The 72,089-nt window shown below is 35.8% G+C and overlaps 5 protein-coding genes and 1 long non-coding RNA gene across 8 annotated transcripts; 3 read left to right on the plus strand and 3 right to left on the minus strand.

The window, feature by feature from the left end:
* The first annotated feature begins 9,459 nt into the window (after positions 1–9,459).
* On the plus strand, positions 9,460–10,728 carry LOC141664872 (uncharacterized). The gene is made up of 2 exons (XM_074470828.1): positions 9,460–10,124; positions 10,188–10,728. The coding sequence occupies exons 1-2, from the start codon at positions 9,460–9,462 to the stop codon at positions 10,726–10,728; spliced, it is 1,206 nt and encodes a 401-aa protein (XP_074326929.1).
* A 75-nt stretch (positions 10,729–10,803) lies between these two features.
* On the plus strand, positions 10,804–11,814 carry LOC141664873 (uncharacterized). The gene has a single exon (XM_074470829.1). The coding sequence runs from the start codon at positions 10,804–10,806 to the stop codon at positions 11,812–11,814; it is 1,011 nt and encodes a 336-aa protein (XP_074326930.1).
* Positions 11,815–19,361: 7,547 nt separating this feature from the next.
* Positions 19,362–19,894, plus strand: LOC141668942 (uncharacterized). Its single transcript, XR_012553270.1, has 3 exons — positions 19,362–19,500; positions 19,611–19,695; positions 19,769–19,894. It is a non-coding gene; the product is annotated as an uncharacterized LOC141668942 (long non-coding RNA).
* Positions 19,895–20,743: 849 nt separating this feature from the next.
* LOC141668941 (putative disease resistance protein At1g50180) lies at positions 20,744–25,492 on the minus strand. Of its 2 annotated transcripts, XM_074476009.1 has the most exons (4): positions 25,343–25,492; positions 24,260–25,276; positions 21,401–23,247; positions 20,744–21,038 (listed from the first exon to the last, which is right to left on the minus strand). In XM_074476009.1, exons 2-3 carry the CDS (start codon positions 25,272–25,274, stop codon positions 21,467–21,469), a joined length of 2,796 nt encoding a protein of 931 aa, XP_074332110.1. In that variant the 5' UTR covers positions 25,275–25,276; positions 25,343–25,492; the 3' UTR covers positions 20,744–21,038; positions 21,401–21,466. The 2 variants fall into 2 exon arrangements, with proteins under 2 accessions (XP_074332110.1, XP_074332109.1); XM_074476008.1 differs by having other exon boundaries at positions 24,260–25,452.
* A 738-nt stretch (positions 25,493–26,230) lies between these two features.
* On the minus strand, positions 26,231–30,509 carry LOC141664007 (4-coumarate--CoA ligase-like 6). Its single transcript, XM_074469867.1, has 6 exons — positions 29,280–30,509; positions 28,493–28,682; positions 27,802–27,947; positions 27,242–27,309; positions 26,652–26,754; positions 26,231–26,567 (listed from the first exon to the last, which is right to left on the minus strand). Exons 1-6 carry the CDS (start codon positions 30,363–30,365, stop codon positions 26,454–26,456), a joined length of 1,707 nt encoding a protein of 568 aa, XP_074325968.1. The 5' UTR covers positions 30,366–30,509; the 3' UTR covers positions 26,231–26,453.
* Positions 30,510–32,016: 1,507 nt separating this feature from the next.
* Positions 32,017–40,209, minus strand: LOC141668940 (retinoblastoma-related protein-like). Of its 2 annotated transcripts, none has more exons than XM_074476005.1 (19): positions 39,941–40,209; positions 39,477–39,566; positions 39,275–39,382; positions 38,998–39,140; positions 38,812–38,908; positions 38,640–38,686; positions 37,732–37,918; positions 37,346–37,412; positions 37,096–37,272; positions 36,794–36,987; positions 35,838–36,720; positions 35,416–35,578; positions 35,206–35,278; positions 34,543–34,719; positions 34,341–34,460; positions 34,097–34,244; positions 33,874–33,986; positions 33,277–33,392; positions 32,017–32,245 (listed from the first exon to the last, which is right to left on the minus strand). In XM_074476005.1, exons 2-19 carry the CDS (start codon positions 39,558–39,560, stop codon positions 32,104–32,106), a joined length of 3,039 nt encoding a protein of 1,012 aa, XP_074332106.1. In that variant the 5' UTR covers positions 39,561–39,566; positions 39,941–40,209; the 3' UTR covers positions 32,017–32,103. The 2 variants fall into 2 exon arrangements, with proteins under 2 accessions (XP_074332106.1, XP_074332108.1); XM_074476007.1 differs by having other exon boundaries at positions 39,477–39,572.
* Between the last annotated feature and the right edge of the window lie 31,880 nt (positions 40,210–72,089).

A 72,089-nucleotide genomic window follows, 5' to 3' on the forward strand; every position in this document is an offset into this window, starting at 1 on the left:
TAACCAAATTGAGTAAAAGGTTACCTGCTATCACGCCCTAGATGGGTTGGGGCAGTTGCTTGAATAATGTCCTGGTTGGTTGCAATTAAAGCACCTCAGTAGCTCTTTTCCCAAATTACATGCCCCGGGATGTTTCTCCCCACATGACTTATGATCTGGTAGGCGTGACCGAAACTGGTTATGAAATGTAGTCTTATATTGACCACCTCCCTGGGCAATACTCTTGCTTACCGGTTCGCTAAACCTGGTACCCACTGCGGGTTGGGACACCGCTCCCCTCTCAGTCCTAATCGGAAACTTCTGTTTATCGCTCTGCCGCCTTGGCTTCTGAACTCCTCTTCTTGCTCTCTTCCTCTTTTTGACTTTGCTCACTCTCTGCCTCTACAATCGAGGCCTTTTTGTACATAGTCTGTTATCTCAAGTAATGACACTTGGTCCTGAATCCATTGTTTCTGCCCTTGCTGAAATCTCCTTGCCTTTTTCTCTTTCGTGTTCACAAACTCCGGCACGAATCTCGACAGTTCAATAAATTTGGCTTTGTACACAGCCACTGACATCTTATCTTACTTAATCTCTAGAAACTTCAACTCCATCTGAGCCTCCATAAACCTGGGAAATACTTTTCCCCATGTGATAATCACATCAGTCTCCAGGGTTCCTTTAGGTTCCCACTAATAATTTTCTTCTCCTTTCAACATATAATTAATGAACACAGTCTTTTGCGTCTCTTCTATGGGCACTATCTCAAAGCTCTTTTCCATTTCTTTCAGCCAAGCTCTGGCCTTAACAGGTTAGCAGTCCCTTGAAATTTCTGGGGGTTTTAACAACTTAAAGGCCTTAAAGACATTAGTAACTGGAACATGATCAACCTGGGTTGAGGGTGACAATTTAAATTCTCTCGAAGAAGATTCATAATTTGGTCCATGGGGTTTCTGCTCTGGCCTTCCCCCTCGTTAGTATCCATAGTTTCTTCTTCATTGTAATCCTCTAAGCCGAATTTATTATATTCGACTTCCTCGTGTTCTTGGTTATTTTGGTTTACCAATTCAGCAGGGTTTGCTCTAGTTTTCCAATATGTAAGGTGGCATCATTATGCTAATATAAAAGATCACCAATATAACATTATTCACGTCTCTACTCATTATGTTAAAGTCACTTAATAACTCGCTTTGTCACAAATACATTCTTCATTCCTCTTTTGTTACTCGCAACGTTGTGCCCACGCACCTGATTTGATGCGTTAACAAAAGATGACATCCTGTCGAGAATATACACGTAGCTCCTAGTGACATCCCACTCTTGGAATTCTGCGTCAGACTTATTGGTCTCCTCCTCCAGTAGTTCGGAGCTTGCTGCGTTGATTGCAGGAGCATGAAACTTTTCAGAAATTATTCTGTCAATTCTCGCTTTCCGTGCCGAACCATAATGGCTTAACGGACGAAATGATTTCGTATTATCGCATAGCATTCTCATCTTGGGACACACTAAAACCTTCCTTATAGGACATAGATTCCTCAATGGTATAGCGAATACCCTTCTTGGTAGAATCGTTGTTCGTCATGTATTGAACCCTTATTATCGGAACAATACTTTCAACCAATTCAGGTAATGTAATAATCTTAATAGTAAAAGAATTAAGCATCTTGATTCTTGCCTAATATGTCTCCTCAAGGGCACTCTATAAAGAAATATGAGTGGCAAGACTCGGGTTTTCCAATCAACCCATGGTATTGGGGTATCGTCTTCATTCCGCTTTCTCCGGAGACTTAGCTCCACTTCTATATCAACATAAAAAAAATCATGTACAATTTTCTCATTTCCTCATTCTGTCGATCTTAAACGATTCCATCAAATTCCGTATAACATTTCACATAAACACTTCAACATAACTCCTGGTAGTCTATCAATAAACTCTATCAGCTCAACCAATGGACTTTCTTTTACATATAACTCTTAGCACTCTTTTCTCTGAGTGCTACAACTCATTCTCTTCCCTTAATGTTGGCTTTTCAATCGACTGTTAATAACTCAACCAATGCCTCAACTCTTAAGGCTAAGGTCCCCTTGGGTACTACCATCGTGACTACTCCATAGTAATCTGACTACGAACTCGATGAGAGTTCTTGTTAACTTTTAGATCCTCAGTCTACCCATTTTACTCTTACTGTTTCCAAGACTTATAACCTTTGGCTCTGATACCATTTCTGTAACACCCCTAAATCCAAGGTCGTGAATTCGGGTCGTTACGATCACTTATTAATTAAATAATTCTCTTTTCATAATATTACTCGACCTTTTATTCAAACTCACACACACACAAGTTATATGCTTGGAAACAGTATCAAATAAATCATCTCCACTTATCTACCTGACGGGGCTGGCGCACAAAAAGCCTACAAAACTCACGAGTGTTCCTTACCCGCCTACGGACAGCAGTCCTGGTCTGATCCATACTGGTAGTCTGTTGTGATATGATATATAAAAGTAAGGGTGAGCATTATAGCTCAACAAGGTATATATCCCCATAATTAAGTATGTAAGGATAAATAAAACCAATAATTATACTTTGTATCTCCAAAGCGTTCTGAAAGTTTATATGCTTGTCAAATTTATAATATTCTCAAAATCAACTACAATAGTATATCCACCGGATACTTGTATTCATCTCTTTCTCAAAATCATTTTATACTCGTACTCATTTTATTTCAAAATCTCAAGATGTTACTCGAACCAGGATTCTCAAATGGGTGTGATATATATTCATTAACATCCCTATTTAAAACTCAGCCTTATTGGCAGATTTCTCAAATGGATTTGATATATAATCATCAACATCCTTATTTAAACTCAGCCTTATCGGCAGATTTATCAAATGGATTTGATATATATTCGTCAATATCCTTGTTTAAAACTCAGCCTTATCGGCTCTCTGTTGTATATTTCACAACAGTTTTTCCAAAATGGAAGAAAGGGACTATACTAGAATAAACCACGTATCGGTGATCAACCGAATACGAAATTTTCTCTACTAGTAGAAGGAATACAAACCTAGCCGCCTTTGGGCTCATCAAGACACTACACGGTGGTTGCCCATTACCGTGCAAGTCCGAAAGTCAATGATCACATAGACCATATAATCGTAAAATGCGCCACTCCGCGCTTGCATAATGCGCCACTCCGCGCCTGGTCACTGCCTGATACCACTCCGTGTCGGGCAGGCCACATTCCAGTATCAAGACAATTATATCTTTTGCTCAAAATACTTTTTTGAAAGAATAGGTCGTTAAAAGTTGACCTTTAAATAAGATGATTTATTCATCACTTTTAACTCAATTGATCTTTGGGAGTTGTCGGAGTTTTGAATTTAAAATCATTTTTAAATCCCTCACTTGTTCTTTATTGAACGAGGAAGCAAAACTCTTATGCTTCTAGACTAAGTTCCCTAAGGTTTTGATACGTTTCAAATGATTAATCTCTTTCAAGAGTTTTGAATAATTTAGAAAGTACCTTTGGGAACTATGTCTATTTTTAAATAAGTTTTTAGAAGTCCGAAGATATTAAATATCTAAGGTCTCATAATAATTTAAGAGGGATTCAATGAATTGATAAAATATTATAAATAAAACATCTTTGTATAAGGTTCAATGAATTGATAAAAACCTTATATATAAAATATCTCTGAATATGGTTCAATTAATCGATAAAAAAAACTTAAATACAAAATATTTCTGAATAAGGTCCAACGAATGGAGACACCTTAATCAAATAATCAAAACAGGATTTGGTATCCTATAATTGCTCTTTGAATAGTTAAATCTTTATTAAATAACGTGAAATGATTTATAAACTATTCAGCATATTTCAAATACTTCCTGGATATTTAATAATCCCTTAAGTATCGATTTTTAAAATAATCAATCAAGTAAGGGTGTCCCTTAAATGAATACATCAATATTTCTCGAAGTTTAAGTCAAAATCTCAATCGTTCGCTTGATATATATATTACGCGAACGTACTTTGTTTATCGAAATAGAAATCTTTCGCGTCAGGCTCTCTCTGAAATTAAATCGTTATTAAAATACCTCCGACTCCCATTATCATATATTATATTTGAAATACGTTTCAATTTCTCTTTACTCGTGTAAAACGAAATTTGTTTTCGTAAACAATCGCATAATTCTTATGCATTGATATCATAGACAAGCATATATATTTGAACTGTAAATCATGGCATCAATATCACAACAGTATATATATATCATGGATAGTATGAGATAGGGTTTCGAAAACTTGCCTCGAGTAATCGAAGTGGTATGGAATCTGGTGTTTGGTTGGCGATCTATAAATAAGAACCAACGGTCTAAGTTAGTACGCGATTAACGTCTCACTTTTATTAAACAACTTTCGCAACTACTCAAGTATAACGAATCTCCGATCATCATATTCTCAACACTTATATTCTCACTTTATAACATGGTCGAGTTTTGAAATCAATCGTTCGCTTTAGAAAGTCCATTTCGAGTTTTAAGCTCGAACGTGAGAAAACGCGCGTCAAAACTAGGTTTTTATGCGTTTCTCGCTTGCGTTCTCTTTACCAAAACATTTTTATAAAATTGAAAAATTAATATTTTCTCAAAATGCTTTTTGGAAAGTCTTCTCTACTGTCATATCCATTTTTCACAATTTTTCCAGAATCTCAAAATTATTTTATGTTCTTCAAAATCACCATGCAAATGTACTTAAGTGCAGTTGGCTAATCGCAGAAATGTTTTACACTAAAACGACCATAACTCCTAAACCGTAAAACTTCTCATGATTATCTACATATAGATAGAAACTACAAAACAAGATCTATCTAGTTATGGCTAGTGGTTTTCAAATTTTAACCATTTTCATGGCCGAATATCCTGTAGAAAATAGATCAAGTGCAAGAATGCCCAACTCAATTTCTACTACTTGATCTTAACACAATCACTACCTATAACCATCATAAACACAAGTACTTCTCAAGATCCACCCAAATACACCTTATATGCTCTATCTAGTACCACATACATGTATTACAACTCAACATCTCAAGCCTTTAGCAAGAACATAATCAATACAAACTCAAACAAACACAATCCTTTGGATCTTAACACTACAACAAACATAACTCTTAAATCAAACCGTAAAACCTTAAAGGTTTGAAACTTATACCTTATTGGACACTAGGAAGGTTAGTGCTAGGATGATTGAGGCTTGGTTTGCTTAGAAAACACTTAGAAGGGCTAGATCCTTAAGAAACAAAACCAAGAAACAAGTTAGAATTTCGGAGTTACCTTTCAGCACCTCATTCAAACATTTTTATAAATTTGAAAAAAATAATTTGAGGCTGAAATTTGGTACTAAGCTTACCCAAGATATAGAGAAGCTATGGTAAAAAATTCATGATTTTTGAATGAGTATATTTTGAGTTATGAAGTTTTATTTCTCCCTTGCTCAGAAAACCCGAACTGGTAGAATGAAAAATGTGAGAGCTTTAAGTAAGGGAAAAGGGGTTGTTTTCTTTTGTGGCTAAAGTGTGGGAGTGTATAATGAATATATGGGATGTATACAGGAGATTTGACAATAATTTGGCAAAGGTATGGGTTGGTTTGATTGTGTGGTGAAGTGAGAAAAGGGAGAAGTATGGCTTGTGTACTTGTTTGTCTCCCATCACTATTCAACACTATTCCACTAACTATTCTAGTTAACTTCTAATCATCTAGTTACACTCCTAACTACTATTTAGGACTTGGTTATGCATGGCCAACTTGCATGGGATTTAATTTCTCATTCGTTTCTATATCATAAACGCAATCGTCGTTCCATTCCAATAGTTTCCACGTATAACGACTTGTTTCGTAGCGATTTCTTTTATCGCTTATAATCCTATAACCAATTCCATTCCTTCTCTTGATCATAGAAACACCTTGATATATTATTTATTTCACGTAATATTCCCGGTTCTACGCCATTCTTTACGGATACGAAAACACGTAGTATAATCGTGAATCTTCGAATTCCGTCGGCTTTTACATTCACTTATTTTCCTCGATAAACAAGAATATGATCTCGGATTCTCAAAATTCCACTATTCATTTTATGATGATCCCCATACGTATTACTTAATCAGCTCAAGTTACTATTCACGGAAGTTTTAAAATATTATAAAAATCAGGGTTCTTAAATTAATTGCCTTGACGCATATGCTATTACCTTTCCGTGTTGCATTAACACACAACCTAGTCCTTTATACGAAGCGTCGTTATAGATTACAAACTCACCCTTTTCATCGGGTAGAACCAACACTGGTGCAGTTACTAACCTTTTCTTTAGCTCTTGAAAACTTTCCTCACACTTATCCGTCCAAACGAACTTCTCATTTTTCCTTGTCAACTTAGTCAATGGGACAGTAATCTTAGAAAAATCTTGTACGAATCTTCTATAATATTCCACTAATCCGAGAAAACTTCTTACTTCTGTGGGAGTCTTTGGCCTATCCCAATTCATCACAACTTCTATCTTTGCGGGATCTACTTTGATACCTTTACTATTGACTACATGTCTAAGAAACTGAACTTCCTTTAACCAAAATTTGTATTAAGAAAACTTCGCGTATAACTTCTCTTTCCTTAAAATCTCCAAAGAAATCATCAAATGTTCCATATGTTCTGCCTCCGACTTGGAGTATATCAAGATAATATCAATAAACAATATCACGAACTTATCTAAATATTGCTTGAACACTCTATTCATAAGATCTATAAAAGCAGCTGGCGCATATGACAAACCAAACGCCATTACCAAGAACTCATAGTGTCCATATCTCGTTCAAAATGGCGTCTTGGATATATCTTATGCCTTGATCTTTAATTGATGGTATCCAGATCTTAAATCGATCTTCGAGAAATAAGTAGTCCTTTCAGCTGATCAAATAAATCATCGATTCGCGGCAGAGGATATTATTGATAATAGTCAACTTATTCAATTCGCTATAATCGATACATAATTTCATGCTTCCGTCTTTCTTCTTTACGAATAGCACTGGTACACCCCACGGGGATACACTAGGGTGAATTACTCCTTTATTTAACAATTCTTGCAATTGCGTCACTAATTCCTTCATCTCGACGGGCGTCATTCGATATGGAGCTTTCGAAACTGGTTCCGTTCCAGGAGCTAAATCAATCATGAACTCAATCTCTCGATTTGGAGGTAGTCTAGGTAATTCATTTGGAAACCCATCGGGAAACTCTCTAACAACAGGAATGTCCTCGATTTTTAAGGATTCCTTCTCTACATACTTCACATGAGCCAAATAAGCTTCACATCCTTTTCATAACAATCTTCTCGTCTGAATTGTCGTTAGAAACTTCCTACCTTGCTTCTTTCCTTTGAATATCACTTCAGCTCCATCATTGGTTCTCAATTTCACTTTCTTTCTTTTACACTCGATTTGCGCATCGTGGTTTGACAACCAATCCATCCTTAATATAACGTCGAATTCTCCTAACTTAAAAGGTATTAATTCAGCATAAATAGCATGAGAGGATTTGTCACAGCCTTTTTTAATTGTTCAAAAGCCAAATCTGCAGTAGCATTCCACCCGAAACTGTCTTTTTTTAACTGCTCAGTCAAAGGTCTGGCAATATGAGCGTACTTGGCAATGAATTTTCGGTATTATCTCATGAGGCCAAGGAAACCCCTCAAATCTCAAAAATTCCTAGGTTTTGGCCAGTCCCACATTGCTTTTACTTTGTCACGATCGAACTTAACCCCATCTTTAGAAATTACGTGGCCAAGATACCCAATTACAGATTTCCCAAACTCGTATTTCTTCATATTCGCATACAACGAATGGCTGGAAAGTGTGCTCAGTACTGTTTATAGATGACCCGTATGTTCTTCTTGGTTGCCACTATATACCAATATGTCGTCGAAAATTACCAAGACAAATCTCCTCAAAAACAGATAAAAAATTCCATTCATTAAGGATTGGAACGTCTCCGGGGCGTTCATTAATACAAATGGCATTACGAGAAACTCGTAGTATCCATCATGGATTCGGAAGGCTGTTTTGTGGGTGTCCTCGGGATGAACTAGAATTTGGTGGTAGCCGGCCCGTAAATCCAGTTTGGAAAACACTGTTGCCCCATGCAATTCATCAAGCAATTCCTCGATCACCGGAATAGGGTATTTATCTGGCATCGTCTCTTTGTTTAAAGCCCGATAGTCCACGCAGAACCTCCACGAGCCATCTTTCTTTTTAACCAACAACACAGGGCTTGAAAATGGACTGGTTAAAGGTTTTATTATACCCGCCTCTAACATTTCATGAATTAACCGCTCAATCTCATCTTTTTGATTTTGAGGATAATGATAAGGGCGCACCCATACGGGATCGCTTCCCTCCTTGAGAGTAATCACGTGTTCATGACCACAGACGGGCGGTAAACCAACAGAGCTCTCAAACACTACTGCATTTTGTTGTAAAACCCATGTGACAAACTCTGGAATGTCCTTTTCTTCCTCACTATTAATCGATGGTTTACTCTCCTTTCCCTCCATCAAATTACACTCTACCTAGAATCCATCGTGCCCTTTTCGTAATACTCTACGCATTGCCTTTAAAGATATTTGTGACTGCACTAACAAAGGGTCCTCCACCAATGTCACCAGTTCCCCTTTTACCTCAAATTTCATCACCGGCGTTTTCCAGTTTGTTAACACCATACCTAGTTTTTATAACCACTGTACCCCCAAAATTACATCAGAACTTCCCAACTTCAAAGGCAAAAAATCTTCTATTACTTCCATACCCCCGTTTAAATACAGCATAACTCCCTTACACAGGGGCGTAGCAGCAGGGGGTCGTTTGCACCCACTGGATCTCTTAATATCTTCATTAATATATTATATAAAATGCAAATTTTTTATTTTTGACCCCCTAAAAATAAATATTTTGACCCCACTAAAATTTATTTTTGCCCCCATTTAATTTATATAATTTGGAGAAGGTAGATAAATTTATCAAAAATTAAATTTATCCTTTTTCATTAGAAAAATGCTATAAATGAATTGAATGTACAAATAAAATAAATAAAATTAAAATAGAATGAATAAAAATAAAAAGTAAATAAAATTACTTGATAACAAAACAAAACTTTCACGGGACTAAACAACAACTACAGGTTCTAGGTAAAAGAGGGGTCAAAAGAGGGGTTCATTCTGGCTTCTGGGCAACTCAAATCAAGTGTCAACAACAGATTACAAGAAGAGCTAACAAAAATTAATGTATTTCTTCTTTTAATTTTGTACTCTTTGATATTTATACATAAGTAGTTGTAATTTATGATACATTCAAATCCTGAATTTTGGACATCAATTTTTTGGTAGAATTTATCTAGTGAGTTTTGTTCTTGTATCAGGTATATTATGGATAAATTTGTAATCAACACAAATATTTCTCTTGTTCAACAATCAAATGAAGATGCTACAAAAGCTAAAAGTGATAGTCAAAAATTTGAACCGAGTACTCTCATTGTTGATCCTGGATTGAGAATCCCAATTTCAGAATATCATCCTAGGATTAGAGATCAAGTGAGAAGAGCATATCTGCAGAAGGGACCTTGTCAGCCCAATAATTATATTTTTAAGATGCGGAAAATCGGGAATTCACTTCGGCGGTTCAATCCTGCTTGGTTTGCTGAGCATAAAACATGGTTAGAATATAGTGTTGCCAAAGAAGCAGCTTTTTGCTTGTGTTGCTATCTTTTTAAAACTGATGTTGGTAGGCAAGGCGGTGGAGATGCTTTTGTTAAAGAAGGTTTTGATGCGTGGAACAAAAATGATAGGTTTGACAAACATAAGGGACGTCCGAATAGTGCTCATGATCAAACTCGGAGAAAATGTGAAGATTTGATGAGGCAAGAGCAACATATTGATGTGACTCTAAATAGGCATTCTGACCAAATTAAGAAAGAATATCGTATTCGTTTGGGAGCCTCAATTGATTGTATTCAATTTCTTTTAAAACAAGGTCTTGCCTTGCGTGGTCATGATGAATCTGATGAGTCAACAAATCAAGGAAATTTCTTGGAGCTTTTGAAGTTTTTAGCAGATCATTGTAAAGAAATTGATGTTGTTGTCGGAAAAAATGCTCCTAACAATCTCAAGGTAACATCTCTAGACATTCAACATGATATTATAAATGCTTCTGCGCTTGAAACTGTTAATAGTATTATTGGTGACCTAAGAGATAATTTGTTTAGCATATTAATTGATGAGTCTCGTGATATATCTATCAAGGAACAAATGATCATTGTCTTGAGATATGTTGAACAAAAAGGACGTGTACTTGAAAAGTTTATCGGCATTGTCCATGTTCCTAATACAAGTGCTTCATCACTTAAATGCTCTATAGATTCATTATTTTCCAAACACAAATTAAGTATATCTAGGATAAGAGGACAGGGATATGATGGGGCGAGTAACATGAGAGGTGAATTTAATGGATTAAAAAGTTTAATCTTAAGAGAGAATGAGTCAGCTCATTATATTCATTATTTTGCTCATCAGCTTCAATTAACACTTGTTGCTATTGCCAAGAATGACATTCATGTTGGTAGTCTTTTTAATATGTTGGCAATTTTGGTTAATGTTGTTGGAGCTTCTTGTAAGAGACAAGATATGCTTCGAGAATGACAAGTTGCTCATATCTCGGAGGCATTGGAAAATGGAGAACTTATAAGTGGACACGGGTTAAATCAAGAAACAAATATGAAAAGAGCTGGTGACACGCGTTGGGGGTCACATTATGGCACACTTGTTTCGGTTATAAGTATGTTTGAATCCATTGTAGATGTGCTTGATTTTATTGTTGAAGATGGTCTGAATTCCGAGCAAAGAGGTGAAGCTTTTAACTTATTAGTATTAATACAGTCTTTTGATTTCATATTTAGTTTGCACTTGATGAAAGTTATTTTGGGCATTACAAATGAATTGTCAATTGTGTTGCAAAGAAAGGAGAATGATATTGTTAATGCAATGCAACTAGTGAAACTTGTAAAATATAGAATACAGACATTACGGAATGAAGGATGGGATGAATTGTTAAATGAAGTTTGTTTGTTTTGTGAAAAACAAAATATTATATTTCCAAGTATGGATGAAAATTTTCAAATGAAAGGGCGATCTCGCCGCAAAGTGCATCAAGTCACAAATTTATATCATTATAAGGTTGAATTCTTCTATGTTATACTTGATTTGCAGCTTCAAGAGCTCAATAATAGTTTTAGTCAATCAAGTATGGAGCTCCTTATTTGTATAGCATGTTTGAGTCTGAATAATGCATTTTCTGCTTTTGATAAGGAGAAATTGCTAAGGCTTGCTCAATTTTATCCTTCTGATTTTTCATCAATAGAGCCTACAGTACTGGACAATCAGTTAAGTACTTACATTCTTGGCATGAGGTCTAGTGATGAGTTTTCAATGCTTAATGGGATCGGTGCTCTTGCTGAGAAGTTAGTCCTGAAAAATAAAAGTATGGTTTATCCTTTGGTCTACTTACTTGTTAAATTGGCATTGATATTACCGGTAACCACAGCAAGTGTTGAAAGAGGATTTTCGGCAATGAAAATTGTGAAGAATCGATTACGAAATCGGATGGGAGATCAATTATTGAATGATAGTCTTGTTACATATATTGAAAAAAGTGTATTTGATGGCATTGTCAATGAAGCAATCATGCAACGAATTCAGAATATGAAAAATCGTCGAGAACAATTGTAAATATTGTAAGTATAATTTTAAAAATTTACTTTGTTTTGTATTTTTTTTGTTTTTGGCTAAATTTTGTTTTGTATTTTTATGATCAAAGTTCTATTTACCGTACAAATTTTTTCTGAAATTATTTTTCGTCCCCCCTGACTTAGTATCCTGGCTACGCCCATGCCCTTACAAATTCCCTCAGCCCTTATAGCCTCGCCATTACCCAAGGAAACTCCAAAACTTCCAGCCTCTACCACTGGTAAATAAGCAGCCTCCACAGTGTTAAGAGATATAAAATTATGAGTAGCACCGGGGTCTATCATTACCACAACTTTTTGATCCCCAATTATACCCTTAAGCTTCATTGTTTTGGGATTAGAAAGGCCAACAATGGAGTTTAGAGATACCTCAGTTATTAATTCTTCCGTAGGTGAAGCTGGTGTTTCGGTCTTGTTACAATCTATCTTTCCTTCCTCCTCTGCGATTAACATCACGCTCAGCTCCTTGTTCTTACACCTATGTCCAATAGCCCATTTTGCGTCACACCTATAACATAGACCTTTGGCCCTTTTTTCCTGCAACTCTTTCTCAGTCAAACATTTTACATTACCCCCATTATGAGCTGTTGACACCATTGACATGGACGAACGGACCAAAGCTTGAGACTTAGGAGATTGAGCTCCCCAATTTCGTGAGAGTGTTGGTCTGGTTGGTATGTTCAGTGAGTAAGGGCCCACGGTTGACGCCCCTTTACTATACATCAAATAGCTTCATGTCTTGATACTACCGAGGCCCGATTTCTTATAATTAATGACTTTATATTTCTCCTCGACCCGTACTGTCAATTCCATGGCGTGTTCTAAGCTCATTGGATTCATGAGACATACTTCAGCCTTAATTTCCTCCTTTAGGCCGTTTACAAAGTGACCAAGTAACATATCCTCGGAAACATAATCCAAGGGCGCGGTCGTTTCAATGAACTTGCGAAGATACTCATTCACTGTTGTATTTTGAATAGTATACAACCATTGTTCGTATAACGAACCACCTTTCATTAATCGAAATTGTATAATCACGAACTGCTTAAGATCCACCCAACGCCTTATGGGATGTCGCTTATTTTCCCATTGTTACCATCTCAAAGCATCTCCCTTCATGGCCACTGCTGTTGCATCTAACATTTCCTCCTCCGTTAATTTATAAAAATTAAAGTATCGTTCAACACGCAAAACCCAACCATCCAGATCACTCTCATCAAACACGGGCATGTCAAGTTTTCTATAATGCCAATTAGCATTACCCCCACCTGGGTCTTCACAATATCCACCCCCACTATTAACTCCACCTCCTGTAATATTTTGACCACTAAACCCTCTTTCTAGCTCCTCCAACCCTACCAGTGGCTGTTTAGGGCTTCCTGTGCTTAACCCAATATGATTAATACTTGCCTCTAACCTTTCCGCAACCCCACCTTACAGTGACTGTAACTTAGTCATTATTGACTTGATCTCAGCCTGACAGTTGCTCGTTCCTCATAGTATTAATCAAGGACTCATGATACTCCATGCTTTGATTGATTCGACCCTCAAGCCACCCCGTCATATTTTCAATTTCATCCCTTAGTTTCTTTGTTACGAGCCCTTGTCCTTCCATTAATGCCCCCGTGAGTGAGTGGCGCATGGCATCCATCGCCGCCTCTACTGCCTTCGACACCGTTTTTTTCATCGATTCCTCCATATCTGATACTTTCTTCTCAATCAATTCCAGCTATTGCATCATTGTTGGAGGACCCATCATATCTATATGCTCTGATACAACTTTATAATAGAAGAATAATCCAACAAACTAATGCCAACAATTCTCAACTCATATTTTATAATCAAAGTTAGTGTTAAACAGAATGAAATGATAACAAAACTAAGAACAGATAGATCTGGGCATTCGAGAGGCCAGTACTCTCCATAATACTATGAAATAATAATTACAAATCCGATAAGATGCCCTAGCAAACCCCTTTCCCTTATATGAGTTGTCCCACTCTCCCCATTTTACCCTTGGACTTGTCATTTGACTTCACTATCATTTCTTTATGTGCTTTTACTCCTTTGCCTTTAAATTTCTTTCATGAGTATTTTAACGGTAACTTGGTGTACTGGTACATCACAGTTTTTTTGTCTCAAATTATATTATCTTACATGTTTATTTTATTTACTATTAAGTAATTAAGATTAAATGAATAAATTCACTAATTTCCATCTAACCCATATTATTTTAGATAAAATATTTAACAAATTCAATAAAATTTGTTTAACCAATTCTCAATTTCAATTATTTTTTTATATTTAGGGGGACCAAAAGAAAAATTCTTAGTAAATTTTAAAATATTTATATTGAAATTTTGTGATTATTCCGGAGTTGGCTTAGACCCCTAGTTCCTTCCCTGAAGCTGGGGTCTTAGGAGAGGCTGTTATAATCCCCTAAAGCTGGGGTCTTAGGAGAGGCTTCCAGCTTGTCCAAATGAGACTGATGAAGTTTTACTGGTAACAACTTTGTAAAAATATCCGCAGCTTGATTCTGAGAGGAGACATGTTGAGTTTGAATGGTGCCTGATTGGAGCTGATCTCGGACAGAGTGGCAGTCTAATTTGACATGTTTAGTCCTCTCTTGAAAGACTGGGTTTGGAGTACTGTTTAAAGCAGGTTTATTATCACAATGAAAAATAGTTGTAGGTAGAGTTTGAGTCTGAACTCTTCAAGGGGAGCAGATAAAGAAGTTGCTTCACGTGTAGTAAGGGAGATGGCCCTATACTCGGCCTCTGCCGAGGATCTTGCAATAAAATCTATTTCTTGGACTTCCAGGATATTGAAGGACCCAAATATGTACAATAGCCAATTGAGGACCTCCTAGATACTGAACAAGAAGATAAGTCACTATCACAATAGGTAGTGAACTAATCTGCTCCTGAGTCTGAAGCAAAAAGAATACCTTGTGAAACATAACCTTATAGAGATATCTTTGAAGTCTGAGTGTGCAGCTTGAAAAGATTTTTCTTAGAAGAAGAACCTCCCCCTTGATCCATGAATTCTCTGTTATTCCTTTGAGTAGTACTATTATTGTAGCCTGATGCTTCCCCTGAATCATTGTTCCCATGGTTATCAATATTTAACTCATCAGAATTTGAGGAAGATGAGTCTGATGATCTTTCTACTGATGTCTCTTGAGTTGAATCACTTGTTGTAGTCTCTGGATTTATGTCATGTTACTCCCCCTCAACATATGCTTCAGTTTCAGATGAATTTCCACTATTATGTGGAATCTCAGAGCTTTGAGTGATATCAGGACTTACTGTATCAGAGTCAGGATTTAAAAGTTCAGCGTAAGGTACTTCATTTTCAAATCTCAACTTGTCACGGTCATTTGCATCTTCTAGACCTGTTATCTTCTTGTCATCAAAAGATATATGTATAGACTTCATGACTATTCTTGTTCTCAGATTGTAAACTCTAAAGGCTTTTGTAGTCAACGGATATCCTACAAATATTCCTTCGTCAGCTTTCAGATCAAACTTGGTAAGCTGCTCCGGATGAGTTTTGAGAACAAAACACTTTCAACCAAGTATATGAAAGTATTTCAAATTTGGCTTTTTCCTTTCACCATCTATAATGGTGTTTTTCTATGCTTGTTGATCAATGTTGCATTTTATGTAAAGAAAGCAGTTTGCACAGCCTCAGCCCAGAAGTAGGTAGGCAATCTTGCTTCTTCTAGCATGGTTCTTGCAGCTTCTATCAGAGTTCTATTTTTTCTTTCAACAACTCCATTTTATTGTGGAGTTCCAGGAGCATAAAACTCTTGTTTTATCTCCTTGAGTTTAGAGAACTCTTCCATAGAGCTATTCTTGAATTCAGTTCCATTAGCACTTCTGATGAAATTCTTGGACTATTTCACACAAGGATATGACTCAGCCTCGGTAGCGAATTGGTCACAGGAGAAGGTGGACACCTTTAGGTATCAGGTAGTGATGGAGCTTAAGGTTGGGAAGGCAATGGGGATATCTGAGATTTGTATGCGCAAATGTCACAAATCTTGTAGTAGTTAGCTTCATTTCAAATTCCTAGTACTTTATCTATTTAGTTGGATTATGTACTAGGATTTTAATTTGGATTATGTAGGTAAATTTTAAATTTTGATTATGTAGTTGGATTATATAGTTGGATTTGGATTATGTAGGCGGATTTTAAATTTCGAATATGTAGTTGAAATATGTACATGGATTTTAATTTGGTTTTTACATTTAATTTGGTTAAATTATGGTGGCACCATTTGGGTGCTTGTTTTTGCTTGGTTTTGTCAGGATTTGGGTGCTTGGTTTTGATTGTATGTGATTGTATGTGGCTGGGTGCTCTGTTTGCAGGCTGCAGAGCCAAAAAAACACCAGTACCAACCGCGAACATTGTCCGCAGTCCATGCTTTTGTTTTTTGTCTCCGCAACCTGGAAGCAGAGCACCAAAACAGAGCACTAGAAGAACTTCTCAAAACAGAGTAATAACCTTCTGTCTCTATTTCTTATTTTTTAGAAGTTAGGCTTAAACTAACTTTAAAAAATCCTAATCACTTTCAAAGACCTTAAAATAGATTAATAAATGATTTTTTCGAAAAAAAAATAATTTTTTCAATTATTACAATAAAATGAAAAAATCCTTAAAAAATTAACATAGTGTACAAATGGAACAAAAAATCCAATTTTGCTCGGAACCAAGTTTTTAAAAATTATAAAAACGTTAAACATCATTTTGGTAATTAGACTTGTAATTTCTAATTTTTCTATTTTTAATTTAAAAAAAAAAAGAAAAAGTTGTTCCACTAACATACTTGAAATCTTAAATTTCAACCAACATACTTGAAATCTTATGAAATACATACAATCCACTAGAATCCACTGGAAATTACGAAATACATAGAAGCGACTGAAAATTATATAATCACTAGAATCCATTAAATATTACGAAAGACATAGAAACAACTGAAAATTACTTAATCACTATAAGCCAATGTAATTTCCAAATATATTATAAAGTACCTAATGTTCGGTCCTCTAATAAAAAATACCTAGTATGTTAGAGAGAGACCCGGATAACTGGTATTGAGCAACTCCTTGAGTAGTATCCACGAAGCATGCAATATTGTAGAGCACAAGTCCACAACCATCACGGATATGCCCTTGCGTAAGCTTTCATGGGTGTGTGTTGGAGTCATTCCAAATGGTTACGAGAATGGTACTCGAGACATCTTAGAGACAAAATCTTGTAAAACATGTCCCATGTTCCCTCTCCACACCTCCTGTTAGGCGTGAAACCCAATGCTTCACATATTCAATGCGCATTTGATACATATTACAACCCACATGAGGCCTCAACTTTAATATCGGCAATCCGACCACATTCAACTAGCTTACCACCATTCCATCCGGATTTTTTCCATTTGCCAATAGGCGTGTTGTTGCCCAAATTCAAGATCGGAAGGAAGTACGGATCCGGATGAGAGATCACAAAGTATTTTTGTTCAATACAACCCATCCAATTACATGCCTCGATCCAATTTTTAGCCCTATAAGCCTCCTCATTGGGCGGGTACAAGTCTGTTTCCTCTTCCTCCACAAGGGGCGGCTCATTATTATCCACAAGGGGAATCAACTCGCGACATGCCTCTTCTATCTCATTAAAGGTTGGTGAGACCTCAACTCCTTCATTATTGTCTTCATACCATGAGTCGCTTGGTTGGGAGTCCGAGAATGTGTTGCTAATGTGGACAACCGAATCACAATTATGATCGAAGTTGTTGTCACCACTATACTCGCTAGTCATTTAACCTATGACAATAAAACATAATTATATGACATAATTATATGAAAATAAAACATAACAAAAAAATAAGCAAAGTTAAATACTAAAGTTGCAAATTCATTAAAAGATTACATTATCCAGTTACAAATATTACACTACTAATTATATTGCTCTTCTTGAGCATTTTTAAGATCTTCTAGTCTAGTAGCATATTTTTTTTATATCATGGTCTTCATTTTGACAATAGGTGCACTTTTTTGGAGGCTTACCTTTTTTACCAACCGATTCTATGGGACTTTGAAATGAATGTCCTTTTTCCTCCCTTTAGTTGGGACACGATAGGGTCAAGAATTGGTTCTTCATGAGCACTTGCATTTGGAGCATGAGAATTACTTTCGTAAGAATTAATTCCATCAACGCTCATTCTTTCGAGAATTGGCATTTCTTGATTTATCACTCCAACGGCGTAATCATACCGCTCCTTAGATGCAATGCTACTTTGACAAAAACTCATGGTTAACATTATCATGCTATTAAATCGATCGATTGAGGTCATCTCACGACTTTTTCCAATATCCAAATCATAAGGAAACACACCATCTACTCTATTGGCATGCATTGTCCACCTCGAGAGTATGAAACACAGGGGAGTTTTCAAAATTCGTTTCTTAGTGAAGATCGTCAATAGGTGTCTACAAGGGAGCCCCGAATGTTAAAACATTCTACACATACACATTATCATGAAGCTTACCTTGTCAAATGCAACAAAATAAACTTTTCTTCTCGTAGGCTCAAACATGGGCTTATAACAACCATAATACATATAGATATCCCCTTGTATCTCCCCATCTTCACAAGTTTGTCGGGTTTTTTCAACAAAGTATTTTGAAGACTCACTCAATTCATCTTGAAATCTTCTAAACATTTTCTTGGTGTAAATACAAGAAGAATGATACTCCATTGTGTTATGCATTTTTATGAAATGCTTTAGATTAATCGTGACAAAATCTTCTTCCTTCTCCCTCATGAATTGCCTTCACAATACATTTTGGGCATTTTCAATGAATTCCTTCAACCCAGTTGCCGAACTCACATGACTATCAAAGAAAGAATTCATCCCCTCACTCCTCGATGTACTATATTGAAATACTGAAAATGTGTTTCTAGTATATACAATATTCTACTTGCGCTTCAACTCATATAACTCATTTAACCATTTATGCTCTTGCAAGTGATATTTATCCACAAATGATTCCCATCTAGCCTAAAAAATATCTTCGATGAGGGAATTATAAAGTCTTTCTTGAATTCCGGGAAAGCTGAATAATAATGAGCTAATTTCTCGGGGAATATATGGAAACCCATTATCATCAACATTTTCATACATATTTGCATCCTCTACATTATCATCTTCATCCTCACCCTCAAAATAATCATTTTCACTTTCTAAGATTTCATCTTCCTCAACATCAACAAAATCTTCATGTAAATTAATAAATTCTTTAATTTTCCCAATATTTTCTACAAACTCATCATCTTCAACAAATTGTAATAAATTATCTGTCATGACAAATTAAAATTGAAGAGAAGGAATATACCTTGAATTGGGAAATTTGCTTGAATTTCTTCACAAAAGAGCCTCAAAATCGCCTAAATGTTGAAACTCTTGGAGAGAGTTGTTTGTGTGATTGATTAAGCACAAATGAGGGAGGGAAGGGGACTGGCGTAGATAAGAAAACAGTCACCAATGTCCACGGTCCGTCCATACGGATCGTTGACATTATCCGCGGTCCCTGTGCATTGCTGTTTTAAGCTTAGCCGTTCCTGGCTTCATCCAACGGCTAGAAAACTGTTTTTTGTTTAAATGGTATGTGGCAAACCGTTACCACGTACCGTCCCCCATGTTTCATTGTGCATATGCATGATCCATGCGACAGCTTTATATTATCGTCCTAACCATGTTGCAATGATTTGTAGGGATGATGAAAGGGCGAGGGATTTCTGGGACTTCAATATCTGCTTGGATGATTGCAATGAGGTTAAGTTTGCATGAAAAATTCAGGTAAACTAAAGTTTCCCACTAGTATCTTTTTTTGCAGACGTGCTATACTAGTATCTGTTTCTTGGACTTCCAGGATATAGAAGGACCCAAAAAAGTACAATAGCCAGTTGAGGACCTCCCAGACACTGAACAAGAAGATAAGTCACCATCACCATAGGCAGTGAACTAATCTGCTGCTGAGTCTGAAGCAAAAAGAATACCTTGGGAAACATAACTTTATAGATATCTTAGAAGTCCGAGTGCAGCTTGAAAATGAACAATTGGTGGTTTGTTCATGTACTGAGAGGTGGTTTGTTCATGCACAGAGAGAGCAATTGGACTGTAATTGTAAAGCATATGTCTGGTCTAGAAATTGTAAGTATCCAAAGCAATAAGAAACATAAATTTCCATTTGAGAGTGATATCCCTTCTTAATTTTCTTTCCCTCGCTGTCTAGTTTGCATGTCTTGCCTTCATTTTTTATAGACATCGTAAGTCCATACATAAGAATGTCAAGATCTTCTACCAGCGACAGATAATTTTCACTAAATAATTTGCCAGGGAATGTATGGTTTGGTGCACAAAAGAATCCACCAGTCACTGCAACAAATTATAGGCGTAAAAGTACTTAATGTTGAAGTACACGGAGCTGACAAAAATTTCGTGGCAAATTTTAAAACATTGAGGAACATTTGCCACCAAAATCTCATCAAAAGTAGCACAGCTTGCTTAAGCACAGACTTTAAAGGCAAGAACTTCAAGGCATTGGTTTTTAAGTTCATGCCAAACCGGAGTCTAGACAACTTGTTGCATCCAAGTCCATCTGAACAAGCAAATAATATGAACTTAACTCTATACCAGAGGCTATATATTGCCATTGATAGTGCGTTTGGCGTTGGACTATCTGCATTAATCATGCCACACAAAAATCATTCACTGTGACATAAATCCCATTAATATTCTTCTTGATTAGGAATTTGTTTCTCGTTTAAATCATTTTGGTTTGGCTAGATTTTTCGGAAATAGTACAGGTGACATTAATCGAGCATGAACCAGTTCAATAACAGAATCCAGAGAAATCGATAGAGTACAATAACATTAAATTTAATATTTTCAATAAAATTTTATTACATAAAGCCAATAATTTGTAATAAAATACAATGACCGAAACCTGCAACTTAGCATAAAAAGGGAAAGGATCAGGTAGTGGAAGACTGACCATGGAAATTCTCCTTGCATAAACATAAACCAGTAGAATAAGAAAATTCTGTTGACGGACTTGTCGGCACCGCAATAGTTCTAACTTTTGATGTTTGAAATAGGAACAATAACACTCCAATAGTCCAATGTGCTGCTCTCATCCCCTGCATCCGTGTACAAGTATAAATGTCAGTATTTTCAGCCGTAATTGTCTTAATATTTATGTTATTAGCAACCTTAAGAACATCTGTAAACAACACCTTAACACACTGTCTAATGATACAACTGCAATACCAAAAAAGAATGTACAAGTAAATTGCACACCAACTTGGAGTTGATAAAGACTAAAATAACAGGAAAACCAAGAAGGATGAGCTTTTGGGTTTTGAATATATGAAGTGTTTATCAAGTTTTAATATAAGCCAAATGCAAGAGAGACAGAAGAACTCCTCTAATAAAAAAAAATAAGTATCCTGTACTCGGTGTATCAGCAAGCTGTTTTAAGGAGTTCAAATGCGTGACCTACCAGGACAGCAAGCATACCGAACCACCAAGCTAAAGACAAACTTTGACTAATAAGTTACTTGCAGCCTCATATGCTTATGTAAGGGATGTGGCGAATTTTGTAAAAATCTTCTCCTTCTACACCACCTATCACTCGAACCCTATCTTTAAATGTCTCGGGCATATTCACAATCAGAAGCTCTTTGAGAACTAGGAGAAATCTCAAACCATGTGGAAGCATCACCAGATTAAGACACTTGTTAATTTGTAAGGAAGAAATGTTAGACATGGCACCTCCATCCACCCTCCATGTAGTTAAGTGGGGCAACCTATGCAGCCATAGCTTTTTGAGCTGAGGGAAACCCATAGCAGAACACACCAACTCCTTCCCCAGATATGAGTTGTTTGCCATTTGCAGTGTTTGTAGGTTGGGAAGCTTCTCCAATAATATCATAGGGTCTTCCTCAAACTCACATTTAACCATGACAATTCGAGTGAGGAACTGTGAAAAATGACTGTGGTCATAATTCTTAGGTAGTGTGCCTACATGTGCATCAATCCATAAGCTGTTGATAAAGGGACACTCTAATAATTGTACAAGACGAGAATTTCCATCTTCTGAACATAAACTGGAGTCTTTAACATCAAGGGTAGAGTGGCGCAATAAGTTTGAACTGATAAAGCTTACAAGTTCCTGAAGGTCCTTGACAATTACTCTTCCATGAAACACTTGAAGCTTCCTTAGTTTCATGAGATCATTTGTTTCACAGAAAGTTGTGTCAAAATATCGTATCAGTTCTAAATCATTTAGGCCATCTAGTCTTAATTTCTTGACCTTGTCTAGTTTACGATTCTTATGAAGAGGGAGGTATAAGTGCTTAAGCTGCTTTAGCTTCCATAGAACATTTGGAATATTAATATCACCCCTTACTCTCAAATCAAGTGTTTGCAAGTTCTTCAACTTACCTATTGAGGATGGCAGCTCTTCCAGTGAACAATTCAAAAAACTCAAATATTTTAAGTAGACTAGCTTTCCTACTCTTTTAAGAGGTAACAGTGTTCCATTTCTGAAATCAAAATCAGTGAGCATCAAAACACGTAGCAGCTTAAATTTCTTGAGACACAGGATTTTTCCAGGCCACTCCCTGCGTGAACCATTGTAGTTCCGGAAGAACAGAAGAGATCGAAGTTGTCTTATAACATTTTCGTCAAAAGCATCAAAACTTGATCTATGACTATCATCATATGAATAAATACTGAGAATGCGGGCGAAGTCTCTGCGTGATTTAGATTCCGAACTTAGCAACATACCATTTCTGTGTTGAAAATCAATCAGGTTAAGAAAGTTTTCCTCCTTTCCTTTGGACAGGCACATGTCTCGGATAAGATCATGAACACGACATGTTCGAAAAATTGACCATGACTCTCCAACATCCCTTTGGTCAACTTCAAGAAGGCTTCTCTGCACCATTTCAACCATGTAGCGTTCTGCTACATCCAACATCATCTCACCTTCTGTTTGATCATTGGATGTTACCAGACCTTCGGCTATCCACAGTAGATACAATTCCTCGACGTAAATTTTCTCATCCTCTTTGAAATTGCCCAGATAAAGGAAACAGTGCCTCATACAAAGGGGTAAATTATCATAGCTTAAAGCTAAAACTTGTCTAACTTTAAAGTATTCATCCTCTTTTAACCCTTCTCCCCTACTTAGATACTGAGAAATATCTTTGTTTATCAGTTCCCAATCTCTTAAAACTTTACCTTTCAAAATTCCTCCTATTGTAGAAATTGCCAGTGGTAATCCTTGGCATTTTTGGACCATGTTCCTTCCTATATCTTCAATCTCCGGGACTGTTCTCGTTTCTGCATACATTTCATATACATCACTCATAGTTATCTGAATACAGTTAGAATCAGAATTTACTACACTAGATAGTATTGTGAAAAGCTGATTACTTTAGATGGAATCACTAGGTCACAAAATTTAAAGTTTGTATGACAATCTATCATTATGTCAAAGATTCCTACTTTTACATCTATCTTATGTTGCACAGCTATCGAATGAGTAAATTGTCTCAAGTTGTAGGGTTGTGAAGATAAAAATAACAAAAATAAGCAAGGTTATAATGTACACACGGCCCTTCATAAGATCACATTTTTTACTTTTACATTGTGATGCAGATGACCCTTTATCCAGATCCTGGAAAATAATATTGGAACTGTCTACTACTTGGTTGTTGGCATATTTCTAGAAACTGCAAGGACAAGGCACGGTTTAAGGGCGACAGAAAACTCATTTGCAACGCCTGTTAGTCAAGCTAGGTGGTAAGTTTTCCAAGTGGTACCAATGAACTACAGGAAAAGGAGTTAAATTAGGTCACTATAAATTGGACGAGGTCATTAATATTATGCACCCTGCACATCGCGATGGAAAATTTAGAAATTTCCTGGCAGGAAAGTATTGTTGATGAGTCATGATATCAATTTGAGCGGCATTCTCTTATCTCTGTTGGTAAGCTATGTATAAACTGCGAAGTTTATTAAAATGAAACAGCAGAATTCATTTTTTACATATAAAATTTGGAAACAATGAATTTGAAAAGTAGTAAATTGCAGGTTGATCAATGATCATAGCTGTTAAAGCAATTATTGAAATTTTAATTTTAAGACATGAGCATATATTTAAGACATGAGCATATATTTTAAGACATCCGCATTGCAGCAATCAAAACTAAGTATTGAAATTCTTAGAAAAAGTAAAGATTAATCATGATAATTCTACCATCAGTTTTAAAAATTATCAGATTGCAAAGTGCATCAAGTTGTCAGTTATATGGATAAAACAAGCTTAAAAAAGAGTTATGAACAAACGCACCTTTAGCATCAACCCCTTCAGGAAATGCTTTTCTGAAAAGCAGCAACAAGCCCTCCTTCTCGGTTAAAGACCTGAGCTTATACATAGAACCCACACCAGCAACACTTCCAATACGCGTTGTTAATAGAATTTTGCTACCAATTGTCTCCTCACCTACTGGAAACGCAGGCCTTATGCATTCCCAAGCAGCAAGTGTCCAGATATCATCCACAACTATCATACACATTGTATCTTTTTGGAGATTGTAGAGTTCTCGCACAAGTTCACTATCTTCCATGTTTGAAATCTCTTCTCTTCTCCCAGGAACAAGTTCTTTAAAAATGCTCTTAAGAACTTTTTCCCTATCAAATTGTTGAGTGATACAAACCCAAGCAAATGCCTGGAAATGAGCTCGAACCTCGATATGATTATAAATTTTGTTAGCAAGGGTAGTCTTCCCTTGACCCCCCATACCCCATATCGAAATAACTTCGAACACATCCCTTTTGTTCTTCAAATGAGACACTAATATTTCTATTTCCTCTTCCATACCAACAAAATCTCTTTCAATCAAATGAGAATAACTAATCCTCTCCAATTTCTTCGAATTCGAGTAATCTCCACCCTCTAAAGCTCTGACACCATACGTTTGTAAACTTGTAGTAACACTACTAAGCTTATACTTTATAATATCAATCTCCTTACCAACCTTATAGAGGCTGGCACACTGACACATAATGCAATCAAGACTTCTTGAAAATTCTTGAAAACGACTTGTCTTTTTCTCAACTTGGAGTGCGTAAATTTCGATAACATCCTCTGTTTGATGAGCAAGATCTCTAATCTCAGATACCCAGCTGCGAACTCTACTGTCTGAACCTTGTCGTTTATCAGCATCTGCTAAAAAACATTGCATTCTTGTCAGCTCAGTTTGAATATCCTCCACTTGGTTTCTCACTTGAGATGGAAATTGTACTGTGGAGATCAACAAATCTCCAAGTCTTGTTACAGCCAAAGAGACCACAGCTTCTGCCATCTCTATGATATTCAAACTAAATTTAGATTAACGATAAAGCAATTGATAAAATAAATATCAGTTCTTACCTTTTCTTCACATGTCTCTTTTTCTTTCTTTCTTTTTTTTCGTAGCAAATTGAAATGTTAGCTTTTTCGTAGCAAATTGAAATGTCAGCTTCACTGGTATTGACTTTCTGACTTACTGCTGATCTCTATATTTTTTATAGACAAAGGTAATGTACCGTTGGAGATTGATTTTTTTTACATAATTTTTATATTTTTTATTTATAGCATGTATTAATGATTTTTAGGTAAGAATTTAAATATGATCGGAGATTCTCTTAAGATTATGCTGGCAAGTTATTTTTTCTTATCTTTAAGAAAAAGAATCTGTTATTTTAATAGATAATTAAAGGATAATGTAGTTCTTAATCTACTGGTATATTGGGTGCCTCATGTTTCAATTCAACCTTGGAGACTTGAGAGAGTACGCGTGAGACGATAATGAAGTCGTCGTTGACCGCAGGCCTGGCCTGTGGAAAAAACTGCTCTCTCTCTCTCTCTCTCTCTCGATATTACAACTGTGAGTTTCAGCTTTGTGCAATTCTCCTTGATATTAGAACCGTAATGATATCTATAACAATAAACAACACAGTACATGCATCTTCCAGTAATATCACAGGTGATCCATTGGGTGTGCTTAACTCATGGAACCATTCTATTCACTTCTGTCAGTGGGAACTGGAAGGCGTTTCATGCAGCCATAAACGTCAGGGAGTAACTGCACTAAAACTCTCTTCTCAACAATTGAATTTAAAATCATTCTACCCGTACTAAAATTCGACATTAGTGAGGTTAAAAAAAACCTCAAATTCCATTATGTTTTTTTACATATAACTATTCGCCTATAATACCATTATTATATACACCTTAATTACTCAAAGGCACTCTTTCTTACCATATGAGCCATTTGGATAAAACGGAAGAATTGAAATATCAGATCAAAACACTATATAAGAATGTAGAACATATTCTTACAATTCCGCAATACAGGTCCTTACGGAAATTAATCTTTGTTGAAGGGCACTATGTAACAACATAATTTTATCCTGAATTTGGATTTAAGTAGTTCTCCAAAGGGGTATATAGAACTTTAATGCATATACAATCTCTGAAGGTTATGGCAAGATTGATGGCCTTAAATTTTTGAAGATAAGTGGCTTCTTAGTTCCCTACGGAGAATTTTTCCAGCTGCTGAGCGCGGTATTGAGTTTGTAAAAACTACCTTCCGTACTTTCTTGTAAGGTGCAACCTGAAACAAATAAAGTTAAACTATGGCCACCTGATTTTTAGACATTAAAATTGACACAAAGTTTAGAACTAAAAGCTACCAAACCTGCTTGGCTGTGTAATCGATTAATTCTGCCTCTGAAACCCTGTTTCCATGCCTCATCACAACAAATGCTACGGGAACTTCTCCAGTTTTTTCATCTCTGGCCCTGCACAATAATTTAATTTTCTTTGTCTTGAATCATCTAAATATTTAGTATAATATTCCTAATTTATTCAACTGGCAACATAATTACAATTTATCTTTTCTGTTCTATGAGACATGGCAATAAATGGAAAAAAACAATAAGATGCAAGTGCTCTCATCAGTTGCGTTAACCACCTACATTGCTCGCCAAAAGTATGATGTTTTCAAGTATAGTGGTAGACCAACAAAAATTTATTTCCATTTTCCTAAATAAAAGCACTTGCATTAATTTTAGTGAGGGTAGAGAATTTCATTTAAGGGGAAAGGGTACAGACTTTCACTCGGGTACTTTTCAGTTCTTTAAATGATTAGATAAATGATGCCTTATAATCTCGTAATCTACTTAATGTGTTACAGAAAATATGCAGGAAAGAAGTGTCATTAGGCAGCATTCATCCAGATACTATCTGATTATAAATCATATTAGCAAAACAAGGGGATTCACTTACGCTGTCACCGCAACATCAGCTATTTTCGGGTGGGTAACTAATATGGCCTCTAATTCAGCAGGAGCAATCTACAATAATAGAATTGGTGTCAAGAAAGATATTTGCGAACATTTTTCACATGCTTATTAGAGAATACTTTAGCACCAAAGACAATTGATGCTTTCATAAAAATCCATTACTTAAGAAAGCAAAATTGCGAAAATTTAACAAAAAAAATACCGCTATTTTCTGTATTAGGCTACTATCACTTTTATGCCAACAAAGATCTAAGCTTAGTTACCCAGACTCTTCATTTTGCTTCGAATACCCGTGTCGGACACTCGACACTCGGACATGGGTATAGACACTTGGACACTTATTTTAGGCCAAAAACATGAAAAATTTTCAAAATATTGACGAGTCCGACACTTGGATACGAACCCGTGTCCGACACCTATACCCGAGTCCGGGTAACATAGGATCTAAGTACTATAAAAACCTACAACTTGGCGTAAAAATAAAAGGAGAATTTCAACCTTCAGTTGAAAGGTGAAAAATATTGATCTTACATATTCCTATACCTGAAAACCATTGTACTTGATTATCTCTTTCACACGATCAATTAGGTACAAGTATCCATTCTGGTCAAAATAGCAAATGTCTCCTGTATGTAACCATCCTTCTTTATCAACAGTGGACATAGTTTCCTCCACATTGTTCAAATATCCTACCAAGTTAAACAGAAACTAATAAGTCTCCTCATAATAAAGGGAAGTATAAAATTCCAAGGTAAGAGTGTGACAGCTTTTTTATTTGATGTTGGACATGTAAAAGTGCTACAGCTTTAATATTATTTTCTGATTTTCCTACGAAAAATTGAAACCTGGTTAGATGATTGAGACGGATGATGGAAAGAATTACAGTTCGTAAACAGATAAAGAGGAATGCCAATAAAATTATACAGTACTTTCACAAGGAGATTTGTTGTTTTGGTCGAAATGCCTTTCTTTACGCTAAAAAGGGGTTCTTATGCGTAGTATATAAATTAATGAACAAATAACTAAAACTAATACTTTTGTCAAAATGCAATATGAGGCCAATGAAGAAAGCAAAAGGCTTTTTCCCCACCTGTTCTTTGGGAATTGTGATATGATAGGTGCAGAGTGTATCATAGAACAAATTTAATCCATAATCTTAGAAAGTTCGTATCGTAAGTGTTAAACAAGGTCTTTGCCCATCACTGGAAGTATCGAAGAAAACTCGTAACTTTACCTTTCATGATAGAAGGTCCACGCAACCAAAGCTCACCCACACTGCCTGGGCCCTTAAAGACACCAGTTAAAGTATCTACAACTTTGGCTTCCATGTTTGGAGATAGAAGCCCCAGTGAAGAATAATTATGAAAGCTTGTAGTATTGAAGCCGCGAGTTGCTACAGCAGTTGACTCAGTCATGCCATAACCCTGAAAAAGAACATGATACACATCAATCCTGTAAACACATGTTTTTATCAAAGGAGTGAGAAAAACACAGCACAGTTTAAATATAAAAACCATTTGTTCCATCTTAGTGTCTCGGTGTTTTTTTGAAGGGTCTTAGTGTCTCAGTTGATTCCTAGGAAAGAGACGCTTTCTTTTCCTGAACTAATGAGAGAAGATCATATTCAATCATGGTGTAACTCCTAATATAAAAATGTTTGAGAAGCCTAAAATCAAGCTAGTGTCATAAGATTGTAAATAAACGCCCAATTATGAGGAAAAAATGCAGTAAATATCGGTTCTCTGTTCTCTATTGCTTCATTATGTCTCATCTTTACCATATTAGCATTCATGCAAATGCTACAAAAAATGTCAAATTATGTCATGGACAAACTTTTTTCAGCAAAAATTTGAAAAAAGGTTATTCTTACAAATACAATTTAGATACACGAACTATTGTTACTGATATTTCAAGCTTTAAAGCAACAAGAAATGGGACGATAGATTAGTAACAAATACAAAAAAAAGGTAAAAGGAATTATCTTAAAATCCCAAGGGCATAATCAATATTGACTGTAGTACCTGAATGAAGTCAACATGAGGAAGAGCACGTACAAAATCCTCGATGCTTTTCGTGTTTAAAGTGGCAGCACCACATGAAACCTGCTTCAAACTCTTGAATTTACTTTTATCATCAGCTTGTGCTGCTCTTGTCAATGCAGCCAATAGTGGTGGTACAACCGGGAAGTGAGTAACTCCATATCTATGTATAACTACTTGCATCTCATCGACATTATATTTTCTCATCACAATAATCCTTGAACCCAATGACAACAATCCCAAAACAAAAAGGGAAAGTCCATAAATGTGAAACATAGGTAAAACAGCCAAATAAACATTCTCCCAACTCAGTAACTCATACTGTGAAGCTTCGAATCGAACAAATAATTCAACCATAGCTATAAAATTCTTATGTGTCAACAACACTCCTTTACTAGTACCAGTAGTCCCTGACGAATGCATTATCGCAGCAGTATCATCCTGCCTAATAACCGGTCTCGACAACAAACAAGCATCACGACAAATAAGCTCATAAAAACATGAAAATTCACTAGGAACTGAATCAAAATCAAATCTCTCAGGCACAGCAACAGCAGAAACTCCGAATGCACTTAACTTATCAACATTACCAACAAGCGTGAACGCGATTTTCACATGACACTCAAGTGTTTGTTTTTTCAACTCAGAGAAACTAGACAAAGGATTCAAAGTACTAACAATTGCACCAATGTACATAGCACCCAACAAAATAACAGGAAAATAAACAGAGTTTGGTAAGATAATCATAACAACATCACCTTGTTTAACACCCATTGTTTGCAAACCACTAGCCATTGATTTCACCAAAGAGTAAAGATCTTGATAAGATATCGAAAACCCAGATGAAGAATCGACAAGTGCAGACACCCCTTTATGTTTTCTTGAAAAAATGTAAGATACAACATCAAGACAAGACTCAGATGGTAGATTAACAGGTGAATATAAAGATTTATAAATCCCTGTTTGTGGAGAAAACCAAGGAGGATGAGCATTTGGGTTTTGAATGTTTGAAGTGTTGTTGTCATCATGACAAGCGTTTTTGTTTTGGGTACTTGTGTATGTTGCCATAGAAACAAGTTTTGTGTTGGTACCTCGAATGAGCACGAAAATAAAGTTATAGTACTACAAACAAGTCTAAAACTACAACATGCATATAAAGAGACATATTCATACACCAGTACAGAAATTGACAGGATGTGGACTGTCGGTTTTCAAAGAATCTATTTGTTACACTGAATAAGGTTCAAGTCTTTAAGACTTTGTCATAAATGGTAAACGAGGAATTTATGTTTGTTCATGAATGGGCCTAATTTTCTGTAATTAGCTAGAAAAGAATTATAGTATTAGCCAATTTTATTCAGTTATAATACTTTTACGGATGTGATCTAATTAATACCGAAATCTGTATCTATAAAGATTTTGGATTTATTTTAGGCTAAAAATTCATGCCTACTTGACAATTAGACAAATAATTTCTACCCACTTTTATTGAACAAAACAAAAGGCTTCTAATTCATTAATTTCTCAGCTAATTCCATATACAATAACGATATTTACTGGAATATGTGTAATTGAACCAGGATAACGATAGCAAATGATTTTTTTTTCTTTGATAAATGACCAGTAACAAATATTAGGAGTAAATAATTTTTTGAATTATTAGTCATTAAATGCATAAATCATTATACACTTATCTTTTGAGATACTATTTAATTTTCTTTCTCATTAACTCTCGTTGTCTTACCTTTATTTCGCCTTTCCGTATCCGATTTCAATTAACAATCCAAACGCCCCTTAGTTATACATTTTTACAGATACGATCTAATTCATAGACTTAATTTTCATTTGACAATTAAAATAATAATATCTATCCACTTTCATTGAATAAATAAAAAAATTTAATCCATTAATTTTCAACTATTTTCGAATACAATGGCAATATTTACTCGAGTATGTGTAATTGATCGAGGATGATCGGTAGCAAATGATTTTTTTTATAAATGACCGGTAACAAATATTATAAGTAAAAGAACCGAGACTTTACATGTAATTTTTGAATTATTGGTAAATTTATTTAATCACGTATATTTGTCAAAAGGATATCTGAAACGAGACGACATTTCTCATCTTCAAATATTAGATATTTTAAATAAGAATAAAGATTTAAAATCTCATATCACATAAATATCACATAAATGAAAATATAAAATTTAAGCAAAGAAACGATACCAAAAAAATGAATATAGAGAAATAAGGTAATATTAAACAAACTAAAATGAGAGTGGAGTTCACGGTATTTTGTACTACATATTTATATATTATATTTTCTGCACCTAACATATATTTTGTGCTTGATGAAGATTTAAATGTAGAGGTCCTGCAAATAACGTTGGAAATCAATTTAATTCAATGCACAATAAGAACATGGGTCCCTTTTGTCTTTAAAATTTCGGTAGGATAATTTTCTAAAAAATAAATATTAAGTAATCTCTTTAAGTGATAGTAACTTATTAACCACGGAATGCAAATAACCATCACGTTTTATATTCTTAAATTTTATAAGTTCAAAGAGTGCATAAAAGATAACACTGACAAAATGACTGAAATCAGAGGGAAACTGAAATCTCAGGAGTCATGATCATTTCTTAAATACTAACTGGAGCTAGTGACGGATGAGGTAAAAAATATACAATAAGACACCGCTTCCACCAAGCTCCTCGACACAAAACCTATAACATTTTTGCCAGCAACAAAAAACTATCAGCAAGAGAACCTAAGATTTTCATAGCTATCAAGCAAGCTAAGATTACACATCAGGTTCCTTTTTTACAGGTATTCCTGATAAGGATGCACTACTCCCGTTCTGTTGGTGAAAACTTTGGGACACCAGAGAGTCGCTAACAATTCCAACATCGTCAAACTTGAGCATGCCTCTCAACTTCTTGGGACTGAAATCCAATGAAATGAAGCTATTCAGTTATTTAAATTTGACTTAATTATAACTTAGTCCTTAAAGTATTAGACAATGTACACATAAACCCCTGAACAAAAAAAATGTATATTTTAACCCTTCAACTATGAGACTTGTACACTTTAACCTTTTTCTTAAATTTTTACCGGAATCACTCTCGAGAGTTATAATGTTCGCAATTGTATACTTCAAGGGCAACATAGTCCGCAGATCATTTTCTTGTCCCTTTTTATTTATCAAAAAATTATATTATTTAAAAAAATGAATTGTGTATTAAAAAGTGACAAATGTCCACATATTAATTGTTATTTTAAAGATTTATTAAGTAATGAATTTTTATTTGATATACTACCTTCATCAACTTTATTTACAATTTTTCGATACTTTGAACAAATTTCAATCTACACAATTTTTACTTAAATTATATATTACATACTATTATATATTATTTAAATATTTATATTTTTGATTGTTAAGATATAAATAATTTATATATATATATATTACTTTTTATGAATCCTAATAGAAATTTAAATTACTACTTATAATAAAAAAATTAAATATTAGAATATGATTAATTATTTAAATTAGTTTATTGTATGAATTAATTAATATGATAAACAATTTTATGATATTATGATAAAATTATTAAAGGGTTAAAGTGTACAAAATTAATAGTTAAGGGGCAAAAATATACAAAACTCGTAGTTAAGGGGCGGAAATATACAACTGTGAGGGTAATATTGGAAAATATTTTAACAAAAGGGTTGAAGTGTACAAAACTTATAGTTAAGGGGTTAAAATGTACAATTTTTTTGTTTAAGGGTTTATGTGTACAATATGTTATACTTTAAGGGCGAGATTATAATTAAGCCTTTAAATTTTCTACTAAATAATGTGATAGCTCTTTTTACTATCCCTAGTATTTGAGGCTAAGTGGAGATATGATAATGTCATATTCATATATTTTGTGATTTGAAACCAAAAAATTGAAGAGAAAAAACATACCCGTTCAAATGGCTATTAATGGCTGTAAGATCCTTCGAAGGACTTTGGTAAGCGCGAGTGCTCTCTCCAACACAGGCATAGTAACTTTTAGAGCTATGAGAATTCAAAGCATCCATCTGTAGAGACATGTAACTCATGTTCTGTTATCTGTACAAGTATACACCTACTTTACATCGTACATTGACACCTTGTTGAACCTTTGTTAAAATGTCAGTATATTATCGATCAAAAATTACCCCCCCACCCCCGGCCTAACCGAAAAAAATGGTCAAAGTGAATGAGCGTCTAAAAAATAATGAGTGTCTAAAAAATAAATATATGTAAATACAAAGAACAAATTGATTCAAAAGGTGTTTACAATTGGAAATTGGTAGTTCAATTTGGTGTACTTAGAGCCATTCTGACTAATAAAGATTTTATATGCAGTGGTAGCCACCATTCTGTTACTTGCTTGGAAATTTTTCAAAAAAATAAAACTGTAGTGAACATTCTGAACGTTACTAATGTATGTCTGAATATAGTTTTTCAGCTAACAGGCTTAATCATGGGTTGATGACTAGAGGTGAAAGGAACAATAAAAATAATACATAACATTACCTTTGATGATCGTAGTGGAGAGACATATACATTGTGTACTGCAGATACTTTCTTGGGAGACATATCTGGGAGACTGGGAAATTTAGATACTTTGGGTGATCCAGGGCACTGGCCTAGATGTTCATGATTACAATTATAAGAACAGATGAAATAAGTTAAGTGTCAGAATATATGATATCCAATTATATTTCTGAGAGATCCTATAGAGTATAGAAAAACGTACCTTTGTCACTGTTATTGCTAGCTTCTGATATCTGGTCACTCTTTTTAACGGTTCCAGTAGGTGCAAGCTCCATTAGTAGAGGTTTAACCGCAGGGATGAATATTTCATTGTAAAATGTTATAATATCAACATGATCCTTCCCAGTTTTCTGTTTTAAAAATCAATGCAAGTCCCAGTAAATTCTTTAACATTTTGAATCTTTAACATATTGAAGAGAGACAAGAATCAGTGACTTGAGATATACCCCGTTTCGACGAGCTGCTGACCAATCGACAAATACGCTTCGGAAAACCTGAGGTTTACATTGTGGCTGCTTTCTATAGTTGAAAATGATTTCTTTGAAAGTTAAATTCAGTTGGGAAATCTGCAGTTCCGAACAGAATTTGGGAGAATGATAAAAGAGTACCTCAAGTTCTCACAAAGTCACAATTATCTTAATAGCATACCTTTGCAACTCCATATAGACAACTTAGGATGATCTGATCTATATTGCGGCTAAAAAAGATAGCACTCTGCTGCAAAAGAATCTTCTGAAAGAGACAGTACACGTTCTCTTTTATATGTTTTGACAACTGTAGCCTATCGATCATACTGTTAATTCGAACAGCTGCTAACTTCATGATCTGGAAATCAAAGCGGTAAATAATATGCAACTTTTAGCATTTAAAAAGACAAATAATGGCGATGGACGATGTTCTATATGAACTTTAACCCTAAACCCCATTATAATCAGTCAAAAATTGGATACACCGATACTATTGCTCTTTGCTTATTAATGTTATTTGTAATATAAACCAATAATTGTTGGGAAGCTGATCATGGAAAAACTTCATACCACACAATTAGATACGGCTGGACATTAATTTAAGATATGATTAATCATTTTCTTGTCGTACCAATTATAGTGTTAACATGTATAATTACCGCTAATAAGAAAATAACAATGTTATTCACAATGACTGAAGTTGCAAATTCCACCTTATGACAAGAATAAGAAGAGACATCAATTCATGCTGTAACCTTGAAACAAATCAAGCCTTCTCAGTAATAATTAATGCAGATAGTAAATGATCTGCCATAAACAATCTAGAAGTAATATATATACACACCTTGCCAAAGAATACATTGATAGTAGTTTCAGCACATGTTTCACCTCCACCCCCTGGATTTGGCCTTGTTGGACTGCATATAATTAGCAAGTTAAAATTATCCTTATAAGATCATTTAAATTAAAATTAATGATAAAAAGAATCAGCATCACCATGAACATTTTGTAGTTAAGAGCTATGCTACGGCACTTTGTAAAATGTCATAACTACCTTGAAAATGCCAACTGCAGAGCTGGAGGCAGTGACTTTGACTTGAGGTTGTCTGTGGCCAAAAGGCGATCTTTCACTGGTGATGTGAAAGAGTTTCGCTCTACTAATACACTTCGGTTTTCAGTGCAAACTCTCTTTGGAGACCGAATATATCCACTCTGACCTGAAGATTGTTAACCAATAGATTATGGTCAGTATATAGAAAGAGCACTAAGCTTTTGACCTGTTGATATTTGTTATTACATCACAAACAGCTATACTCTTAAATTTCTAATTAGTATTCTGCTTTTATTCGACATTAAAAATCTGGTTAACATATACACTGAAGTTCATTAAGTTACAAAAAAAAATACCATGAGTTATTCCATACAAACTTTTTCGAACCAGGAAAATTCCATCATTAAGATGAACTATTGCAATACCTGGGGATGATTCCTGCTTCTGCAAAGGTGTCAGTGGAGGCAAAACCCCACTAGACATATTGACATGAATAGCGATTGCATCTAAAGATGGCATTGGCTCTGCCAACAACCCAAGACGGCTAATTTCGGAAGAAAGGGCTGGCCTTGCTACTGTCAAAGAATTGTACAGTGAAGAACCCTTTTCCCATACCAAGCACTCCAGAAGTCGCTCTTCCAGTGAATTCAGGTGCCTTTTGAGCTCTCTTGGAAGTGATACCTCGTGTCTAATGAAACTTTCTATCACCTTACTAAGGTCGAAAGCTGTAACCCCGGTCCTTTCTAACACTACTGGAAACAACATTGTTACTGTCTTGTGAGTGGCAAGAACTAGTTCCGCAGAACAGGCTAGCATACACCTATGAAACTTCTCATTTGTAAGCAAAGAGGTCAGATTGTTTGCATTTAAAATTTGGGCCTCTGCTGTACACATGGCTTGCAATACCCTATAATAAAGCTTAACTGCTTCCAATTTACGTTGCTCTGCCCATATGTTATCCATTAGATTTGTACTCTGCAAGCTTCCAGTAACATTACAGTCACCTAGACCGCTACTTGGAAATATAGCTTCCAGGATTACATGTGCTCTACGTACAACATCAGTACTTATATTCCTATCACATTTTGACAAGAATGATTCCAACTCTGCTGAAGGCTTTGATGGAAGTGGACAAATAACATCTCGAAGCCACTTTGCTGTTGTCATTGCTGTGCTCACCGGGGTAGCGGCAATCCTTGAATTTCCAGTACCAAGGTTTCCAGTCACAAGAGATTTTGCAGGAGAGCGATAGGGAGAAAGTGGACTAGTGATCGTCTTTGTTGGGGATGCTATTGAGTCAAATTTTCTCTAAGAAAAAGAACAATGTGAGGTTAAACAATTGAACTTATTGAATGCCCTGCTCGGATAAAAATATATATACCTTCGTTCCAATTATATTTATGGCACCTCCAGATAAGCTGCTTGAGCCAAGCAAACTATCCTCCTCTTCCAAAAAAACTCTTTCATCCAATTCAATTTTGTTAAGGATTGCATCTTCGTAGTCCTTTTCTAGAATGCTTAAATTAGCAGATAAAGCCGTTTCCTCCAATAAACCATCATAGTAAATCAAACCATCTGCATTATAGAGGACAGCAATGTCAGCAAATGAGGATTACTTGATATACTACAATAGCACACTGATCAAGCCAGAAACCAATCACAATATAATAATATAAGTAATACCTGTGCTGATGTCATATAGATCAATTTTACATTCTGAGGCCAAACAAGGTTTTATCTTTAAAATGCTTTCTATCACTTTATTGGTTTTCTCCATTGTTTTTCTCAACTCATCTTCAGAGGTCTCAAACATCTTGCAAAGTGATGCAATCAGATCCACACCTTTTTCGCCTATCTTTACTGCTAGGCAGTCATATTAGTAAAAAAACAATTATTAAGAAGACAGGAGCTATGAATTTCAAAGAATACTTACTGAAGCGTGAAGGGTCATTGGTGGTGAACTTTCTACAGCAAATAGGGACATGAATAATCAAAATGGCCTGTACAAGATCAATCAACATTAACACACACTACTACATTCCACACAAGGTACATAGTCTTATGAAGTGAAAGTGATGAATATGTAACTGGCAATATGTCTGCTCTACGCTGCTTGAGGAGAGAGGTGGGATAAGGTTGGTGTCGTCATGATAGGGTGAGGTGTCATTCTTTAATGTGTCATGATAGGGTGAGGTGTCATTCTTTAATGTGTCATGATAGGGTGAGGTGTCATTCTTTAATGTATCTTTCACCTTATATTGCTATGTAGAACAAAAACAGCCCATTATAATCCACATTTAATAATAGAAGGAAACTAACCAGTATGGAAACTAGACCATTTGAGCAGGTCACCAAATCCTTGAACCGGCTAAATGCATGAACACGGAGTGCTAGAAATAGCAACCATCCAAAACGAAAATAGTCTGACACATCACTGACAACTGATTGTTTATCAATGTTTGTATCCTTCACAGAAAAAAGTTCATGGAACGCACGTTTGTAGTGTCTGGTAAAAAAAATGATAAGAACATAGCTAAGTTTTGGGAAAATCATGAAGAACCTCTCAAATAAAAAGATTAAATAAAAAAAAGTAGTTACGTAAGTTCAAAAACATTTTGAATTTTTAAAGTTCATACAATAGTGGAATGACATTTATAGGGTATCACTGCCAACATTTAATCCTCCTTACTCTAATCTTAGAGGAAGGCATAACGCAAATTTCCGTTGCTATTTCAAGATCCCAAAATACATATACAAGTTATTCAGCTCTGTATTGGGCTCATCTGGGAGCTTTGCAGGATATTTGCAATACGTGCTAGTTGCTACCTTAAGTGTTTTATACCTTCAAATTTCACAACTCAAAATCCATTTTTTCACTAGCATATAATTGATTTGCATTTCCTACAAATTAGAGCGAGCCAGAAAAACTAATTTGGCAGAAACAACTGTCACTAACACCCGTACTAAACAAGGAAATTCCCTTACTGTTGTTTACAATAATTATTAAATATAAGTCCCAACAATTATAGGACCTTGAACCTATCCTTGACGAATATGGAAAAAGTTCACACCACCAATATAAGCCAAATATAATTAATTGATTCCTATGGAAGTTTAGATGGTTAACAAACATTTGGCCATTATATATGATACTCCTAAACCAAACAAAAAAAAGTATATACAAAACTAACAAAAAAAAGTAGCAATAACAACACAATTGTACCCACCTACTTAAAAGACTCATATGGACAAAATTGGCTTGCAGCTCCTTTGCCTGATTCAGATTAGGGAAAAGAAAAGAAAACTAAGTACAAATGCAAAAGAATGTACATATACCAACCAGGAACCAACAATGGAACAAGTCCTTGAAAATTGAAATGTAATACAATATGCAAGTACCTCAAGTTTCTTCTCCCAATCTGAGCCGTATATATTGCATAAAATTGGGCCTGCCTTCACAATAAACTGAGGAATTTCCTTGAAAAAATCCACAAGACTACAAACCCGACCAAATAACCCCAATTACAATGACATTATTATAAATAAAGAAGCCCCAACATATTTGACAAAGTAAATAAACTTTACTTTAGCTTTGCCACTCTCAGTATTTGGCAGAAGGTAATCCCTTTTTCACCAGTCACTGAATTTGAGTTATCTGAATTACTCTCACTCAATCTTCTCACTGAATACAGAACAAACACGAACCAATAACGTTCTGCTTCTTCCGGCTGAACCATAAATACAAACCAGAAACCAAGAAATCAAATTTAATATAACTTAATCCCAATTTGCTCAAACAAAATATAGTAACATACAAACAATTCAGTATTATTAATTTGTTAAGGAAGAAAAGCAGTTTTACTGTTCCAGTTCCAATAGTTGCTGATGTATTAGTCTGCAAAAGGTGTTTACTTTCATTAAAAAGCTTCATAGCTCCCTTCATACTACGCTCATCCATCGATAATCCATTCTGCACACAGATCACACACACAAAAAAAATCTATAAATTTAAACATACCAAATAACACATAAATAACTATTTAACTCCTCTCGTTATTACAAACCTTGCAAAAATCAGTAAATCGAGCTTCAATATCAGACAGTGAATTACTCTCCGAGGCCATGGACTTCAACTTGTCCATACTCATCTAGCCCTAAATCTCCAAAAACCAATTTTTCACAATTATAAACACCAAATTAAACAAAACCAAAATTCAAATTAAAAGGCCAACCTTACATCAACAAAAAATCCATGAATACAAAAAACACACATAAACACATAATGAAGAACAATTCACATAACCCAGATCCCCAAATTTCAAGATTTCAACTAATTACAATCTCAAGAACTTCATACCAACAAAAAATTAACAAAAAACCCAGCTTTCAATAATCAAGAACACATCCACACATGTATCTATGTATTTGAAAAACACAAAACCCCAGATGCCCAAAAACCAAGATTTCAGGTAATTACAACATCAAAATCTGCAAACCAATAAAATTTTAATAAAAAAACACAACTTACAGTAATCAAGGACACACAGCTCTGATGAATAAAGATACGATTTTTCGAAGTAATTCACGAAATGAAGAGCAGCCCTCTTATTAAGAAGCCTTGTTTTGTATATTCCCCTTCTCTTTATCTTCTCTCTCTTCAATATATTATATCGACTATTATTACTGCTGTGGCCTTTCTCTCTAGGGTTCTCGCCGTCTGATTGCGCGGGAAAAAAACAACAGCGATGCGTATGTGATACATTAACGTATATGGGTTAACTAATGAAATATTGCCACGTGGAATTTAATGTATATTTTACCGCCAATTCTGCTGTTAACGGGGTTCGATGATTAACGGAGTTTAGTCGCCGTTATGGAGCCCGATTTAATGTTTTTGCCCTTTTTGGTGAGATCTGAATTGGGCTGGTATTTTGGGCTTATCTTAAATGCGTTGATTGGGCTTGCTCTTGGGTTTTTCTAGATCATGACTTTGGGTCATAACTTCTACTATCCATAATTTAATGTGTGTATGCACTTAAAAACAATTCTGGGAAAATATACCTGCATAAAAATAATGTCTTTCTTATATAAAAAAATCATACTACTATATTATTTTCCAGTATAATTAAAAGTATTTGAGTCGAGTCAACTCCATTATTTTTCGAATTTAAGTTTATTTTATAATTTGTCAAGTCAAGTTGGATTTACAATTTATGAAATTCAATTATTAAGACCGATCGAATTTGAGTTTGTAATTTTTTTTTAATTTGGAGTAGATTCACAAATTTTGAAATTCAAGTATTTTGACTCATTTTAACTAATGTATTATATGAATCTAGTGTCATTTAATCAAAATTTATTAAAAAATATTACAATACTTAAATTGGATTCTAAACCGTTTTTAAATTTTAGAGGATAATTCCTAATTGATTACTAGACAATTAAATAAGATGCACATTAGGAATTATCCTCAACTTAATATACTCCAAAACTTGATGGAGATAAGTTAGCGGCGCTTAAACATGAAAGACCATTAAAGATCTTGTATTTTTGAAGGGAATATTTGTGTGAAAAAAAAGAAAAAGAAATTCGACTGTTTGGCTCGTGCTAGTTGACAATTTTGGCAAGAGAAACTAAAAATATGGAAAATAAGTGAGGCACAAAATGAGTTATTAAAATAGTTACAAATGTTACATGTCACATATTTGTTGGTTAAATATAAATGTATCATTACAGTTACATTAATAGCATCAAAATGTTACATGTCACATATTTGTTGGTTAAATATAAATGTATCATTACAGTTACATTAATAGCATCAATTGAATTATTTTATTATGTCATATCATCCATACCATGTTGATAATTTTTTGTAATTTTTTTTGTGCCTCTAGCATTATTCATAATATACATATATGAGTGTTATTTTATAAGGACTTGAAATTACAGTATTGAAGGTAACTGCACCTTTTATCCTCACAGACTTGATAAAAAAACTTGGTAAACCATATGTGAAAGGAGAGATGCTAGAACTTCCAAAAAAGTAAGAGGATTTTATTGAGCCCTAGCCAATGCACATTGATAAGATTTAATTTAATCAGGGCTTGAGTAGTTAAAGAATGATGTTAATTCTGTTGTTGAGTTTGGCCCAGCTGTTTCATTCAGATGTAGTGTTGCATACTTGCATGCACAGGATATTAAGTAACAGTTGAATATCTGCAGACTACATTAACAAAGACTAGTCTAAACTACTGTATTGTAGCTATTAGATGTATATCCAAGTTGTTGTAACGCAAATCTTCTTATCAGATAAATACTACCCACGTCTGTAGGATCAGATATAGCAATACTAGATTTAATTGTAATCTGTAAAATTATATCTGTACTTCTCCTGGCCTATTTAAATTGGCTGACACACTCAATATACAAAAAGGCAAATTATTTACATGAGATAGTATCTCCTATCTTTTCCTGTTATGGTATCAGAGCAGTATCGCTTTACAGCCTAATTTGATCCTTTCAATTCTAATATTACTCCTAGTTTCATAAAACTACAAACCAAATTCATCATGGCTACGTCCAGTACAACAGACTTAAGTGTTAATGTCGCAGCAGACACACAAGTTATTCATGTAAATGCACCTACTCATCTCCCCACAAAATTGACCCAGACGAATTTCCTGGTGTGGCGCACTCAACTCCAATCTGCATTAATCGGACTGGGCGTCATAGGCTATATTGATGGCATAATTACTCCTCCTAACAAACTTCAAAAAGATGGAACATTGAATCCGGCATTCGCAATTTGGAATCGCCAAGACAAAATTATTTTAAGTGCAATTCTTGGAAGCTGCCATGAATCGATCCAGCCACTTATTTCTACTGCAGAGACATCAAAAGAGATGTGGGATCGTCTCTTAACACTCTTTGCAAACAAATCAAGGTCTCGAATCATTTCCCTCAAAAGTCATCTTCATGACAATCCATGCAACTCTAGAACTATTTCAGAATATCTTCAAGATGTTCGATCCACCGCTGATGAGCTCGCCCTTGCTGGTCATCCAATTGCTGACGATGATTTAGTTCTTCATGTTCTTGCGGGACTTGGAGACGACTACAAGGACATCCGTGCTGCAATAAAGATGCGTGATTCTCCCATGTCATTCACTGAACTTCATGAAAAGCTAACTGATTTTGAAAGAAGGCTTAAAATCAAACAACTTGAGCCCGTAGTCATTACTGCAAATTTCACTCACAAAAATGGTAACAATTCACGAGGCACGAATCATCATATGTACACTGGCTCTCGTCAAAACACAAACTTCAGCTCGTCAAATCGTCAAAGTGGAAATCGTTTTCAAAATAATTGGGGGAGCCGCCAACAACCGTTGTCCTTTAACAATCGACCAGCGACCTATTGTCAGTTTTGTCAATGACCTAATCATAGCACCAAGGCATGTCGACAACTTGCTAAATTTCTCAAAGATAATGATATTCAAGCTCCATCTCCAACGGCAAATAATACTGTTGTACACTCTCAACCTTCTCAACAGTGGCTTTTTGACTGGCGCATCTCATCACATCACAAATGACCCTGCTGCATACACAAACTTCACTGATTATGGTGGTCCAGATGAAATTTTGATCGGCAATGGTTCAGGTTTGAAAATCACACATACAGGCACATCACAATTATGTTCCACAAAAAAATCACTTCAATTGAACAATGTTCTTTATGTTCCTTCATTAAATCAAAACTTGATTTCTGTTGCTAAGCTTTGCTCCACTAATCATGTATCTGTTGAATTCTTTCCTACTAAATTTCAGGTCAAAGATCTCAAAACGGGGGAGACTCTACTGCAAGGGGAAAATAAGAATGATGTATATTATGCATTGAATCCTATCCTTCCGCAAATAAACATCACAAAATTGTCACAAATTGCATCATGGCACAACCGTCTTGGTCATCCATCCTTCTCTGTTCTTAGGTCAACTTTACTTTCCAATAAATTAGTGGAACATATTCCTTCAAATTTTAATTCTTCCTGTAATGCATGCCTTTGTAATAAAAGCCATAAGCTACCATTTGGTACTTCTTCTTTAACTAGTTCCAGGCCTCTTGAATTAATTTATACTGATGTATGGGGACCTACAACTGCTTCTATTGATAATTACAAATATTATATTTTATTTGTTGATCATTTTACCAAATATATTTGGCTTTACCCTCTTAAACAAAAATCTGATGTCAAACAAGTGTTCTTGCAATTTAAAAATGTCATGGAAAATTCTTTCAGCTGCCAATTATCTCAGTTTACTCAGATAACGGGGGGAATATGTTGCTCTTCGAAATATTTTTACTTCCCTTGGGATATCTCATTTTACTACACCAGCACACACACCTGAGCATAATGGACATGCTGAGCGTCGTCATTGCCATATTGTGGAAACTGGTTTGACTTTACTTCATCATGCTTCTTTACCACTACATTTTTGGTCTCATGCTTTTCTTGCGGCTGTTTATTTAATCAACAGGATACCCCTTAAGTCGCATAATTTTTGCGGCTCATTTGAGAACCTTTTTGGTCGACCACCTAATTATAATCGACTTAAAGTGTTCGGATGTTTATGTTACCCCTGGTTGCGTCCATATGCACCTTCCAAAATTCATCCAAATTCCACTCCTTGCTTATTCCTGGGCTACTCTCCTGACAAGTCAGCTTACAAATGTTTTGATACTAAAACTAATCGGCTTTATTTTTCTAGGCATGTTCGTTTTGTTGAAAACATTTTTCCAATGCAGAATACATCAACATGTTCTTCTCTTGCAGCGGCTAATTCCACCAGAGATCTCTTGGCTTCCAGTACATTAACAGATAACCAATATTCTTATACACCTTCACCTCATGTTGAGAATTCAATGCTTCCACCATCTTCTCCAAATTCTCCAATAACATTTTCTGACCCTAACAATGATGTCCCCTCTCCGATAACTCAGCGCTCCACACCAACCTCCCCAGTTATAATATCTGAACCTTCATCAGATATACACTCTTCTAATACTCATACTCCAGCTTTGCACCAACAAGATAGTCCTAAACCGGCTCGACTTAGAAGGACAAACTCTCGTTATTTCAACAACTCATTTGTCAATTACACCACATCTCACCCAATGCCAACATCACTTGAACCAACATGTATCTCTCAAGCATTAAAAGACCCGAAATGGCGCCTTGCTATGTCCTCTGAGTTTGACGCGCTAATTCGTAATGGTACTTGGGATCTTGTGCCATACAACAATCAGAATGTTGTTGCCTCTAAATGGGTATTTCGAATTAAAAAAAATCCAGATGGATCTGTGCAGAAGTTTAAAGCAAGGTTAGTTGCGAAAGGATTCCAACAGAGACCTGGGGTTGATTATTCCGAAACTTTCAGTCCAGTTACAAAACCTGCCACAGTTCGTATTATTCTCAGCATTGCATTGTCTCGTGGTTGGGATCTCCGGCAACTTGATATAAACAATGCGTTTCTCAATGGCACGCTTGAAGATGAAGTTTACATGTTACAACCTCCTGGGTTTATTCACACTTCTTATCCACATCATATATGTCGATTGCGCAAGGCAATATACGGCCTCAAACAAGCATCTCGTGCTTGGTACAAAGAACTCAGGAGTTTCTTGCTCGAAATTGGCTTCCGGAATTCCATAGCCGATGCATCTCTCTTTATATACTCCTTGAATGGTACAATAATTTTTCTCCTTGTGTATGTGGATGATATTGTGATTACGGGGAACAATTCATCATTCATTAACAACTTTATTCAGCAGCTGGATAAAAAATTCTCTCTGAAAGATCTTGGAACTCTCAACAACTTTCTCGGAGTTGAAGTCATTTCCACAAATGATGGCATATTTTTATCTCAGGCCAGACATATATCTGATCTTCTCTCTCAACACCAAATGGCCGGTGCAAAAGAAACCACAACGCCCATGTGTTCTTCTGCCACTCTTGTTCATTGTGATGGTACTGCATCTGTCGACCCAACACCATATCGTCAGCTTGTAGGTGGACTACAATACCTTTCAATCACACGTCCAGATGTCAGCTATGCTGTCAACAGATTATCACAATTCATGCATGCTCCAACTGAAACGCACTGGAGTGCTCTGAAACGTGTGCTTCGCTATCTAAAAGGTACCATTCACTATGGTCTTTACCTGCATAAAAACTCCAGTCTTAATTTAAGTGCTTTTAGTGATTCCGATTGGGGGGGGGAGAACGGGACACTGGAAGGTATACTACTGGCTATATACTTTATTTAGGAGCCAATCCAATCTCTTGGAAGTCATCTAAACAAAAGTCTGTTTCTCGTTCATCATCAGAGGCTGAATATAAAGCCATTGCAAATGCTGCTTCTGAAATCTTATGGATCAGAAACTTACTCAAGGAATTAAATGTTTCCCTCAAATCTCCTCCTACCATCTATTACGATAATACAAGAGCTACGTACTTAAGCTCCAATCCAGTTTTTCATTCCCGCATGAAACATATTTCACTGGATTATCATTTTGTTCGTGAACGGGTAGCAGATGGAACTCTTAAAGTGAATCATGTGAATACAAAAGATCAATGGGCTGACATTCTTACTAAGCCTCTTCCTCGTCAAGGTTTTACTTTCATACGATCCAAGCTTGGAGTCACCAATGGAGCCTCCATCTTGAGGGGGCGTAACAGTTGAATATCCGCAGACTACATTAACAAAGACTAGGTCTAAACTACTGTATTGTAGCTATTAGATGTATATCCAAGTTGTTATAACGCAAATCTTCTTATCAGATAAATACTACCCACGTCTGTAGGATCAGATATAGCAATACTAGATTTAATTGTAATCTGTAAAATTCTATCTGTACTTCTCCTGGCCTATTTAAATTGGCTGACACACTCAATATACAAAAAGGCAAATTATTTACATGAGATAGTATCTCCTATCTTTTCCTGTTATTAAGCACACTATACATCAGGGTGAATCGTCCACCGCATACGTGTCGTCTTCCCGGAAAGATTTCATCCTGGGATTTTATACAACTCAAACAGGAATTTATTTAGGAATTTTTTTATTATAATCCAGCTTCTGCTGATAATTTCTTTAATCCTATTAATCCTGTATGGATAGCCAACAGAAACTCACCTTTACTAAATCTCCATAGTTCATACTCGCTCTATATAGATTATGTAACAGGCTATCTCATCATCATCATGGATACAGTTGGGGGACACCCTGATAATCCTACTATTCCTATACCTCCTGCTTTGGTCTTGTACAACGCTTCGTCCGGATTCAACAGAACTGCTACACTTTTGGATACAGGGAATCTTGTACTTAAACAGGGGAATTTAACTTTGTGGCAAAGCTTTGATTATCCTACTCATACACTTTTACCAGGAATGAAACTCGGGTTTGACCAGAAGACTAATCGCACCTGGTCATTGACTTCTTGGATTAATGAAAGTGATCCTGCATCCGGAGCTTTCACTCTTGATTGGGATCCCTGGGAAAGAGGCTTGGTTGTTAAATTTCGAGGGAAGGTTTTAATGGACTAGTGGAAAGTTGAGGAACAATACCTTTGACCACATTGTAAATTACATGGACTACAAATACATAAATTACTCTGATTCTGAAAATGGCTACTATTTTTCTTATATGCTTGACCATGAACGTGCACGTCTCTCTAAAAACGATCTACCAGGATGGACATTGTCACCTACCAGGATGGACATTGTCACATAAAGGAACTCTATATAAGCGTGCACATGAAAAAAGAGTGATTCCAGCAGTAAATGATTGCTACGGATACAACACAACAGGATCAGATAGTACTTCTGTCAGTAACATTACAAGATGCGAGATGTGGGAGCAGCCTAAGTGCAGGAATGTTACTCAGAAGTTTGTAGCCCAAACAGGTTATTTTGCTAATAGCACTGTTGTCAAATACGTCTCCAATAATCAAAGTTTAGGCTACAGTGACTGCAAAGCAAAGTGTGGGGAAGATTGTGCTTGTTTTGGCTTTAAGATTAATGAGCAACCTGAATGCATATTCTACAAAGGAAACACTAATACGAAGTTCTACACCAATGGCGATTTAGAAAAATTATACATCCTTAGCCTTACAACTGATTTTGTGTACGCTTCTGATCCTAAGAGTAAGTTCAAAGTGCACATTTCTATTGTTGTAAATTTCACTAACAAATATTGCAACACAGAGACAAGTGTATAAAGAATTTATCAGGCCAATACCACAGTCAACAAAACAAAGCATGCATGTAAACAAAATCAGTAACTGAAATAACGAAGAGAGAAACGAAGATGTACCTGAAACCATAGCTTTCAACAGTAACTGAAATAAAGGTGCACAGATACAAAATGCCAAGAAAAAATGATCACAGCTGAGTCACCAGGCCTTACTCGAAGTCCTGGCTGCTCTTGAAGAGAATATTGCCCCCTACCTGCTGCGTTTGGGATGCGTGCAATATCTCCACCAGGATAAAACAGCTCAGAGTTTATGTTAACAGCAGCAACAAAACCTCCACCTCGACCAGCACCTCAGTCGCCGGAAAACAAATATCAGTGTGTACTAAATCTAACAAGTCTGAATCCCTAAAAATGTTATGAAAAGGTTTCGTTATTTGTTTAGCAGACACACATACTTGACATTTAGAATTCTTTTCTATGGTATGTTTTGGTATCAACTCTAAGTTCATCATGTTCTTAAGAGCATCAAAGTTTAAATGACCTAGTCTAGCATGCCATATATTCGAGGATTCAATACAGTTAACAGAAGGAATAACATTATTATTCAAATTTCCCAAAACGGGATCCGCATTAATAACAAATAAACCATTTGACAAGTAACCCTTGCCAAAGAATGTACCAGTGTGAATAAGAACTACTTTATTACATTTGAACGAAATTTCAAAACCACTAGAAACTAAACAGCTTCCACTTATTATATTTCTACGCATGTCGGGAACATGATGCACTCTCGTCAGAGATAGAATACGTCCTGAAGGGAACTTCAGATCCACGTTTCCAACTCCATGTACTTGAGCAGCACTAGCATTCCCCATCTTCACAGTCAGGCTATGACTCTGTTGATAAGATACAAATAAACTAATATCAGCACAAATATGTACATTAGCTCCAGTATCTATCAACCATTCATTTGACAGATAGGTAGAAAATATCACAGGGTTGTAGGATACATACCGGTCAACGTCGGTTTCAGAAGCCGTAGCCTCACCAACGACCATGTTCACTACAGGCCCACTTGCGGTTCCAAGCACAACATTCGCTTGCGCTACCTCGGTTTTCTTCGCTTTCTTCGTAGGGCAGTCCTTACTCCAGTGCCCAACCTGCCCACAAGACCAGCATGATTTGTTTGCCTTGGGTTTCTTGGCCTTGTCCTTGTCACTCTTAGGTTTATTACTATTAGATTTCTTAGCAAAAGCCTTCTTCTTCTGTCCTACAGTTGCTATGTTTACCTTCGAGGTACCGTGTTCAGTTGCCATCACATGTCCCTGTTTGGACTTGTGTTGTTCTTGCACCGAGATGTCCAGCATAAGGTTGGTCCAGGTGATCTCTCATTTCTGTCTTTTCAGGGAGAGAGAGAACTCTTCCCAAGACTTTGGGAGCTTTTCAATCACACTCATCACCTTGAACTTCTCCGGGAGGTCCATTACAGACTCCTTCAAAGTATGCACTATCATCTCGAACTCATGTACCTGCTCAGTCATGGACTTATTGTCCACCGACTTGAACTCGAGGAACCTTGCCACAAAATACTTTTCTAAATCTTGTGAGTCAGTATTATGTGTCTGGTCCAGCTTCTCCCATAAGAGTTTTGCAGAGTAGACATCAGAAGAATAGACATCAAACAAAGTGTTTGTTAGTGCCGCCAGAATGGCCGCGCTAGCCACTCCATCCTTCTCAGCCCACTTCGCAAAAGCCTTAACTGTGTCAGCCTTCTCTTGATCTCATATTCCACAACCGGCCACAGACCCTTTATAGTCAGCCACAACTTCATCCTTTTCTGCCCGCAAGAAAAGCCAATGCCACCGTTGAATTTCTCCGGTAAACCGGTTAGTTCAACAGCTTGTGGGAAACTATAGGTGGTCCAATCAATGGCCCTAGCAGTTGCACCCGAACCGCTACCACCACCAACGATAACCTCACTTTCGTTAACCATTATCCTAAATTCTAAATAACTAATATTCTCTTCAAGAATGTTGTAAATTTCACTAACAAATATTGCAACACAGAGGCAAGTGTATAAAGAATTTAGCAAGTTCATGCCAAGACCACAGTTAACAAAATAAAACATGCATGTAAACAAAATCAGTAACTGAAATAACGAAGAGAGAAACGAAGATGTACCCAAAACCATAGCTTTCAACAATGACTGAAATAAAGGTGCACAGATACAAAATGCCAAGAAAAAATGATCACAGCTGAGTCACCAGACCTTGCTCGAAGTCCTGGCTGCTCTTGAAGAGAATATTGCCCCCTACCTGGTGCGTTTGGGATACGTGCAATATCTCCACCAGGATAAAACAACTTGGAGTTTATGTTAACAGCAGCAACAAAACCTCCACCTCAGTCGCCGGAAAACCAACCTATAGCGCTTCGAACTTGTGTTTTTGTGGGAGAGAAAATGCAGAGAGGGAGAAGAGAAGAGAATGTTGTGTGGTGTAGAAAATACATTCACTCTAGCCTCTATTTATAGTAGAGGAAAAATGAAACTGTTCCACACTTTAATGTCTGAATTAAACTGCACCATTAATTAAAAAAAAATCAAAACTGATCAGATTTTGAATTTAAATTATTTGTAACAGTTTTTTCACTTAACACCCACATTATTATCAGATTTAATTTTAATTCATCAGTTTCAGATCAGATTATTTTTCCAGGTTCAATGTATTTAGACTAAACCCACTAACAAAGTGATTTAGCCCAATTCAGTATCAAACCCAGCCCAACAATTTATTATAATAATAATAATAATCCAGTCACCGATAAATAAATTCGAATTAAAATTAATTCTCAAATAAATAAAATCCTCGCCCAGGTCGCCTCGCGTACGCGAGACGCCGAGATATTCGCCCAAAATTTCAAGCTTGTCCAAGCTACTTTCAACTCTCAATTCATATGGATTTCATTAAGAAAATTCTTAAAACCATACATGAAAATTTAAGTTCAAATATCATTGAACAATTTCCAATCATTAGTTTTTAGGATTAATATTAAGAATATAATTAAATTAAGCTCTAAAATCCTAATTTTCAAACCATTACCGACAAATCCATACAGAAATGCGATTAATATTTCTATCATGACTTGTTTTTATACACATTTGCACTGACTGATCCGAACATAGGTTCTATACCGATCTTTGGCATTCTAAAATTATGATCAAATTCAGTACTTTATCCAATGCAAAACTCAATAGACTTGATAAAATGCGTAAAAATAAGCAAGTCAGTTGATAATTCAGTACCGACAAAAGATTGGTAAATGTGGAGTACAACATATCTGAATAAAGGTGATGATAATTTCTAATATGTTCTGAAAGATGTACGAACAACCCTTGTAGTCATTTTTTCTGCTTCGTTCACTCATATCATGCAGCTTTCCCTGTCAAGACAGTTACATGTAAATATGTCATTGTTCTACATTAGCATAAAACTGATTGCTTGTGATTTACTCTTTACCTTATAAACAGGCCCAAATCCACCCACTCCAAGCTTATTTTCATTTGAGAAGTTATTTGTCGCCACCATGATTGAATCAAAGCTAAATATCTTTACATAGTGACCTTTCCTCCCATTATGCTTTCCCTCATCAGAAGGATCAATAAAGCCTTCCGAAGTCGTTAAGTCAAGCAAATAATTCTCTTGCCTTCTTTCCTCTTCACCTATGGGGTTCCTAACAGTCTTCAGTAATCTTTACAGGTACTGTAATGATGACAATATGAGATTATTCAATTGACTAAGTGTACCTTTCAGAGCAAGCTTTCTCTTTCTGAGGTAGCATAAGCCTGTTATCCCCAAAACAAGAATACCAACTGGTATTTAGTTGCTGTTGTACACGGAAAAGAAATGGATATATATCAAGAACCACAGAGAATTATATGAATTTTAAAAGATTCTACCTTTGGATGGCATGTTGAATGTGGATGGAGTATCGATATCTGAATATCTTGGAACCGGTAAATATACCAAATCAGCAGAACCACGCTCATCTATTTTATATTCACTACTTCCAGTTATGCTTGATTCACTGGAAAAACCTATGCAATTACATTTTTTCCAGCAGAATTTCATACATTCAGTAAGCTAGGGTCTGAACTAGCATGAATTGTCAGATCAGTATTAATGCCAAAATATGCTCTCTTATCCTCAAACATTTCTAATTCATTTCGGCAACCTGGAAGTTCGGATATAACACACCCGTTTTCTGCCTCATATCCATAACAGAAAGCATCAGGGGAGAAACGATAATTAAATAGCATGAACTCGACCTTTATTCCTCCATTTGGTGACAAACTTAATATTGGCGACTTGCTAGATTTTGCGACAGTATGAAAACTGAAAAGTATAGTACTTCTCTTCATCATTAGATATGTAAGTGAGATTACATTGATAATCATGATGTGGATTATTTATATCAATAAATTTGAAGGTTTGCTTTACCAGAGGTCCACTAGTCCAGTATCGTTCTTCCCTGAGTTTCATAACCAACTGCCCTGAATCTTGGCTTTATTCCCAGATCAAGGTGAAAGTCCCAGAAGCTGGAATCTGATCACTTAACCAAGAAGTAAGTTTCCAAGTTTGTCCCGTTTTAAGGTTGATCCCGAGCTTCATTCCTGGTAAAATTACATTGGTAGGACAATCAAAGCTTTGCCATAAAGAATCTTCTAGTGTAGCTAGAAGAGGTGTAATGTTGTCGCAGAGGTGTAAGGGTTATAGATAAGTTTTTGTCAAATTTGGAAATGCTATAATTTCTTGTGAAATCTTCTGATTTTATTTGAATATATCTTTTGAATCTTTACTTGATTCTGTGCCGATTTTTTTATCAAATTTTCATGTTGATCTTTAATTTAATTGAAGTATTTATGTCAACTAATTCATGATGTAACAAAATGAATTCATAATTCTAGAAACCAAGCTGGCACTGTGTAATGCTTTGAGTCGCTTATCTTATCTAAAACTATTTATTTATTGATTGGCAAATCAATTAGCTATGTAGCTACTTGAATATAGTAATGTCCAACAGAAAACATTAGCTATGCAAATGTGTGAATCTGTCATTGAGCCAATGCATCCATAATCATTCAAGGTGTATCAGGTTAGATTATTCAACAATGGTGCTTTTTCTCTTAATGTGTTTGCTAATGTTGCATTCAGGACTAGTGACTGCACAAGTTCTTGGAGATACTCTTCGACAGGGTGAGTTGATGAATGCAACTAACTCACTAATGTCATCCCAGAAAAAGTTCTCCATGAGATTCTTTGATGGTTACTGGGGACGTTACTTGGGTATCTATTACAATAATATTCAGTTTGATCCGAATCCACTCTGGGTTGCTAATCGAAACACACCAATAAATTTAACCTCCGTGCTCTTAGTTGAATCCGAATCAGGCTATCTTTTAGTTAGCAGTGATCTGGGAATTACTGATTTTCCTCCTCTTGTGGTCTTATATAATAGTTCAATGGGTTTCAACAGAAGTGTTACGCTCTTGGATACGGGGAATCTTGTACTAAGAGAAGGGGGTGTAACATTATGGCAAAGTTTTGATCATCCGACTGATACACTTTTACCGGGAATGAAAATGGGATTCAATCACAATAATGGCAGCGCCTGGTTGTTGACTTCTTGGATGAATGAAAATGATCCATCAGTTGGAGCTTTTACTCTTGAATGGGATTCCAGGGGAAGAGGCTTGATTGTCAAATTTCGAGGAAGGGTTTACTGGACTAGTGGAAAGTTAAGGAACAACATCTTTGAAAACATGGTACCTAATGTCGACTACAAATACATAAATCATTCTGATGTTGAGAATGAAGAATACTTTTCTTATACAGTTGACATCAAAGATGCACATTTATCTATGCCTGATTCACCAGGTTGGAAATTGACATAACGGAAATATATATGAGAATGCAAATGAAGAAAGAGTGATTGCAGCAGTTGATAATTGCTATGGATTCAACACAAAAGGATCAAAAAGTACTTCTGTCAATAATATTACAGGATGTGAGTTGTTGGAGCAGCCTAAGTGCAGAAACGCAATGCAGAAGTTTGAAGCCCAAACAGGTTATTTTACTAGTAGTACTGACATCAAATTTTTCACTAATGATCATATAACTGGTTACAGTGATTGCAAAGCAAAGTGTTGGGAAGATTGCGATTGTATTGGCTTTATGACTAATGAGGAAACTGAATGCATATTTTCTAGAGGAGGTATAAATTCAAGGTTTCACAACGATGGTAATTCTAACAAAATATACGTTCTTACAACCGACTCTATAGGCCCTTCTCACAAGAGTAAGTTCTAGGTACACCTTTCCATTGTTTAGATGATTAGATATTAACATATGCAAAATGTGAGTATGGTATATTTGCATACTGGAATTTCATTTTAAATGATGGATTTGGTCTAAATGGCATGTTTGGACTTTCAAAAGAATTTGAACCTAATTCTACCACATGTCATTTGAAATGAATTCAAAGGTTTCTATAGCCAATCTTAGAGAGGATATTACTTTTTTTAGTTTTTATTGCTCTTACTAATTGTTATAGCCAATTTATGAAGGTTAGGACTACACACTATTGTGTACACTTTGATGCAGAACGGAATAAAGATACATTGATGGTCGTTTCTATACTACTATTCTATGTCGGTTTAGTGCTTTGTTTGGGAATTTTACGTGATCGATGGCAAGATTTAGTAGAAGGTAAATCAGTCATTAGATTAAATATAGTTTCTTGTTATTACATACCTGGTAAGAAATTTGGTTCATTTTCTCATGTTTTTTTTATGTGAATAGCCAAGGAACATCATATTCAAGAACTGCTGGAAATGGATAAATGCTCAGAACTCGGGAGACACAACATTAATGATATCAGATTCTTTAGCTTCAAAAGTATTTCAGCTGCTACAAGAAATTTCTCTTCAGACACTAAGCTAGGAGAAGGTGGATTTGGACCTGTTTATAAGGTATATTTTATCGACTAATTATCCTCCTCTATGAAAGTAATATGCATGTATCTTATTTAATAGCCAAGATATGAATGACATACTTCGACATAAACCACAGGGAGAATTTCCTCAAGGAAAAGAAATAGCTGTAAAGAAACTTTCAAGAAAGTCTACACAGGGAATTAGTGAGTTGAAAAATGAGCTCACCCTTGTAGCCAAGCTCCAACACACAAATTTGGTCAGAATGCTTGGGTGTTGCATCTATAGAGAAGAGAAGATGTTAATCTACGATTACATGCCTAACAAAAGTCTGGATCTTTTTTTATTTGGTAAGTAAGACATTCACTTGTAATGTTGGCGATGACATTTTAAGATATATGTCATCATTTACTCATTGGGCAGATGAAAGTAAGAAGGTTCAGTTAACTTGGGAGAGAGCTTTAGCATCATAGAGGGAATTGCTCAAGGACTTCTATATCTTCACAAGTACTCGAGATTAAAAATTATCCATAGAGACCTGAAAGCTGCTAATATTTTGCTCGATCAGAACATGAATCCCAAGGTTTCCGATTTTGGCTTGGCTAGAATTTTCATGCAGAATTTACCAGAAGCAAATACAAGCAGAGTTGTTGGCACATAGTAAGTAGACTTTAATTATTAATGTATTTACAATCTATAATTATCACATCCTCATTACAATTTTCAAAACAGTGGTTACATGGCCCCTGAGTATGCAATGGAAGGAATATTCTCCGTCAAAACTGATGTTTATAGTTTTGGAGTTCTAATTCTTGAGATCCTAAGTGGTCGGAAGAATAAAAGCTTTTATGATGTTGAAGTACCATACAACCTGGTGGCATTAGTATGTAATATTACACTCATCAATGTATTTTTGTGCTGGTAAATATCATGTCTAATCTTATTACGTACTGGGTAGGTGTGGGAGTTGTGGAACAGGAATGCTGCATTTGAGCTTATGGATCCATCACTAGCTGATTCATGTATTGAACACCAATTTCTGAGGTGTGTCCATGTTGGCCTATTATGCGTCGAAAATTGTCCTCTTGATCGGCCTACAATGGATGATGATATTATTTCTATGTTGGATAATGATATCTCCGCAGATATACCTTTTCCTAAGAGACCGGCAAATTATTATGGAAGCATGTCATATGCTCATGAAAGGAAACAGAATGATTCTTCGCAGAATATTTCAGCAAATGGAATGACAATCACTACAATGGAAGCCAGATAGAAAGTCCTGTTTCTCATTATCACGAAATCTTACTTACTTTCTGCTGAAGTTGATATAGGAGTAATAGTTCGGTTATGAGCTTCTTTTTGAAATTTAAATATCCCAACTGCACTTGTTCATTGTATGTATAGCGAAGCAACTTCATTCCTGTATAGTTTGAGTTGTAATAAATTTTAGCATTATTCTGACTATGATTTAGTGCAAGTTCCCAAGTATGAAGCTTGATACACATTTAGATTTGTAATTAATGAAGGTGTCAGCTTCCATTTTCATTTTATGAAACGTTAAAGACTTTTGATTTGTAACTTTTTTGATTTGTAAGACTAGCCTTATAAAATACATCAAACCCATTATTCTAATAATAAGAAAAGAAAGGCTGAAGCCATTACTGGATTAAGTAATTATCAAGATTTTTTGAACTCTCCGTCATTTTGATGTTAACAACTTTGTTCTTTCCAGAAACTTTTCTTCATCTTGCATTGCTAGATTTATCAATATATAAGTTGTTTTACATTTACTAATAGTTGTACATTGATTTAACATGGCGAAGCGAAGAAAAAGAAGTGATTAGCAACAAGAAGAAAACCAAAGAAGTGGGATTGATAGTCTGCCTCATGAAATTGCACTTGATATATTTTCAAGACTTTCCATCACATCTGTCATGCAGTCCAGGTTTGTAAGCAGATCTTGGCACAAGTTGTCACTTGATCGCAATCTTGTTAGCTTGCATCTTTCTCAGGTTGAGAAACGCAATCCTTTGCTCATCTTTCACAGTGATTTTCCTATTCGAAACCAGCTTTGTTTTGCTGAATTCTCTGTTAATGATGATGATGATGATAAAGGAGTTGTGAAGAAGATTAGTACCCCTTTGTCTGCTTCTATGCCAGAGTTTACTGTTGTAGGTTCGTGTAATGGATTACTCTTATTATGTGATTCCTTGTACAAGGATGATGTGTAAATTTACAATCCTTTTACTAATGATTACAAGGAGCTGCCAAAAACAATGCAATATGATGAAGAAATTGTGGTATGCGGATTTGGATATCATCCTGAAATTAACCAGTACAAGGTTGTTAAGATAATCTATTACTGGATTGTGAACTTTGGATTTCGCTGTGTCCATAGGATCAGGACTTTGCATGTAATTCAAAATCTGAAGTTTTTGTGCTTCGTTTGGGAGGCAACGAGTGGAGAAGTATTGGAAAAGAACCCTAACTATATTGAAAGGAGGTTAAGGGAAGCGCTTTTTCATTGGCATCTCGAGGTGTGTACAACAATGTTCGTGGCTTGATCATAATATCATTTGATGTTGCAGATGAAAAGTTCCATGAGAAGCTGATTTTAGTAGTGTTGCTGATGGCCACACCTATCATTTAGCTAAGTTTATATAGGGGCAGAGGTTCAAGTTATATGCATTTTAGGAAGTGGCGAGATCTTAATAGAATATAGAGTTGTAAGGCTGGCTTTGTATGATGTAGTTTCTGGAAGATATAATAAAGACAACATACAAGGGAATGCCAAGTATTTTTCAGACTGTTGTGCATATAGGGAGTTGAAATTTGTTCTGAAGTTTTTTATATTACTAAAATATATGGATGTTGGATCCTATTAATTGATTAGTAAATAATATCAAGAAGACTTCTTCTACTCCCCATCACTTACAATATTAACAACTTTTGGTTGTTTTACCGGACTTCTTGTTCTTCCAAACTACAGTCTCTGTTAAGCCTCATTGGTTGTCCATTGCCTTACATTTCTTAGATTGAGTTAAGAAAGAAAAGTTAATGCAAACCGAGAGAAGATAATCCAACTAGTGGGATTCATAGATTCCCTCATATTAATAGAGACAGTATCATCAGAGCAATACTTTGTGTTCTATGCATATTAGAGAATGGCGAGTGGTGACATCTTCAATCTTAATAGAGTACAGACTTCGGTGATTGATCCAGAGTATATGCTTCTAAGTATGCTTCAAATAGTGGTAAAAAGACCTGACCAGCTTCAAAGACGAGTATGCTTCAAATAGTGGTGTATATGGAAGCCTGAATCAAAGTAAATGACAATAAACAAAACCAAGTAGTATACCTTTCATCCCTCTTTCCAATGATGCCAACTACAACTTGTTCATTCCTATCAATTATACAATTTTATTTCCTAGCCTGTTTCTACGGTTGGCCATGAATTCTTTTGCTGATTGACCATTAACTTTGGCCTAGTGCCCTTGTTGTTTGTGCCCTTGTTCTTTTTAGGTTTCAATGTAGCAAAAAAAATCATGTTTCGTACTGTATTAATTAGAACCTCATCCTGGGCATTAGATAAAATTCATAGGGCACAAGACATGTGAATGTTGGAGTTAAACTCACTATGTGATATTTAAACTAACTATGTGATATGAGTTTGGTAATACAAAACATAATTGGATTGGGTAATAATTATTTTTGTTTACAATTATTATTATAATGGGATTGAGTAATAATTGTCATCATAATGGAAATGGGTAATAATTGTATTGGCAGACAATTATTATTATAGTCAGATTATGTATGTTTTGTTGGCTAACTTTGTGATGGTTATATATACATAGTCATGTTATTATTTTGACATATGCTTAAGAGATGTGGTCATCTTAGGTATCGTGTAAGAGATGCTTGACCATTGGTTGGTTCAAGTATCAGTTTGGGACACCATTGAGGTGTTATGTATTGATGTATTATTGATAATTGTTTTGATTAATAATACAAGTTGGGACGTGGGTCTTTCACGTCAAATATATTGTTGTGTGTTTGTGTGCGTACTCCGTATTAGTATAATTGAATCTCGAATGTGTATGTGTTTCCTCCTAACAAGTGGTATCAAGAACCAAGGTTCAGGTTCGTGATGAATTGGGCTGGAGGAACGTTCGAGGTTCAATTGGTATGGTGGAGTACGTTGATGGATTTGCAGACAAAGTTACGTGCGGTATGGCGGTTGACTTGCACCGTGGATCAATTCGTTCGGACTCGAGGTGGAAGATGGATGGGATCATTGCAATAGTTTCGATGGTTTGATGGTTGATCAACCAGGTGAAAATTTTTGGATGATACTCATGATGTTCTTCAAAAGAAGCCGAAGGATTGTGAAAACAAGGATGGGGTGACTCAATGCTGAAAGGAGGCACTCGTGGTTGATGCACGTGATTTTGTGGATGGATATGCCGTTAGGATGAAGAACGGTAGATTGGAGTTATTGGAGGTCATTATACGGGTCTTAGTGATTCTCAAAAGTTGGAAGAACGAGATGAAAGGATTCTTGTTCGAGGGGAGGCATTGGAGGCCGAAGGATTGTGAAAGCAAGGATTAGATGACTCAATGCTGAAAGGAGGCACTCGTGGTTGATGAACGTGATTTTGTGGATGGATATGCCGTTAGGATGAAGAACGGTAGTTTGGAGTTATTGGAGGTCACTATACGGGTCTTAGTGATTCTCAAAAGTTGGAAGAACGAGATGAATGGATTCTTGTTCGAGGGGAGGCATCGGCGAACATACGTTGATGTTTTGATGGTTACCATTCAACCTGATTTGGAGTATTGGGTTGAAGGGGAGGATTGTTGGGGTTAAACCCAATATGTGATATGGGCTTGGTGATACAAGACATAATTAGATTGGGTAATAATTATATTTGTTGATAATTATTAGCATAATGGGATTGAGTAATAATTGTATGTGTTGACAATTATTATCATAATGGGAATGAGTACTAATTGTATGGTTTGAAAATTATTATTATAATCAGATTCGGTGTGTCTTGTTGGCTAAGTTTGTGATGGCTATATATAAATAGTCATGTTATTGTTTTGATGTATGCTTAAGTGATGTAGTCGTCTTAGGTATCGTGTGAGAGATGCTTGAGCATTGGTTGGCTCAAGTATCAGTTTGGGACACCATTGAGGTGTTATGTATTGATGTATTATTGATAATTATTTTGATTAATAATACAAGTTGGGACGTGGGTTTTCAACGTCAAATATATTGTTGTGTGTTTATTTGTGTACTCTGTATTGGTAGGATTGAATCTCGAATGTGTGTGTGTGTGTTTCCTCCTAATAATGAATTCAGTACTACTACCATATTGCAGAATTTGGATATTGGAATGAAGTTGTTAACAACTAAATAATATTCTGAAAGCTTTATTGACATGCCACAATCAGATAATTAGCATGCCATAACAAGAGGTTCAACAGTCATTGCCCTTTTAGGACAAACCTTCTCAATAGCCTTCAACACATTCATGCCTTCCACAACCGTTCCAAACACAATATTCTTCCTATCCATCTACTTCATATTCTCCATACATATAAAGAACGATCCATTCCATTCGTGTCCCGACCATAGTTAGCCATCGACAAGATCCCTGGACAGTGTGCTTCTTAACGAAGTTCTTATCATCGAACTTCCATCCATAAATAGACTCACAATTGCATGTGCACAGAACAAGATCTAAGATATGTCAAACCTAGCGCCTTTATAATGTAAAGACTCGCGGCTCTGGCCTAAACCTTTCTCGCCGGTGCAGAGTGCTCGAAAATTCTCCGCGGTGCGAGGCCTGATATGTCCTTGTAGAGCTCCATAACAGTTCTTCCCAAAGATTGTCCACAAAGTGTCACATCAAAGAAAAATATCGAAACAACACAGTCTAACAAACTTCTTAATTTTCTAAAAGCAACAAATCATTAACATCATCTTACATACATCTAAAGATCTATTGCTCCAATTTTCAAGTCATTCTGAGGCTGTTTAGGCGTTCAACCGGGCTCTCGAAGATTTTCAGAAATTTTCGAAAGATGAATTTGAGGACATCTGTTTATCAGGACATCCGTTGATCAAGACATCAGTTGATCAGGACATTCATTGATAAGGACATTCATTGATCAAGACATCAGTTGATCAGGACATCAGTTGATCAGGACATCCGTTGATCAGGACATCCATTGATCAGGACATCCGTTGATAAGGACATTCGTTGATCAAGACATCTGTTGATCAGCTTATGTGAGGCCATAATAGTGAATGTGCTTTATTAGTTTCTGCTGATCTTGATTATTGTTATTATGTGTTTCTTGTCTGTGTTATTATGCCATGTGATACTAACCCCAACATGCTAGAATGATATGAACATAGGAATGTTTTAAATGCTTTAATCATGCGAGTATGTTGCTATGTTATGTGTTCTTTATTGTTTACATATTACATGTGGAATTCGAAGAAATAACATAGAAAGATGCATCTAGATTAAAATCCTCAAAGTAAATACTAAGTGGGAGAGGGAATTGATATGAAATCAAATCCCATGGTCTCCATTATTGTTTGTATGTAATTTAACATAGAGAAAAATATAAATTATATATACGTCACCCACCGTGACATGTAATTTATGGTGTGTAGAATATTAAGGAGATTACTAGAACAAACTTCTTAAATTAATAATGAATAGTGGAAGGTATACATGTCACCCATCATGGCGTACCAGGTATCATAGATTTCGGATAATTATAAGATATCATTTGATGGCATCTGGTATAATTATGATTTAAGATTTGATAATGGTACACACTTAGCTATGAAAAATAATATTGACCACCCCAACGTGGTGTATTACTTAGTAATAGGAGTGAAGTAACATTTAAACAAATTTAGGTGGTATACATGTCACCCATCGTGATGTACCAGAAACTTATGGTGTTTAAATGTTAGTGCATTAATTTTAATAATTGTTAGAGGAACCAATAGGTCTTAATATTTAATACATTCTTTATGTGTTATGTGATGTTTTTATGCATGATTCTCAGGATACAATGGGGTTTAACCCACTGTTCACCGTACTTAAGGATAACAAACTTACCGGACCTAACTATATTAAATGGAAACGAATTTTGATATTGAGTTGACCGTTGAGGAGTACAAGTTTTGCACTTATGAACCCAAGCCAGATCAGTCTGCTGCTGATGCTCCTGAAGATGAGAAAGAGTATTAAAAGTGGTGGATTAATGCTGATGAGATGTCGTGATGTTACATTCTAGCAGCAATGTCGGGTGTTTTACAGCATCGGCATCAGTCTATGGCCACTGCTGCGAATATGCTCTTTAATCTCAAGGAACTTTTTGGAGATCAGAATAAGGATGCTAGGCAAGTAGCCATGAAGACTTTAATGAACACTCAAATGAATGAAGGAAAGCCTTTAAGGGATCATGTTCTCAAGATGATGTATCATCTAAATGAGATAGAGATCCTTGGTGCTGAACTTGACGGGGAAACCCAGATTGACATTATCCTTATGAGCTTGCCTAAGATTTTTGAGCAGTTTCGCTTGAATTACAAAATGAACAAGAGGTTGTATAGTCTCACGGAACTTCTGACAGAACTTCAAGTAGCCGAAGGATTATTTTGGCAGAGTGTTCAACTGAATGTGGCCGAGAAAGGTTATTCCTCTAAACTGAAAGGTAAGAAGAAGAAGAAAAAGGCTCAGACACAGAAAGCTGTGAATGCATTGGAAGTTCAAGGTGGTGTGAAAAATCCTAAGGGAAAGGTGCAAGCAGTCTGGTCACTGGAAACAGGATTGTCCTCTTCCTAAGAAGATAAACAATACTGGTATGTCTATTTCTCTAGTTACAGAAACATATATAGCGGCTATATCTACGAGCACTTGGTGTGTAGATACAGGAGCCACTGATCATGTTTGTAATTCTATCCATGGATTTCAACTATCCAGAATGCTTAGAGATGGTGAGATATACGTATTCATGGTAGATGCTACGAAAGTAGCAGTAGTTGCAGTAGGAGTTATTCATTTATCTTTTGGTTCTGATAGGATTTTGGTTTTGAACAATTGTCTTTATGTACCTTTGTTTAGAAGGAATCTAATTTCGGTTTCTAAGATTGCTATTGATGGTTATAATGTTTGTTTGGATCGTAATATTTCTATTATAATGAATAAATGAATTATATGTTCTGGTACATTACAAGACAATTTATAAATAATTAATCCTAGTCAACCTGCACTGCAAATACAATATAGGGAATTGAACAACACATCTTCTACATCTATTAAAAGAAAGAAACCTTCTAGTTAGAACCAAACATATCTTTGGCACTTGAGATTAGGTCATATTAACTTGGGAAGGATTCAAAGACTGGTAGTAGACGGGCCTTTAAGCTCGTTGGCAGTGGAGCCATTTTTCAGTTTGTGAATCTTGTTTGGAAAGTAAAATGACTAATAGGCATTTCAAGGCAAAAGGGATTAGAGCCAAAGAAGTGTTAGAATTGGTTCACACTGATTTATGTGGACCCATGAATATCCAAGTAAGAGGTGGTTATGAGTATTTCATCATATTTATTGACGATTATTCTAGATATGGGTACGTTTATTTGTTTTACCGTAAGTCTGAGTGTTTTGAGAAGTTCAAAGAGTACAAAGCTAAAACGGAGAAGCGACTTGGTAAAAGTATCAAGTCACTACGATCAGATCATGGTGGCGAATACTTGCTTGGAGAATTTAGGGAATATTTATCAGAAAATGGGATAGAATACCAGTTGACTGCACCAGGCACACCCCAGCAGAATGGTATAGTAGAAAGAAGGAACCAGACTATTTTAGAGAGTGTTATATCGATGATGAGTTATTCAGATTTATCCAAGTCATTTTAGGGACATGCCTTAGAAATAACAGCTTATCTTCTGAACCTAGTACCTTCTAAATCGGTTCCTAAAACCCCCTTAGAATTGTGGACCGGGGATTATCCGAGTCTAAGACACATTCGAATATGGGGTTGTCCAGCACATGTGCTGAACATGAACGCGACTAAGTTATAATCTCGTACAGAAGTAAGGCTATTTGTAGGCTACCCCATGAGAACGAAAGGTTATTTATTTTATAGTTCGAAGAATCGGGATATCATTGTAAGCACCAATGCTAAATTTTCAGAGCAAGACTATATAATAAATCACAAGCCCATGAGTCGTGTCATTTTAGAGGAACTAGTGGGAGGGACAGATGATACCCAGAAACCGATAGTACAAGTAGATTAGCCATAACAAAATGCACAACATGTCACTAATACCGCACCAGTGCCTCGTCGTAGTGGGAGGGTTGTTCGTCGGCCTGGTAGATGCATGTTTTTGGGAGAGTCTTCGGACTTGGTCTCTGGTCAACAGGATGATGATCCCTGGACATACAAAGATGTACTACATGGCAAAGATGTAGATCTTTGGCAAAAGGCAATGGATACTGAGATGGAATCGATGTATTCTAATAAGGTCTGGGAGCTCGTGGAACCACCCAAAGGTGTAAAACCCATTGGATGTAAGTGGATCTACAAGAAAAAGAGGGGATCAGATAAAAAGGTGAAATTCTGGAAAGCAAGACATATTGCGAAAGGGTATACTCAAATGAAGGTATCGATTATGAGGAAACCTTTTTGCCAGTGGTCATGCTTAAGTCAATCCGTATTCTTTTATCTATGGCAGCTCATCTGGATTATGAGATTTGGCAAATGGATGTCAAGACAACTTTCCTTAATGGAAGTCTTGAGGAAACCATTTATATGCAGCAACCAGAGGGATTCATTAAGGAAGGCCAAGAGCATCTTGTATGTAAGCTTAAGAAGTCTATTTATGGACTTAAACAAGCTTCTAGATATTGGAACATTTGTTTTGATCAGGCAGCCCAGTCGTATGGGTTTGATCAAAGCTTAAGCGCAACATGCGTGTATAAGAGATGTGAGGGAAATGCAGTGGTTTTTCTAGTTTTATATGTTGATGACATTTTACTCATTGGAAACAATGTTAAGATGTTGTCTTCAATTAAGACATGGTTGCTCAAAAAATTTGAAATAAAGGACTTAGGTGAAGCGGCATACATCCTTGGGATCAAAGTAATAAGGGATCACAAGAAAATGATGTTGGCTTTATCTCAGGAACCCTGTATAGATGACGTATTAGCTCGTTTTAACATGCAAGACTCCAAGAAGGGTACTTTACCTTTCATAAATAGAGTTTCCCTATCAATGAGTCAGTGTCCTTCGACACCTAAGGAGATAGAGAACAAGAAGGCAGTTCCTTATACTTCGGCATGTGGAAGCCTAATGTATGCCATGTTATATACGAGGCATGATATTTGTTTTGCCGTGGGAATGGTTAGCAGATACCAGTCTAACCCAGGATAGGAACATTGGAGTGCTGTAAAAACAATACTTAGGTACTTGCGTAGGACTAAGTAATATATGTTAGTTTACAGGTCCTCGGATTTGGTGCCTCTGGGATGTACCGATTCAGATTTTCAGACAGATAAGGATAAGAGAAAGTCCACCTCATGATGTGTTTTTACTTTGGGAGGTGGAGCCGTAATATGGAGGAGTGTGAAGCAGAAATGCATTGCAGACTCAACCATGGAAGCCGAGTATGTGGCAGCCTCTGAGGCACCCAAAATGGTTATATGGTTCCGAAGCCTCCTGCCGGATTTGGATGTAGTTTCTAATTTTCCACGACAAATCATAATTTATTGTGATAATACTGGTATTGTGGCGAATACCAAGGATCCACGGCCCCATAATGCAGCAAAACACATAGAGCGTAAGTATCACCTCATACGGCAGTTCGTTAAGCGAGGAGATATTATTGTGGCTGATATAGCGTCAAAGGATAATCGGGCAGATCCTTTCACGAAGAGCTTACCAACTAAGGCTTTTCAGGAGCACGTGGAAGCGATAGGAGTCAGACACCTGGTCACATAGTTATATAGATGGTGGTGGATTGATTGTAATAAACACTGATATACTCAAAGAATAGCTTAAGTAAAAGTGGGAGATTGTTAGGGTATATACTGAACTATTCATTTAAAAGTATATAATAACCTTTTGAGAATCTTGAATGCATGTTTTCATAATGTCTGTATATTATATATTGTAGATAATCTAGCATCAAATGGGATAGCAGAAGATTAGATTGCCAGACTCCTTATATAATATAGTAAAGGTTCACAGTCTAAGTGGCGTTAGACAAACCACTGGAACGACTGAAGTATTATTTAGAAATAGTTTATATTGACTATTGAATAATACTTGTGTATATTGAACGGGATCGAAATAGTAGAATAATTCTTTCTTTTATTCTAACAATAAAGAAGAACTAAGATTCTACGATATTATTATTGCTTAGGTTCTTAATCCGGATATAGTGATTGACACTTGTATTTAATGCACATGCCTTGATTCAAACAATAAGTAATTTATTTTAAATTGTGGATTTATGTATTGGGTAATGATATTATATACAGAGTGGGATATTGACTATAAAAGGAAACTGTGTCCAAAGAATATATTCGGTTGATGATGCCCTCTTGCAAGCTCATAAAGATAATTGTGCTTTGGTCCTGCAGGCAGATTTGTTCTTGCACAATTATAAAGTTGAGTGGATGATCAAGGATAAAAAATGTTAATTAAAATAATTATCAGAAGTTAATTTAATTAATGGACATGCAATATCTTAAACATGGGGAATTTAATTAAAAAATAATATGAGAGCCGAATTAAATAATTAATTTACGGAATTAGGAAATGTGGTGTAAATATTAATTCTTTAGTGGATTGAATTAATATTTAATGACATTGGGCTTCGCTCAGAATGTCGTTGGGAGGCCCGACCTAATTATCCATGATCCCTACTGTAGCCTATAAATATTCTAATTCTCTCGAAGCTGTGAGTGTGTGTGGTGCAAAAACGCAAGAACACGAAAACACAGAAAATGAAAAATAAGATCCTAGGGTTTTAGAGAGGCAGCCATTTTTCTGAAGGAGCCAGCTGGGGTTTTGGATTTTCAGAGCTTCAAGGAGAGGTACACCTTTGGAGATCGGAGCCCACACTTCGTCCAAGGAGAATCAAGGAATACAGTAGAAGACGTGGATTTGAATCGCTTGCGCCGTAGCGATTAAGGTTAACGTTCTATTTGAACTCTCTATAGAAATTTATATCGTAAAACGCACTTAACAAAGAAGAAGCAAAAAACACAAGTCATCAAACTCACACAAGGAAATGGGTATGAGTCATAATGTAGATACAGGTATTGGTGATCCCAATGCCGGAGTGAGGACTAGAAGTGCAACTGCAAATGAATATCTTCATGCATATTTTCTTTCACAAGTTGAACCAAAGAAAACTGAAGAAGCCCTACTTGATCCTGATTGGATATCTGCTATGCAAGAAGAGCTAAATCAGTTTGAAAGGAACACAGTTTGGAAATTGGTTCATGCATCAAATAACAGAAGTGTAATTGGAACAAAGTGGGTGTTCAGGAAAAAACAAGGTTGGTTGCAAAAGGCTACTCACAGGAGAAAGGAATTGATTATGATGAGACTTTTGCTCCAGTTGCAAGACATGAAGCAATAAGGATCTTTCTTGCATTTGCTACACATTCAAATTTTAAAGTGTATCAAATGGATGTCAAAAGTGGTTTCCTTAATGGTGAGCTGGAAGAAAAAGTATATGTGCAACAACCACCTGGCTTTGAAGATTCAAAATTTCCAGATTTTGTATACAAGTTGCTCAAGGCTCTTTATGGACTAAAACAAGCACCTAGAGCCTGGTATGACACACTGTCATATTTTTTACTGAAACATGGATTCACTAGAGGAACAATAGACAAGACACTCTTCTACAAGCTACATGGTGGTGATATGATCCTAGTTCAGATTTATGTGGATGATATCATTTTTGGATCTACTAATGAAAAGTTTTGTCAAAGATTCTCTAAGCTTATGCAGAGTGAATATGAAATGAGTATGATGGGGGAATTGAGTTACTTTCTGGGACTTCAAGTCAGTCAAAGAAGTGATGGAACCTTCATCAGCCAAACTAAGTATGTCAATGATTTATTGAAAAAGTTTGTTATGGTTGATTGTTCACCTGCATCTACACTTATGTCTACAACTACAAAGTTGGATGAAGATAAAAAGGGTAAAAGTGTAGATATTTTAAACTATAGGGGAATGATTGGATCTTTGCTGTACTTAACTGTAAGTAGACTAGACATCATGTTTGCAACATGTCTGTGTGCAAGATTTCAAGCCAATCCAAAAGAATCACATTTGATGATTGTGAACAGAATTTTCAGATATCTAAAGGGAACTCCAAACTTGGGATTATGGTATCCTAAGAGAACATGTTTTGAAGCTGTTGGATACATAGATGCAGATTTTGCTGGATGCAGGGTTGATAGAAAATGTACAAGCGGAAGCTTTCAATTTCTAGAATAAAGACTTGTCTTGTGGTATAGAAAGAAGCAACAATTTATGTCAACTTCTACAACAGAGGCCGAATACATAGCTGCAGGAAGTTGTTGTGCTCAAGTGCTTTAGATTAGAAATCAGCTATTGGATTATGGTCTAGTGTTGAACAAAATTCCTATCATGTGTGATAACACTTTTGCTATATCCATTGTGGCTAATCCAGTTAATCACTCTAGGACAAAGTACATTGATGTAAGGGACCATTTTATTAGAGAACATGTTACAAATGGTACAATTGAGCTAAATTTTTTTCAACAGAAAAACAGTTAGCTGACATTTTTACTAAACCTTTGGATGAAGCAACTTTCACCAGGCTTGTTGGTGAAATTGGAATGTTAAATTCTTCATCCTAAAGGTAAGAACTCAGCTAAATATTTTGCAGCAAATTAATTTATAAATGAATCAAAATTAATTTAATTTAATTGGAAAATTAACTGAAATATGATTTATAAATATTTCAGAAATATCTGTATATTTATTTTTCAAAATTCAAATTTAGCTTGGAATTCTTCAATTCTCAGAAAACTGTCTAAATGTTGATTTGCATTTTCAATATGTAAAATTAGCACAAGGTGTAATAACCCCAATTTTGGAATTTTTGAAACACTGATGAATAGTAACTTTTGCTGATATTGCTGATTGATTAAAATTATCAGACCACCCTATGTAGGGGTTCTTTACTGGATATTCTGAGATCATATTAGTTTTTTATAAAGTAAATGTGTGTATTTAAAGGTCGTCGGAATTCGAATTCGAACACCTTGATTTTTCCTGAAAATCCACCAGATACCGAAAGAATTGAGTATAAGGTAACATTATTAAAAGGATTTTAATTCAAGGATTATAAGAGAGGATCATCAAAGGAATATAAAATATTAATAAAGGTTTAGAAAACCCCAAGTAATAAGATCCTGGATATGATCCCTCAAACGATTAACGTGAACGAGAGTTAAGCGAACCGTAAAATAAATAAATGACCAAGGGGAAAGCACATGCAAGTAGCATGGGAAAGAAGCTTCCAAGAGAAGCTAAAACATGTGGTCGTAAGTGAAGACACGCTCACACCATGAGATTTTGACATGTGGCAAAGGAATGATGCAAGCAATGACATAAGCAAGTGATGTCATTGTTAGTCCCTTAACAATATAGCAAGAATTACAGAAGGGGGGTTGAATGGAATTCTTGAACCTTTTTCTCAAAATAAAAATTTTCAACTCGAATATAGATATAAGTGTTTTGATTAGCACAATGCGGAATAGAAACTTAATTGAATCAAAACATAAGTAATTAAAAACAAGAGTCTTTAAAAACTTTCTGGTGGATTTAAACAATTCCACCAGAGATATATATTATATATCGAGAGGACTCTGTGTGCTAGAATGCTCACAGCTGCTTACAAATCGAATTACTGAGAATACAGGGAAATGCTAAGGATTCTGCTTACCAAGATTTCTCTTTTTTGTATCTCAATTTTTTTCTTTTATTTGCTACGTCCTTGGTTTATATATTACCAAGATTACAAAGTCAAAAAGACTAAATAAATATAAAAACTATCAGTCTTAAGCTTTGCTAGTTTTCATCCTCTATTACCCAGTTAATGGGCTTCCACAGTAGATTTGTATACATCTCGACGGCTGTGCTCAGTATTCACTGTTCAACTGCTGTTTGAATTCTTTATATGAGCATCCGTTGGAATTTATGAATATCCGTTGGATATATGACCATCCGTCGACTTTCTGAACATCCGTTGATGGCTTCATTGATCATCCGTCGACTGCTATATTAGGCATCCGTTGATAGTCATTTGATCATTCGTCGATGGCTTTGTTAATCATCCGTCGGTAGCTATTTTGGCACTTGACTTCATTTCACTTATGCAGAATTATAAGACATCATTTATATACAACTAATCAACATATTCTGCATATCTAATTAAAGTCAACATGACTTATAGGCTACTACAGAATCTATACAAAGATGTATACAGAACTGTGCTACAGACTTATTATTACATAAGCTACTCACTCGATGGATAATTAGTTAACATCCGTTGGGACTATAATGAGTTATCTGTCGGGACTATAATTCTTATCCGTCGAGTGCTACATTATTTCACCAAGTAAAATCTACTTAGATATTTTGTTTATGAAATCATCAAGTACACAACATATGCACAACAGTCATCACTTTATCAAGATATTTATTCAAGAATCATCCTCCACCAAGCATTTCTTTCTCATTTACCAAGGGAAACCAAGCAAGCAAAAGCTCTCCCCCATTTCCTTCTTCTTCCATTTGACCTTTTCATAGAAATGGTGAAATAGATTTTTAAAACTCAAGCTCTAGGCCATGGAAAATTACAAGGTTTGTTTCTTTGGATCCTATATTTCATAACTTTGTTATGCTATAAGTTTGAAGCCAAGATTCCAAGGATTCCTTAGTTAAAAAATTCATCAAAGTTCTTGATGAAAAGTGTTTTCAAGAACTAATATTTTGTTTTCTTACGTTTTCTTTAAGATCCAAGCTTGGTAGAAATAGTTAAAGGTTCCTAGAGGCTTGTTAGTGATTCTCCGCTCTCCAAGGAAGGTATAAACTCTTGAACCCTTAGTTTTAAGTTTGGTTTGTTTGGATGATAACGGTGATTAGAATTTTGGTTTGTTTGTGGTCTATGTTTGGATTGTTGTGGTTGGATTGGTGTTGATTCGGTGTTGCTAAAATTTGGAAATTGTTAGGTCATAACCGTCGTAATGCCCGATTTTCCTTAACTGTTTTGTGCATAACTTTTGGACCCAAAAACCCAATGCTAAGAAGTAACAACTGCCAAACTTAGATAGTTTGTGTTTTAAGCTTCGTTTTGATATGTGGTTCGCTTAGATCCGATTTACGGTTTAGGATAAACGACCATTTTAAGTAAGAAGCTGTTAACACTGCATGTTACACTCAGAAAAGATATCTCATCAACAAGGCACATCGCAAATCACCTTACTCAATCATGTCTAAAGGAAAGCCTACTGTAAAGCATCTTCATGTTTTTGGAAGCAAGTGTTACATTTTGAAAGACAACTCTGAATATGTGGGAAAATTTGACTCAAAAGTCCATAAAGCAATTTTTCTGGGATATTCATTAGAAAGAACAGCCTACAAAGTTTATGTTATTGACCAAAAGAAAATTATGGAAAGCACAGATGTGACTTTTGATGATGACAAGTGTCCAGGTTGCCTTGATGATAATGAAGCTGAAGCCCTTGCATTTGAAAACCTCAACATTGATAGTGATTCTGATGGGGAAGATGAAGTTGATGCACAATAAAAGACAAATGAAGAGACTACTCAATAGGAAAATCATGGAAATGGAAGCTCATCTCAAACACCTGAATTTGATAGCACAAACTCAGGGGGAGAAAGAGAAGAATGATCTAGCAGTCATACCAACAATGAAGAAAATGATGAAGGCACAAGTCAACAAACTCATACAAGGAAGTGGGATAGAAGTGACACTAGAGAAGAAATTATTGGTGATCCTCCTGTTGGTGTGAGGAATAGAAGTGCAACTGCTAAGGAGTGCCTACATGCATGTTTTCTGTCTCAAATAGAGCCTAAGAAAATTGATGAAGCTTTACTGGATCCTGATTGGATATCTACCTTGCAGGAAGAGCTGAATCAGTTTGAAAGAAATAAAGTTTGGGAATTGGTTCCAGCACCAAAGAATAGAATTATAATTGGAACAAAATGGGTGTTCAGGAACAAGATGGATGAAAATGGTATAGTTACCAGAAATAAAGCAAGGTTGGTTGAAAAATGCTACTCACAAGAAGAAGGAATTGATTATGATGAAACGTTTTCT

The sequence above is a fragment of the Apium graveolens genome, chromosome 6, assembly GCF_009905375.1.
Source record: "Apium graveolens cultivar Ventura chromosome 6, ASM990537v1, whole genome shotgun sequence".
In the NCBI taxonomy this organism is placed as follows: Eukaryota; Viridiplantae; Streptophyta; class Magnoliopsida; order Apiales; family Apiaceae; genus Apium; species Apium graveolens.

Bases quoted from the DNA above. Each gene is read 5' to 3' on its own strand.
- LOC141664872 (XM_074470828.1), top strand. From the start codon at position 9,460: ATGGATAAATTTGTAATCAACACAAATATTTCTCTTGTTCAACAATCA. The intron at 10,125-10,187 runs GCTTTTGAAGTT...AAAAAATGCTCC, and splicing joins AATCAAGGAAATTTCTTGGA to TAACAATCTCAAGGTAACAT.
- LOC141664873 (XM_074470829.1), top strand. From the start codon at position 10,804: ATGAAAAGAGCTGGTGACACGCGTTGGGGGTCACATTATGGCACACTT.
- LOC141668941 (XM_074476009.1), bottom strand. From the start codon at position 25,274: ATGGCAGAAGCTGTGGTCTCTTTGGCTGTAACAAGACTTGGAGATTTG. The intron at 23,248-24,259 runs GTGCGTTTGTTC...AAATGTATGCAG, and splicing joins TGAAGGGGTTGATGCTAAAG to AAACGAGAACAGTCCCGGAG.
- LOC141664007 (XM_074469867.1), bottom strand. From the start codon at position 30,365: ATGGCAACATACACAAGTACCCAAAACAAAAACGCTTGTCATGATGAC. The intron at 28,683-29,279 runs GTACTACAGTCA...GTTCTTTTTCAG, and splicing joins CTCATGTTGACTTCATTCAG to GGTTATGGCATGACTGAGTC. The intron at 27,310-27,801 runs GTATAGGAATAT...CTATTATTGTAG, and splicing joins TCAAGTACAATGGTTTTCAG to ATTGCTCCTGCTGAATTAGA.
- LOC141668940 (XM_074476005.1), bottom strand. From the start codon at position 39,560: ATGAGTATGGACAAGTTGAAGTCCATGGCCTCGGAGAGTAATTCACTG. The intron at 36,988-37,095 runs GTATTACTTATA...TCTATAATGCAG, and splicing joins TCTATATGACATCAGCACAG to ATGGTTTGATTTACTATGAT. The intron at 34,245-34,340 runs GTATATCTCAAG...TTTTTAAAACAG, and splicing joins CAGCAGCTCGTCGAAACGGG to AAAACTGGGAAGGATCATGT.